At 42.3% G+C, this 67,568-nt stretch overlaps 5 protein-coding genes across 5 annotated transcripts; 4 read left to right on the forward strand and 1 right to left on the reverse strand.

The window, feature by feature from the left end:
- Nucleotides 1-1,558: 1,558 nt before the first annotated feature.
- LOC115390595 (transcription elongation factor 1 homolog) lies at nucleotides 1,559-4,357 on the reverse strand. The gene is made up of 4 exons (XM_030094507.1): nucleotides 4,276-4,357; nucleotides 3,865-4,001; nucleotides 3,692-3,762; nucleotides 1,559-2,588 (listed from the first exon to the last, which is right to left on the reverse strand). The coding sequence occupies exons 2-4, from the start codon at nucleotides 3,978-3,980 to the stop codon at nucleotides 2,524-2,526; spliced, it is 252 nt and encodes an 83-aa protein (XP_029950367.1). The 5' UTR covers nucleotides 3,981-4,001; nucleotides 4,276-4,357; the 3' UTR covers nucleotides 1,559-2,523.
- A 1,134-nt stretch (nucleotides 4,358-5,491) lies between these two features.
- On the forward strand, nucleotides 5,492-8,372 carry pld6 (phospholipase D family, member 6). Its single transcript, XM_030092971.1, has 3 exons — nucleotides 5,492-5,690; nucleotides 5,865-6,094; nucleotides 8,119-8,372. Exons 1-3 carry the CDS (start codon nucleotides 5,521-5,523, stop codon nucleotides 8,370-8,372), a joined length of 654 nt encoding a protein of 217 aa, XP_029948831.1. The 5' UTR covers nucleotides 5,492-5,520.
- Nucleotides 8,373-11,920: 3,548 nt separating this feature from the next.
- Nucleotides 11,921-20,216, forward strand: rab3da (RAB3D, member RAS oncogene family, a). Its single transcript, XM_030094505.1, has 5 exons — nucleotides 11,921-12,120; nucleotides 15,468-15,701; nucleotides 18,854-18,972; nucleotides 19,218-19,342; nucleotides 19,424-20,216. Exons 2-5 carry the CDS (start codon nucleotides 15,468-15,470, stop codon nucleotides 19,609-19,611), a joined length of 666 nt encoding a protein of 221 aa, XP_029950365.1. The 5' UTR covers nucleotides 11,921-12,120; the 3' UTR covers nucleotides 19,612-20,216.
- Nucleotides 20,217-22,601: 2,385 nt separating this feature from the next.
- On the forward strand, nucleotides 22,602-25,402 carry LOC115390594 (tetraspanin-1-like). Its single transcript, XM_030094506.1, has 7 exons — nucleotides 22,602-22,658; nucleotides 23,106-23,324; nucleotides 23,526-23,600; nucleotides 23,723-23,830; nucleotides 24,620-24,751; nucleotides 24,859-24,951; nucleotides 25,322-25,402. The coding sequence occupies exons 1-7, from the start codon at nucleotides 22,602-22,604 to the stop codon at nucleotides 25,379-25,381; spliced, it is 744 nt and encodes a 247-aa protein (XP_029950366.1). The 3' UTR covers nucleotides 25,382-25,402.
- Nucleotides 25,403-38,899: 13,497 nt separating this feature from the next.
- Nucleotides 38,900-39,921, forward strand: dand5 (DAN domain family, member 5). The gene is made up of 2 exons (XM_030092972.1): nucleotides 38,900-39,331; nucleotides 39,613-39,921. The coding sequence occupies exons 1-2, from the start codon at nucleotides 38,900-38,902 to the stop codon at nucleotides 39,919-39,921; spliced, it is 741 nt and encodes a 246-aa protein (XP_029948832.1).
- The last annotated feature ends 27,647 nt before the right edge of the window (nucleotides 39,922-67,568 follow it).

The following is a 67,568-nucleotide window of genomic DNA, read 5'->3' on the forward strand; positions in this document are numbered from 1 at the left end:
CAATACATTAGCATCTCTTTGTGCCTGTGATAAATTGCACTTGTATAATTTACACTTCCATTATTTCTTTCTACTGTGTAAGCAAATCTGTGAGACTATGTAATTATATTTTATACAGATTTAACTCAGATGTGCAGACTTGTTGATTGGGCAAAGCCATCTCTGTGGTTTTTGTGTGTATTATGTGTGTGTGCTTCTAAGCAACAAAATGACTATTGTGAGCACAGCTCCAGGTGCCTAGCAACCAAATCGCTCTGTTTCCTTGGCAACAGTTGCCTCGCACTCACTGTGTGGGTGATTGGCAGCCTTGACAACGGAGACGGAGTGACACTTGACCTCGCGTGCTGAATGGGAGAGGAGAAGGAAGGAGCGAGAAATAGAAGAGAGGGGGAGGGAGTGGGAGGGGACGTGCGGAGACAGAGGAGAGACTAAGTGATAATCATTCTCCATTGTAATCATCCTCCAGCATGTTTCATAAGGCGTCGTCAATACCTCTCCAGCTGGGGTCCATCATCAAACACAATACACAGTGCAGTGCGCACATGCACGGACACACTCCTCCTGGGTGGAGAGCCCAGGCAAGGCACTCCACATCTCATCTATTATCACTCAGCCCTGCCTGGTGCACAACCTTGCTGCACTGTGTCTTCTTTCATTTATGCTCTGCTACATCCTGTGCACCGTGGGGATGAATGAATGCCGGACTCCCAAAAATGTGTCTCACATGCCTCAGGACCCAAGATCAGGAGCAGCAGCACACTGAGATGTTTTGCTTTTTTGCTAAATGCCGCCCGTGGTCTTCGGCACATTTAAATGTGCCTGCCGTAATTACTCAAATGTGTGTTTTCAGGATCCTCTGTGGACTCACTCTCTGACTGAGTGTGATTTCATTTTGCAAGTTTCTTTGTGGTGAAAAAAACATGTTTTTTTGTAACTGACAATCCTTTGTATTACTGAATTCAATTGTGCAACAACACACACAAAAATACTGTGCAGCAGAACTTCAAAAGCACGGAAATCTAAGTTTAAAATTCCATTGCTGACACTACAAAAATGCAATATGCATATGATTTTTCTCCCATTGTACCAAATCAGCCTGTTGACAGTTCACACAAGTTGGTGTTTTAGGTGAGCTGGTGTTTAATCGGGGTCAGTTGAACTATCCGCCTGCTGTCGTTGGATCAAGCTGTGTAGAAAATGGTTGGATGGTTGTATTTACTCCAAAGATGAAGCTCCATGTGTTACCAGCTGGTGGTGCTCAGCACCAAATTAAAGATGCTCATATGCTCTGATAAAGCTCTACATTTGGTATCGTTTACGATCTTATGCTTACAAAGAAAGCATGTCGAAGTAGAACAGTGAAAGTGTATTTTTCAGAAAGACTAATTGTTGCACAACAAAAAGGATAATACAAATATTTAAAAAAAATACATCTACACACTAGTGAGAGTCACAGTGCAGTAGATTCTTTCACAAATGCAATCGTCAATATTTTCTACCAAAGCATCAATCCAAGTTACTTTATTTGACGAACAAAATAAAGCAAACGTACTCATGATAATGTCAAATCATTTTTTTATTTCCCTGATTAAACTTAAGTACATGTAGGAAAACAGTTCCCAACACTGGTCTCTACGGAAGAAAATCAAATACTTTTGTCCGCACACATGAGAATACTAATAAAAAATAACTTTCTTGATCTAAATCTAATATCTAAACTCTATGAACAAAAAAGCTGAAGAAAAAAAAAAACCACACCAATAAGGAAGCAATGAGTGAAAATCTAGTAAATCTACAGTAGGATCACTTTTTACAGTGTTGCATAGCTGCAAAGCAAGAGGCTGGATGTTTGTAATTACCATAGTATCAAAGTGTGACCTCGTGCACTGATCTAAAATGCATGAATTAACATCCAGCGCAAGAAGTGCATTAAAGGTCTGTGTGAAAATATCCCTTTTATTGCATCCTGCTGTGGCCGTTAGAAGTCAAGAAAAACGTGCGCACTTCATGTTGTCAGCTTGTAAATGCCTCGTGCTTCTTCCTCTAATCACATACATTTGTCTTTCTCATCAAGTAACTACTCTGAGATTCACTCTTGCTTCATGATAAGTTGCGTTTGTTTTGACAACCGCACCCAGCCACTAAAAACCAATCTGGATGCATTTTCTCTCGATTTACTCAACTCAAAAAACTTTCAGCTCAAATATCTTTGACATCTAGTCAATAAAGTAATTTTGAAAGCTCGCAGCCTCGCTGGATGTGTGAAAATCAAATTGTGAGATACATCTCAAGAATCAAAACTGGAGCTGTTGTTTGAAGCCTTGCAGAGGAAGGAGAGTATTCAGAAATGTTGGCAGCGTTTTGCAGATGAGGACGTCACAGTGGAGACTGTTGTTCACAGAGCCGTTAATGTGTAGATTTGTAATTAAAGTCTCACGAATGTCCCCTGACTGACGTCAGTCCAAATGCAGAGTGCACGCCCGTCGTCCTAATGCTGCTGAAATGCCTCCAGCTCACTGAAAGCTACTGGTTGGCTGATTCGCAGGCATCTATCCAGTCACTGTAGACATCAACGGGCTCTGACAGATCTGAAGAGCAGTTGATTAAGGATGAAAAGAGGTATGTTGCCTGAAATGGAAATCTTATATAAACACGGAAGTCTGTTATCTTTGATTATCACAGTGTCAAGTTATGATCATTCTTACATTTGTTACATTTTGTTTCTGTCTTAAACACATTTCACAGCTGATCGTAGAAATAAAGAATCGGTTCACTCCCTCAGATTTCGGAGTTTTTTTTAAGTATATGATGAGAAATGTAATGCACACTGCAGGCAACCACTGTCACACCTGCCTCCACTGAAAAGATGTGATTCTGTGTTGAATGTGAAGGCTTCTTTAAGATCGCTATTCTGTCTACTGCAGAGTGTCTTGATATGAAACTGGAAGACCTTGAATTTAGGAAAAAAAAAAAAAACTAAATTACAGAACCACCTGTTGTTTCTTCAAAGCCTCAAACCAAGGAGACTCGTTATCATCTGACCAGGCACCATGACAACCGAGATTTAAAGCCCCTAAATAACCATGATATAATTCTGCACCCAGATCAAGTTTAAACTCGTGTTCGAAGCCTGAATGATGCAATTAAACTTTATAAGCCAACTCAGTAACATCACAATTATCTTTCAACTATCTAAAATAAGCAAATTTGGAGGGATTCTTGTCATGTAATCAGAACAAGCAGAACAGACAACTACACAAGATCCTAAAACTCTCATCCATAAGCTCTCAATAGCCCCACTCCTCAGTTTTAAAGATATGCGGGGAAAAAAGAATTGAACCAGGAGGAACTTTAAGAAATATCTGTACAGCCTTTGCACCCCACGCTACTATAACTCAAACAGGATCAACCTAGAAGACCACTGCACGCACTGTTAAAAGCTTCAGTTTTTATACTTATACAAATGTAATTTGTGTACTCTTGTTTAATGTTTCAGAACCAGCACCGGCAACACTGCACAGTTATATCCAACCTAATTCCAAGCACATTATATTGTACCGTGTATGAAATGCACTACAGAAAAATAAAGTTTGATCTGCAGAAGAAATGTACTTTTCCTGTTCTGTTGTCATTATCAACGTGCTGCTGAATAGAAAAAACAAGGATGTTGTCTAAATGGTATTAAGGATACACGTGATGGGGGTCTGAAACTCCTCCAGGCAGACTGTACATGATATTATACCCGTATTTCTGCTCCTCTCCCTGTTGGAAAAAAAATACAAGGAAACACAGGTTGGCTGCAATCAGTGACTAAGTTGCAAACGACAGTGCAGACGGCAACACTTTAGACAGTTGATTAGTTACATTTTGACATCGCAGGACTTCTCGTGGTTGCAGAAAGGACAGGTGAACTGAGTGTCCAGGTCCCCTGTCAGCTTCTTCTTGGCCATTGGCTTCCTTTTGGATTTACGGCGACCCATTGTACTCGACTTGTATCAAGCCTGAAGAAAGAGAGACAGATAAGGATCAGCGCTTCATAAAGAATACCACGAGTTGCAATCAGAGTCCAGCGGCATCACAGATATAAGTTAGCATGCTAACGTTAGCACGGCTGTTGTTGATCTTTTCTTTACAGCACAAATCCTTCCACCATGAAAAGACTAGCGTTAAACGGGCACTGCTACGGAAACGCACCGTCTAAGCTCCCACCACCGGTAAACACTGACATCGACAAGAACCATTACGCGAGAGTTAGAGAAACTTTTATGTGTTTACCTTCCACTTGATGATACACGTTGCAGAGCTGAAGACACGGCTTCCGCAAGACCCGGCGCGAGCACCCGAGAGCGGCCTCTGATTGGACGAGAGATGATACTTCGCTGACGCGATTGGCTGTCGGACACGTCACTTGTGTTGCTTAAAAAAATAAACTCGAGTTAATCGGTTCAAATTGCTTTCTCTATACGGGTCAATACTTCACCAGCTGGTTTACAACGGTCATAAATATGAGAAAATGTATATTTCAACTTGGATAAGTACAGTTTAGACTCACGTGTAAAAGGAAAAAGTGCAATTTCTAATTGATATTTGCAAACTCAACCTATCACGTGACAGAGAGGTCGACGCACATGGATAGGGTTGCCAGATGTGCTGTATTCTGGAGGATTGGAAAGTATTTTTATGAGTTCCAGCAGTTTAATTTTATTTTTTATTTATGGCTTATTTGTCAAACATCTGTTTCACCAATCTCCATTTAAAGATTCGATACTTTAGAAAAGCAGGTAATCGGCAAATATTCATATAGATAGTAGAATCTGCTTTGAATGCAGACAAATTGAATCATCACAGTGATATTCTTTTGCAATTCTTAAAAGAAAAAAATGCATTTAAAAACCATTATTATTTTATTAATTTTCACATACCTTTGTTTTTCAGAGTGTTCATTTGGGTTTTTCTTTCAGACCTGGCAACCCTGCGCACGTAAGTTTTCGACACTCTTTCCCCAAATGTGTTCCTAATTTTCATCTTTGAACATAATATTTTGATCTAATGCCTTAAACCTGAACTGTTTAAGTCGTATCAGCGCACATGTGCAAGTAAAAGTCCATTTTCAGCGTTTAAAGAGAAATGACATTGATCACCACCAAAGCGAACGAAACAATTAGCATAACGTGTGTACGTATTTAGCCTCAGCGTGTAGAAGATGGATGGACTTAAACACAAAGTCAAACATGAATAGTTGAGACTTTGTCGAGAAAATAAAGTGCATGGCTTTGTCCCAATGGACAGTATTAAGTAATAATTTTAAAGAGTCCATTGATCATAAGAGCCAGGCAAGCCTGTGTTCACTCTAGACAGGTCCATCACAGGTCATAGGTCACCAGATGGGACAGAATAGTGATTAAGCTGCATTTTTTTTAACATCTGGAACAACATTTGTTCAGTATGTTCCATATATTCCCCAATAGAAGATTTCACCTGTTTGTCCCTCAGATTTGATTTGCTTTGTTCCAGAGTTCGATGTGGGCGGTGAAGGTAGTTTTTCTGGGGTTTTCGGCCCTCTTGGTCACTGTGGAGCTGATCAGCAGGTTCCTTCATTGCCGAAAGCCCAGAAGAACCACAAATGAGGTCCTTTTCTTCCCCTCAAAAGAGGTCTGCGTGGAGCGCCTCTTCAGACCCTCCCTGCCTGAGTAGGTGACACATGATTGGTCTGTTGTGAGAAAGTTGCTTATGTTTTTCCTGATGTTGTTAAAAGTGATGTGAGTTCAGGAAGTCTGTCAAACACCCCTGTTCTCTGCTGGAATGACGTATTCACACTGCATGATCCCTGAAACAATGGCCAGTTAACCTTTTCTTTCCTCCAGTTCATGCACGTGCCCGCTGCCTCACGGCATCGAGACGTCTTTCTCCCTCCTTCTCCGCCACATCCTGTCTGCCTCCTCCTCCATGGACTTGTGTATTTTCGCGTTTTCCAACGTGAGCCTGTGCCGAGCTGTTCTGGAGCTGCATCGCAGGGGCGTGATCATCCGAGTCCTCAGTGACAAGGACTACGCCGCCATCAACGGCTCCCAGATAGGCGTCCTGCGCCGGGCCGGTAAGGAAAAACACACCGAGAACAAATCAATGTGAAGTGTGAGTTCATGCAGGCGCACTCAAATAGTCACTGTGACTGAAGTGTGCTCGTGTCCAGAAATATCCTCACTCCAGATGACCTGAGAGTTGCATGTAGTAATATTATTTGCTATAAAGCAGCACATTATCCTTTAAGATTATTATTATTACTGATACGTTTTCCTGGATTTGAGGGGAAGTGAGACTCTGGAAAGATGCCCCCTGTCTGTTCCTGGACTCTTGTGTGTCATTGTCAGTAAATCTCCCAGGGTTCCTCGGTGCTGAATGGAGAGATGACGGGAGGTGTTTGGGTGAATGGAGGTCGCCACTACAAGCCCTCCAATGAGTCAGAGTAATAGAGTCCTGAAAGGTTTTGTGTCACGTGTCTGACTCATGCTGTCTCTCTCAGCCCTTCGCTGCATCTAATAAATTACTGCCACTGTGCGCTGTTAAATAAGAATTAAGTAAGTACGAAATTGGCAACCAGACAGCTAATGCTATTAGGCAAAGTGTTTCTGTGTGCTGCTTGCAAACCTCATGAACAATCCACTCCTCTTTTCATGCTGTTTTTTCCCCCCCCTCCCCTTGTGATTATCCTGAAGAAAGCTTTTATCCTCAAACTGCTGAATGTGTCTGGCACCAAATCCCAGTGACTCAGGGTGAAGTTCACTGGTTAATGTGGTGTGTTTGTGAAACACTTTGTTCAGTAAGGCAGACAGTCATTGCACACATTTTGACAATGCTCTCAAAGAGTATCCTGTGGGCTTTTCTTGTCCCGGGGTTAGAAATCAGGCAGACACTGATCTTTTCTTGCCGGTTACATTTACTCTCTCATGTCACTTCAGCGTCTGAATGAGAGAGAGAGAGAGAGAGAGAGAGAGAGAGAGAAAAGAAAAGCCATTTACCCGAAGCGATTATGGGCATCAGGGAGACAATTTGTGAAAGAAAAACACTCAGAAAATTGACTCTGACAGTCGTTGCACACATTTTCAGGTAATTGTTTTTTCGTTTTTTTTTTTTTTTTTACGAGGTCATGTTCATGCTCCTTTTAGGATAAAATCCGTGTCCTTCTACTACTGTCTGAGACCTTTCAGCACAACTCAAGAGAATGAAGAAACTCTGGAGACTTTAACAACAACAACAACATGCAGATGTGCTCCTATCAGCCTTATGCGCTTTTATATTTTCTTCTCCATGTAAAAAAAAAAAAACCCAACAAATTTTTAGGAGGCTAAATTTCTTCCAAGTCCAGTTAACCTGATTCAGTTTGTTTTGCGATACCTTTTATCTGGATGACTGACAGCATGCATGGGCATTAATTTTTAAACACTCTTTCATTGATAACTATCAGCACTAATAAAATGTCTCCAAGTTTGTATAAATTTGATTGAGACACAACAGACTTTTGGCAGAAGGCCCTGAACAGAGGACAGCTGATACACACACACACACACACACACACACACACACACACACACACTCACAGGTTATACACAGCATTAGCCGGGCATGCTGAGCGGCTGGTGGTGTTGTTTGAGGCTGATGGTGAGTTCACTGACTGCCCAGCAGAGGAGGAGACGTTGTTTCATCTTCTGCATGAAGGGATTGTTTAAACGTGACACCAAATATGAAGCATTTTATGGTTTCAATAATACAGAATGAAGTAGGGCTTTTTTTTCTTGAACTCACCTTTGAAATGTGTTGAGAAAAGAAAAGGATTGTAGCTTGTGTTATATCCCTTTTTTTTTTCCTGATTGTGTGAAAATCCCAGAGAACTCACAGAATGAGATCAGGAGCTTTGAAAATGTGTCTTGTTATGCAACGAAATGTATCCTACATATTTTAGGTGATTGTTTAAGAGAATAATACTGACAACGTATCACAAAAAGGTCTTTTTCACATTAATTTTATCGCTCTTGTTGTCCATCAGATCTCTTCTGCTTCACCCAACATTTGCCACATCGCCTCATCTTCCTTGCTCCTCTCTTTCTCCACTGAACTCTGCAGGGATCTGCGTGCGCTGCGACTGCAACTCTACCTACATGCACCACAAGTTTGCAGTGGTGGACAAGCGGCTGCTCATCACCGGCTCCCTCAACTGGACGCTGTCAGCAGTGCATAACAACATGGAGAACATTATTGTGACGGACGAGCCTGACCTGGTGCAACCCTTCATCGGGGAGTTCAACAGGTTGTGGGAACACAATAATAAAGCCAAGTACCTGGACTCCAGTGATCAGAAACCCGCTCAAAAACACTGAGAGCCGAAAGCCTGATGCAAACACACAGGTTCTGTTCGACAAGGTCAAATCTGGTCAGGTTTGGCCTCTTTTTTTTATATACTGTTAATAGAAGTGATAGTCTTATTTAGATATTAAAAACATGTCAGGAGTATAGTGAAGTTGTTCCTCTTTAAACCTTTAGAAGGCTTACTGTAGTCCTTGATTTAAAAAAAAAAACAATACCTGATAAAATATGGTAGACAACTTTTTTAAGTCTGTTTTTCTAGAATGTTTCATGACAAAAGTTCTCACTTGAAAGCTCCCATGTTCTAGTATTAAAACTGTTTGTTCATATTTTCTCCTGTAGAATATTTCCAGTGAAGTTGCAAACTGATTTGAAGCCTTTAATAACAATAAATTTGCAGTTCGCCTTCTGTTATTTGTTGTAAAGTTACCTGTTACATTGTTCAGTGTGTGATTCTGCAGACTCGCTGGCTTTGCATCCCTGCCAAGCGTCAATAAAAATCCTCCTTCACACTCTTCGTCTTTGGCAGATCTGTTGCATCATTTCCCTGCAGGTGTGCTTCTTCCTCCTGCTCCAACATGACTGACTTTGTTTCAAATACCCAACACTCGAAGTTTCTCAACCCCAGAAGTTGCATCTAGTTGAGACATGATTGATCCACATGAATCCTGGCTTGCTCATAATTAGCCCATTGATCCCACCCACTTACACAGGGAAAAAGAAAAATATGACACTGCCAATGTTGTATAGATCTGTGGAGCTCCACCAAAAAAGCAGCACGGGCTGCTGTGTCGTAAATGTAGTTCGACTCTAAATCAGCTGCTCAAGTTTCTCCAGGGTGAACATGATCAATTCCACTCAGAAGTCATGAGATGTGGACACAGCTTCACAGAAATCTACTTTCTGTTGTTTCAGGGAATTGAGAAAAGCTGTCAAGTTGATGTAACAGCGTACAGGAAGTCAGCCAGGATTTCCCTCAAAATAAATGCTACTGTGTATAAATGAATGTGTCAAGCTGTGGTTCATACAGGCTTGTTGCACACCACTCAGAGGCGTCGCTACGGGGTAGGCCACACAGGCATTTGCCTAGGGCCCCGAGCTGAAGGGGGCCCCGAGGGATGGCTGACATCAGTCAATTTCAGTGACCATAACCATGACCAACTCGGCCCCAAGCAAAGTCTGCCCCATGTCTCAAGTCTCATGCATGGAGTGTGGCAGTCACGCATTTCGGTCTTTTGCCACGCACTCACGCCACGCATTGTATTTTTCACGCTGAAAAAAAATACCAGTAAATGTGTCTGGTGCGCTGCTGCTATGGCACTGTCATTCACTGCTTTCAGCCTGGTTATTCCTCCTGCGAAGTCCACCTGAGATGACATGAAGTTTGTGCAAAGAAAGAAGGAACCTTATTGATTCTGAATTGAACTGAATGGTGAGTTGTGTTATACATATTCCAAAGTCAAAATAATTTAAACGAAAGTGCATATTGTGAAGTGTTAATATTTACATTAAATGATTACATTAAATATGATGCATTTTATTGTGTTTTGAAAAAAAACAAAAGACCTTTAAAACTGACACATTGTTGCCAACTCCTCACTTAGTAACGTTCTGTCACCTTGTAATTTGTGTCAAGGCTCATTTGCATATCTAGGTCAAATTAGATGATGACGTCATTTAAAACGATACATTGTTGCAAACTCCTCAGTCAGGAAGGTTCGAAATGACGTTTTCATACAGAAAGAAGGAACCATATTGGTGCAAAGTGAGTCACGTGAAGTGACAGAGCTACAGCCACAGAGTCCTGACTCCTGATCATTCAAAGGCAGCTGTTAAATGGAAGTACAGATAATGATTGTCATACATCTATTGTGTTTCATTATTCTTTTACAAACGTAGAAATGCTATCTACAGTTAAAAACCAAATTTGATTGGTGCCTTGTCTCATGTTATCACACGGTGACATTTGAATAATTTAGATTGATTTGAATTGATTGAAAGTTCTTTTTTTTTGTCCCACAGGGGGAAAATGCAGTGTTCCAGCAGCACAGAGAAAAGAAATATAAATGGAATAAAAATGTAAAATGTGAAATTTACAAAGTCCAACCATAAATAAAAAAATTAATACAATTCAATAAAAATTTAGGATAGATATAAATAACAGATGTAAGCTAACTGACATAATTAAATATAATTTAAATAGAAATTTAAGACAGATATAATTAAATAACAGATATAAATTAATAATTTACATATACATCTAAGACAGATATAATTGACAGATATACAGTAACAGATATAAATTAAATATAATTCAAATATATTTTTAAAACAGGAACATATGTAGACTATAATAATAATAACAGATATAAATTAAATATAATTTAAATATACAGTTAAGACAGACACATATGTACAATATAATAGAAAAATGTGAGAAACAAAAAAAATAAACACAGGAGTTCCACAGTGCTGAATTGATGATGGATGATAATGATGGCACCCCCCCCCCCCTCCTCCTTTTTTGATTGACAGGTAAGTGAGAAGCTTTCAGATGTGTTTGAGTCCTCCCAGTTCCATAGCAGCGGTGCACCAGACAAATTTACCAGTATTTTTCTTTTTTCAGCGTGAGCAATACAATGTGTGGCATGAGTGCATGACAAAAGACCGAAATGCGTGACTGTCACGCTCAGTGAGTGAGACTTGAGAGCCCTGCCAGTTTGCATGGGGCTTGGGGCCGATATGACTGTAAGCCCTTGCATCAACGTGCAGTCAGTGTTGTCAAACACACAAAATGAAGCAGACATATCCCTCAGGGCACGCTAAGAGAAGAAAAATCAAGAAGAGGATGAAAAGAAAAAAAAACATGATAGTGGTAAGTGAGAATGTGTAAGCCATGTGTGTTACATTATAAAAAAGTTTGTCCCAGGTAGTCCAAGGGACTTTGTCCCAAACTCCCAGTCATCCACCTCCGAGCACCAGAAAAGTTAGCTGAGTCCGTGAAAAGTGATTTCAACCATTTTCTTCAAAACACATTAATAAAGTCTGTATATAATCATTCACATTATTTGACAGCGTAGTTAACAACACACTTATGACGAACTTAGAGCACATACTTATCTCTGCCAGCGGAGGTAATGCAATCGTAACGTCTGTCTGTCTGTCTGTCGACAACATAACTTCCAAACTATGGCACAGATTATGACCAAATTTTCACCGTTATTAATCAAAGTATTTCTTTGCTGATCCTTCGTCCTGGACTTCATTCATAATAATTCTGGGCCTGAGAGGCCCCATAGACCCTCTTGCCTCGGGCCCCCAGGGGGTCTAGAAACACCCCTGACACCACTGAGACTATTGCTGTTTCTAAAACCATGTTTCACTTTTGTTAAAATATTAGAATTTCAATATTGACATATTGTAAAACCTTGCATACATTTAACTTCTTGTGCGAGCGGTTTCGGTTCGTGTCGCAACTCTATAAATGAACTGAGCCGATAGGTGATTTTATTTTGAAAGGAATCCCCGGATGTGTGCGTCGCCGCTGCTGCGCGAGCTTGACTTGAGTTTTGACGGCGGACGTCCCGGTGACGGACGGAGGGACACATGCAGCGTGCGGAGATCCGGGAGCGGAGCACCTGAGAGCCCGGAGAGGAGCGGAGCGGAGCCCGGTCCGACAGCAGCCCACAGCCGGTCCCGGTCCCGGTCCCGGTCCGCGGCGTGAGGAGGACGGAGGAGGAGAACCGACACACACCCGCCGAGGTGAGAAACTCGGCACACATGTTGAAATATCGTGGATGTGGAGCTGAGTTACCGTATGGCGGAGCGCTGCTGGCGTGTCCGTACTCTGGAGTTTAAAATGTCAACTTTATCTTCACTTTTCTGGAATATCGGGATGATTTTTACTCATTTAATGTAAAATGAAGAGCCAACAAGTGAAGAGAGGCGAGAAGCTGCCATGTCTGGTTTTAGTGCTTCATCACAGCAGCATCAAACCAGATTCCAACATCTGGTCTGAAGTCAGATTATGTATCATGAGTTTATTCATTTCAATTTTCTGATGAAGTGCACTGCATGCACAGACCTGAACGCACCATCACCACTTTGTTGGCAGTCTCATGCCGATGTGCGCGCGCATGCGTGGATTTTTGATGTACTGCTCAAAGTGTGGGAGCAGCACGCAGCAGCCCATTCCCTCTTTTATGGTCCTGGAAGTGGAAATGCTGAGCTGGTCCCCAGGGAGGAGTGAAGACTCAGCTCTTCCTCCGGGGAGGGTGGATGAATGGAAGCAAAGGGAAGGAGGAAACACAGAGAGAGAGAGAGAGTTGGGTGGGACCAGGGACAGATATGGATGGATGATGACAGCAGGGATGCATAGATGGATGAATATGAGCAAGTAAAGGAAGACAAATGGCAGTGGGAGTGTGCTTGTGTGTGCGTTTTAGCGAGCGTGTCAGCGGGTGGATGAATGACCAGATGGGTGATGGATTAAATACACAGAGTGGGCAGGAGAATCTATTGCCCCCCCCCCCCCCCCCCCCCCCCCCCCCACCCCCACCCCCCGGCCCACCGCTCAGTGTCAACTGATCCTATAAGTTCTTAACATGAGCTCATGTGACAAATCGGACAGAGGGAGAGGCGAGTGACTGATGGAGAGAGGATCAGCGGCCGGAGCACACCCCGGCGGTGATTCACAGCTCGCTGACAAAGGTGTATGACAGATTGTTGGAGGAGCACTGTCATTTTCGAACGTCTCGCTCTCTGAGTGTGTAGATTTGAGCCCTTTCTCTTAATATCATGTCAAACAGGCTCTCAGTCCTCACCGCAGGCAGGAGGCAAGCTGGGAGTCCAGTAATACTCTTGACCGCACGTTAAAATTAAGTTGCATGTGTTATTCATCAGTTGGACAAATACTTAATACTCATTCTTGTGAAGTAGTTGATACTCATGCTGAAGAAATAGGCCCACATTTTTCAAGTTCCAGGACTTTGTTTTTCTTGCTTCTTTATTTTTGTTCTCTTTTCTCTTGAAACCTGATTTTATTTTTTCCACAGAGGTAATTATCATCCCTCCCTCTCAGAACTATATTGCACCTGCCAACTCTCATAGGTACACTTTGTCTCAACTCAGTAATTTTTGATTTTTAATGTTTTTCGTATGATAATATCTCTCTTAACAGCTATTGAGATCCCACTCTAGCTGTGTTAGTTTGATGCTTTTAATTCATACTTACTTTGAATTCAGTGTTTATTAAGTTACAACTTGTATATTTTTCATTTCTTCATGAATTCCAATTTAAAAGCAAGTTTTCTCTGTGGACTTTGGTCTCCTTCCACAGTCTCAAAACATGTTTTATGTTAATCGTTGACTTTAGGTTGTGTGGCAGTGTGTGTGTGACTTGTCCATGGTGTCCTCGGCTTTTTCCCATAGTCACTAATCAACTTATTCTCCTGCAACACTGAGCGTATTAAGCGCTGTAAAGATGGATGGGTGGGCAAACATCAGTCATGCTGGGAAAAGGAATCCCCCTGGCCATGCTTTCATTCTTCTGCATTCGTCCCTGAAGCTGTGGTGTCTTCACAGGACACGCCTGCCTAACATCGGAAGTGTCCAGGGATTTACACACAACACAAAACGTCGGTGATTTAGTCCAGATTCAGGCCGGTGTGTGTCAGCAATGTGAAGAAATCTGGAGCCGAACCTCTGCACGTGCACCGCCACATATTTCTCCCCTCCATATAATCATTACAATACAGTTTAACATCATTGCTGGCGGGGCAGGTCTTATCACGCTGTGTGTGTGTGTGTGTGATGCATTCTGCCATTCGTAATTTACCATTTAGCAAAGCAAACCAGCTGGCACCGTCATCATTTATCTGGGATGTGCACGTCTTGACTCGTCGGTCGGCCCGCAGCAGTGTGCAGACAGATCGCTCTCTCCGGCCGCCGGCTTGTACGGAGCTCGGCTTCTGCAGCTTCACTTCAACCTCACATAACCCCGATTTCTCTGAAATGCACTTTCATATCCTCAGTCCATTTTGTTTCGTCCTCACTCGTTTACGTTCTTGTCTCCATTTTTTCGTCTGCTCCTTATTTTCCATCCATCTTCTAAAAGAGCTTTATCCAGCTCAGTGTTGCGGGGGTGTTGGAGCCAAATGATGACGGGTGGCAGCATACACCGCTGGACGGGGCACTGAGTTCATTCCAAGGCAGCTACTACAAGACACACTCACTCAAAATATTTACACACATTCTGTATCCGTGTTTAGATAGAATTTTCTAGACTTGACCTGTTTGATTGTCTTTCCATTCATCTCTTGTCTACTGGAGGCTTTATGCCGTTTAGTGTCAGAGAGGCTGGAGCCGAAGGCAGTTTATGCCATGCGCCACCAGTCCATCACAGCACAACACCCAGAGCCTGACACACTCACGCTCACTTCTATGTGCAATTTTTTTTAGTAACCAGTTAACCTGAAATACATGCTTATATTCCGGGGAGGAAACCTGTTCAGGTACAAGCAGAACATGGAAACTCCACACACAGGAGTTCCTTTCACTGTGAGACATAAGTCTTAACCACTGGACCACTGTGCTGCATGCTTATCATTTTCTAATATTGTTTTTGTAAGGGCATTTGTCTTTAAAAATGGCATTAAAAAATGTTTTTGCGTTTCCTATTGGCACACTCCTGTTTGTCCTCAAAGCAACAACAGTTGATGATTTCTTTGGTTTTTAGAAAACCTGCAATTCCATCTGTAAATAGTTCAGGTGCTTATTATTTTTTAACTTTTTTCAACAGTACAATCTATGAAATGACAGAAATGATATACAGTTTTGTTTGTAATGGCATGCAAACCATTTTTCACCAACAGTGAAAAAGATTTTTTCTTGTTTTTAAATCGGTTTACAATCCTAAACACTGAAAAGCAGCAGATGTGACTTTAAAAATATCCGCTGACTCTTCCTTTAAACTATGAAGTGATTGAGTAATCCATTTCGGTTCCAGATTTTGGCTCACTCAGGATCTGGAAAGCTTGCGCAGCCTTCTCTGAAGGAGTTTTAATTTGGACGACTGTCTCTTCTCTCATGCTCTGGCTCCGTTTGAATAGATGGCTTCAGCCAGAGATCCAGGAGCGTCGCTGGAGCAGAGAGATCCAGCCGACCAGAACTTCGACTACATGTTCAAACTGCTGATTATCGGCAACAGCAGCGTGGGGAAGACCTCCTTCTTGTTCCGCTACGCAGACGACTCCTTCACCTCGGCGTTTGTCAGCACGGTGGGCATCGACTTCAAGGTCAAGACCATCTACAGGAACGACAAGAGGGTCAAGCTGCAGATATGGGTGAGATGGCGGCATGAAGGGCAGTTCGCTACAAAATACAAAGTGATTTAATTGCAATGAACACTTCTTTGTTTTTCTTACCTAATGTTTTGCTGTGTGACTGCGCCAAGAAAGGAAGTGGTTTAAAATGTTGAGCAGACGCATGATAGCTCACACATTGTTGTCACTAGTTTAAGTGCACATGACTCAAGTCACACTTTTTTTGGGGCCATAGACGAGCTCGCACTTCCTTCTGTCGTTTAAATACTTTATCATCACATGCACATTCCTCCCTGCTGCTGGAAGGAACCTTCCTGTGCATGGCAGGAGCTAAAAAGAGACGCGATCAAACTGTCCATCGGTTCCATCGGATTTGACTCTGAAGTCATTTGGCCTGTTGAAGTTTCAAATAACTTAAGTATCTTAATACGATCATTAGTTTTGCAGTTATGCAAAATATATTCCATTCCAAAATGTTTGAAGGTAACCCTCCTACTTTCCATCGAGCTTTATCAGGCTCGGGTGAACAGGATTCTGGAACTGATCCCAGCTGACAGTGGAAGAAGGAAAGATACGAGCTGGACAAACACAAACAGTCACACTCTCTCACATTCACGCCTGCTGGCAGTTTACAGCCACCAGTTAACCTCAAACATGTGTTTGAATTGTAAAGAGGAAACCATAGTATCTGGGGGGGGGGTTAATCACTAAACTACTACACCAACTGAAAACTCTAACAATAAATAGAGAATCAAACCTTGATGTGGAAGGTTTTTGGTTTTTTTCTTTCTCAGGTTCACGGCTAACTGTGGGTTCTTTTCAGTAACTGTCGCACGTTTGATGAAGAACAACAAAAAAAGACAACATTTTCCTTGTGCTTTTTTTCCACACGGCCGCATAATTTTACCGCTAATTTACATTTGCCTCCAGGCAGGAGTCGCTGGCTTACAACAGTATATCTGCAAACAGACCGTTTTAAGAGTACGTGGGTCACTGGAAGTGCGTAGCTACACCGATACATTTCCATCTAAATTGTCGCTATTTGCATGCTTTGATTATATGCTTGACAATGTCCACGCCCTGGCAGAAGGAGCCTCGTTAGGCTACTGAATGAGCTGCGACTCTTGGATATGTGAAGTCTGAAAGGATCCTTATAATTTGTGCTTGAATGCTCAGGAGGCTTTTTTTTTTTCCTCCATTCCCTTTACAAGGTAGAAAATGTGTACAGAGAAAACAGGTTTGACAGATAGTATTTCAACAGAATCGAGTGTAAAATGTTGCAGTCTCTTTAATGCCAGAGCTGTAATTCACTGGAGGTAATTAAAGGATGTGAAATACACCTCTGACCAAAAAAGCGCACAGCTGATCTGGTCGTTCTCACCTCATTCCCAAGTTCTCCTCCTTTGCGTGCCGCTGCCTGTCACGGATGTAAACCCATTTCTCACACTCCGGAGTTAATGACAGTTGATGTTTAACATTGTCCCCAGACAGCAGGGTTCATGAAAGATGCATGGAGCCGAATGTGCTTACCGAGCAGACTGACACCGAGGATAGATCTATTCCTGAATGTCGGAGGAAGCCGGCGACTCACCCGTATTACTCCCCTCGGATGAAAGAAATACTTTTTTTGGGGGGAGTGAATGTATTCAGGGTAGTGTGGCTTTTCTGCTTTACAGCGTGGCAGCCTCGTACTTCAACGCGAGAGACGACAAATAAAATGATGTAACTGTAGTGAAAAACATGGTCGCATTAAAATCCTGCAGAACGTCAATAAAATCTTATCACAGGTACATTAATAAGAGAGTCGCTTTTTAATGTCCCTGCTGGCTGATTCGGATTAAATTTTATATTCAGAGTACACACACACACACACACACACACACACACACACACACACACACACACACACACACACACACAGTAAAGCGGGTGTCAAAGTGTTGCGTCGGTGTTTCACAAGCTGACCCGTCCCTCGCTGCAGAGCAACGTGAATGAGATTCATGGGATCACTTTCAAAAGAAAAGTCCAGCTCATTTTTATAAAATCCTCACAAGACTTTTTTTGTGTCCCTGAATATTCAGCCAGGAGAAGTCTGTGTGTATCCAAGGTGTGGCAGCATCACTCAGGTTTCCTGCTCTTCCTATCAGACTTCCAGTCCTCTTTTAACTGTTTGTTTTCTTATTTTCCATCTCTGACTTCGATTCCAGCAACCAACTTGAAAGAAACTGACTCTCAGTGGCAGAAATACTTTCCGGTCATCGTGTTTGATTTGTTAAATTTGATCGCTTTGTTAAAAAAGTAACTATAACGAACAACTGTAAATAAAAAGTACAGTAGAACAACAGTGGTTATTTCAGAGAGGAGCTGTCACGCTGCTTTTAATCACTCAGTTTGGCCTGTGTTATTTATTGTAGTGCTATATTTGTCTTTATGCTGGCGCAGTGTCGGGTGGGCCTCCCCAGGGGGCAGCAGAGACTTTCAATGGCTGTGCCATAGCAGGAGAACATTTAGCTCCCTGTAGGATTCTTTCATTTTCATGTTTTGGAGATGAATCATAATAAATGGAAACGAGTAGAAAGTGTAACTATGAATTGTTTTGTTCATTTGTCATCAGTGTAATGAGGACACATTTAAATGAAAAAAAGTACATTCATGTAGAAGATAGAATATATAGAAACACTTTAAAAAGAAGAGTTTTGCAATTGCAGTATGTTCCCAACTCCAATCAACAACTATGCCATCATGTGAATGTAAATTTTAAAGACTCCCTGAGAACATTGGTTATTTTTACAAGAAGACAATCTAAAATATGGATGTTCACCATTCATGTTTATATATATTTTTTTATATTTTATATAAAAGGGGATTGACTCTTCATTTAAGGCGGCGAGCCGCGTGAACAAACTGCTGCTTATTTTACTGATAATGGAGCGAATTTCATGATGCTGTCCGGAGGACTGAGCCAGAAACAACCAGGGGCTCCTCCTCAAGTCAACAGGAGTTTAGTGAAATAATAACAAAGCTGCATTTCATTGGAAACAACAGCTTTTGGTCATGCTAATGCTAAAGCTAACAGTTACCCCACGAGCAAAGCAGAGATGGTTCATAGCAAAGAGTCATTGTAAATTCAATGATGGAATATCGTCATTGACCTTTGAACTGTGTGTTTGCAGGACACGGCCGGGCAGGAGCGATACCGGACCATCACCACGGCGTACTACCGAGGAGCCATGGGATTCCTGCTCATGTACGACATAACAAGCCAGGAGACATTCTGCGCCGTGCAAGACTGGTGGGTGGATCTACACATGCAGCTTTACACCAACTGAAGAGAGAAAATGTTAAATACGAGGACTAAGCTACTTTGAGCTGTCCTGGAGACGATGCTCCATTAAACACAAAGGGCAAAACTTGAAAGCAGCTTTTTTTCTTTAAAGGCTAAAGACGAACACATTGAAACCAAGCGAATTTAATATCTAAATCGTTGCTCGGTTTTTGTGATATATTGGCAAAAGTGTTGAATTGTCGTTTAACCAGGGCAACGCAAATCAAGACTTACTCATGGGACAACGCTCAGGTGGTCCTGGTGGGCAACAAACTGGACCTGGAGGAGGACAGGCAGGTCCCGATGGAGGACGCCCAGAGACTGGCCAAAGAGCTCGGTCGGTACTCCGCACCGAAGCGCCGTGAGGAGAGACGACCCAGACGCGAGTCGGCACTGACTCTCTCCTCTCTCCCCTCAGGCTTTGAGTTCTTCGAAGCAAGCGCCAAAGACAACGTCAACGTGAAGCAGGTGTTCGACAAGCTGGTGGACGTCATCTGCGAGAAGATGAACGAGACGGTCAACGGCAACGCCGGCCAGTCGGCCAATCAGAAAGGCGGCGACCTGAAGGACACGCCCCTCACCAGTCAGAGCGGCTGTGCGTGTTGATAGTGGGAACCTTTAAAAAAAAATAAAAAACAGTTTGAGAAGCTGAATGCACATTGAGACACCTACAAATAGAAATGCCTGCTAACGTTACTGGAACCACTATCAGCAGCTGCAGCTCCACTTAGGTTCTTTATTTTAACTAAACTTCACTGTTATTCGGTGTTTGGAGCACCTCCTCATAAAGATTTGATGTGACTGTTACTCTGAGATGCCAAAGAGCTGCACGGCGCCGCTGCGCCTTCAGCACACCTTCACCTCCAGCAGAGCGGCACACAGCACCTGTTGCTGCAGGGAGTCGCTGGGATTTCTTTATGCAATGCTGCCCTCTTGTGGACGTGACGCGAAACTGCATTACTGTGATTCCTTCAATGTGCTGTGAGCGTCTCGTGATAAAGTTAAACACACCTGACAGAAGGCGTCACTCACCTGAGGGCGTTACGTCATTCCACGCGAATGTAATCCGATGTTTCTTTGGAGCGACGTACTCACTTCTTCTCTTATTTATTTTCTTCTTGTTGCATATTAATGTTCAACAACTTCATTTGCCAAGTTCATAGAGTTCCTCCAAACGTGGAATATAAATATATATGAATCTATGCATCACATTTGTCTGAAATCTCCTTCTGTGTTCAATACACTCCTGATATTATTCATTCATTCATTCATCTTCTGCACCACCGTGTAGCCGGGCATCAGAGCAGGTCCCACAGGACAGAGTGTGGCAGCAGGTTTACACCTGAGACGGGCTACCACTACCAGTCTGTCTCAACGCAAACAGAGGCAATCATTCACGACTGAAGGTGGAAAGATAAATTCACAGTAGCACAGGGGAGACGTGTCAACCGTGGACTTGAACCGGGGATTGTCTTTCTGTGAGGTGAGGGTGAAGCACTGTAGCGCTGTCTGGCCTCTCCTAACAGATAAATGAAAAAGTTCCCCATAAATGTCAGGAGTGTTTATTGCCCCTAATTATTCATTGCTGATATCAATTGACCTAGAAAATTGCGACCTGAGCTTTAGTGATTGTGAAAAAAAACAGAAATCCGTCCCTTTTTTCTTCCTGCTGTTTTCCCTCGTCTGACTTCAGTCGACCTGCAGTGTCCCATTGGACCAACCAAAGCCGGATAGGGTTAAAAAAAAGAATACATAAAAACGTCTTGCTGAAATCTGAGACCTACAAACACACTGTTACAATAATCCAACTGAGAGGAAATAGATGCAAGAAGAAGTTCCTCTGAATCTTGTTCATTCAGAAATCCTTTACTGTTTAAGATACAAGATTTTTCAGATGATTGAAGCCTGATTTCATTGGTGTCTGTGTGGTGGATGAATTGTTAAATTTCAGGTCTGAATCCATAAAGACACCAAGCTTTCAGGCTTGGTCTGATGTCCTGAGTGACGCGGAGTCAAGAAGAATGCCGACCTTTAACCTCTCTTCAGTGCGGCCGAAAACAATTACCTCATTTTACTCCGAGTTAAATTTTGATATACTTCATTCTTCAGCTTAACTGTAAGTCACTAATAAAATTTGAAAGTGTGTGTTTGTCAGACTTTGGTCACCAGGAAACATTTATTATCCCAATTGCACTGAATGGGTCAGTGACAGGAAGGCTATGAACTCACATTTTCCGTGTGTGTGTTTGTGTGTGTGTGTGTGTGTGTGTGTGTGTGTGTGTGTGTTGAACCTGCGAGAAGATAAAAGGGCGAGCCAAAGCCTCACTGAGCACACACTCCTGACAGCTCCGTCTTCGTCGGACACACAGACGTCATTGCAGCACAGGTATGAGCTTCAACCATTTACACTGTTTTTAAAAAATCAAATCCTCCAATTTTGACAAACTAAACAGAAACTAAACAGTCTTTTATCTCAATATACTTTAAAACAAATAACACCACAATCAGGTGTGATTTTGAAAAAAAAAAATCCCTTGTGTTCAAATCATCAATATGTAAGAAATAAACTACAGTTGCTATTTAACTGAAATCAAACACAAAACTCAAACTTCAGTGTGGTTTATGAGACCAAACCTATGAAAGTTGTGATCAGAGGAATGATTCATCTCTTCTTATTTTGTTTTCTTTGTGCACAAAATTCCAGGTTAGTGGTTTATTTGTATGCTCACCTGTAATGTGTGTTACTAATTCAATGTGTTTGATATTTCTAATCAAGAAATAAATTGAGATCGAAGTTCACAGCAATGTTGTGTTTTATCTAGAAACAGAGGTCCTGGTCTGAAACCAAAAACTTTCCCTTGAATTACTTTTGTGTCACTTTTTAGCGGTATTGAAATCTACTGTTTTTCTGTTCCTCTTTCTCCGACATGCCTTCAGATATGAAGTGTTTTTACAAATGCTGTAGCATTTTACTGCTGTCCTAAAACATCTGACTTATTGTCCTCAAGAGCTGCAATAAAGGAGGATTAGTTATCAAGAGCCGTAAAACTCAACGTCAGATACCGGGAACAGAAGGCGTGCAAGTTCAGGAACAATAAAAAAGTCCATGTTTTATTGGTTTTTCTGTCAGTCGCACCATAAAAATCGACAAACTGGACTAAACTTCAAAAGGTTTCGGGGGTGGGTGAAGGTATCCCATGATTCAACAGTGTGATCGACCTGCAGACAGAAAGCCCTCCAAAATGAAACCCCGACCGAAACTCAGCCTCACGTGAGCATGAAAACCCTGCCATGTTTAAAGAAGATTAGGACCCCTTTCCTTTCCCTGCCAGTTAATGTGGTTAATGTACAACCAAACCAAATCCTGTTTCACCCCCCCACTCCGCCGCCACCCCCACCCCCTGGCTGCTTGTTTGCCCCATTGAGTCCCGCATCGCAAGTAAAAGGCAACATTTTCTTAAAGAAAGAAAAAGAAAATATCAAATGAGGACAAAGGAAGCAATTAAGCACTTTTGATATTTAGCAAAACACACGATTTTAAAGCTGTCTGTTTTTCTTCAACAGTTTGAGAGAAAGAAAACCAACTAGCAGCCAAGATGTGTTGCTCCAGCTTTCTCAAAGTCATAATGTTCATCTTCAATGGCATCATCTTTGTGAGTAAAAACCTGACCTGCTCAGCTCATACTTCCTGTATGGTTCTCTGTGAATAGTAATCAGTCAAAGAGAACAAAGTGTACTTATTTTCAGTTAAACCTTTCAAACGATGTTCCTGGAAATTCTGATTTGGCTTCTTGCTTGAATGAAGAGATTTGAATTTATTGACTGGGTTTCTTGTTGTGTGTCATGTGAGAACTCAGTAAAACTGGAAGACTGTCAGAAGTGTCCCGGTTTAAAGGAGCTAATAATCTCACTCACAGGAAAAACACAACTTCAGGTCAAATGTTCTTGTAGCCAATAATCATCAGTTCAGCGAAGGATTGTTGAGACTTTTGTTGTGTTTGCGCTCACTGCTGAGAATATGACTGTATCTTGCTTCCCTAAATGTCTGCTGACATGACCTCCCTGCCTGTTCCTGTCCTCCTTCCTTGCCCGTCCCGCAGCTGGCAGGAGTAGCCATTCTGGCTGTGGGGATCTGGGCGAAGGTGGACAGCAGCTCACTGATGAATATACTGAGCACCGGGAACGCCGAGCTTCCAGATAAAGTGTTCCAGATGGACTATGTGAGCTACGTGTTCATAGCGGTGGGCAGTGTTCTTCTGATCATGGGCTTCCTGGGCTGCTGCGGAGCCATCACGGAGAGCAAGTGCATGCTCCTGACGGTACGTGTTGTCTGATGGGTCACGGGTCAACAGAATGTGGAGCAGATTAAAATTGATATTGTAATGTATGTAATAGTTTTATACAATTAAAGTATAATGAAAAATTATTTTAATAGGGTGACCTGCTGTGGTCCGTAGGTTAGCTGGGATGTTTCACACTGACAGATTTACAGCCGAATGTGTCGCTCTGTGCTCTTTCAGTTCTTCTCTATTGTGCTCATCATTTTCCTGGTGGAGGTGGCAGGAGCCATTGTTCTGTTCGTCTTCAGTGATTTGGTGAGGATGTTCAAAGAGCACTAAAGGAATCCGGATGGCAGAGAGTTTAACTTATGAACCTGAAATAATAAAGATGTCTCTCTAAACCATCCAGTTTGTTGATGAGCTTCTGTCCTTTTCAGGCTGATACACTTCTGATGGAAGTCGAGGGTCAAGTTCGAGCCGACATTACAGACAATTATGGAAGCAATAAGGATGTGACTGAAGTGTGGAACAGCACTATGAATGCGGTATGGTGTTAATTTTAATTTTAATTTTTTATTTTTTTCAGAGAAACTCCAATCCTTCAAAAAGAAAGGAAAACTGTGTTTGGTAAAGTTGTTGTTGTTGTTGTTGTTGTATTAAAATGCTTAGTGGAAATGAATGGATACATTAATGAAACCATTAGAAAGTCGGTCTATTTCCTTTTCAAAAAGGCGATATTGTTATTAAATGTTCATTTGTGGGATGATCAGCATGACTGAGTCTGCTGAAAAACTGGCCAAGTCCTCCACGACCAGCTCTTCTTCACGATTGACTTTTGTTTGGCGGAATGGTTGTCGAGTCAGAATAGAAGTCTGAAGATATGAGGCATATTGGCAATTTAGCAATGTATTTATTTACCCAACAGAAGCCACTGTAGCATGCAGAAGAACCAACACAGCTCACAGCCAGATGAAATAGCAGTGGTTAACGGTATTGGATAATGGGTGTTTTTGTTTTTGTTTTTGTTTTTTTGTTTTTAATAGTTGTTATCCACAAATGTATGTTCCTTACAGGGAAATAATCATCTTTTCTATTGGGATATGTTGCGAAGCATTGTTACAACAAAGGACTGATCTACCAAATGTACATGTCTGTACTTTTCTGCATAGTTGACATGTATATACATTATCTGTCACAATTTGTTTGCTGTTTGTTTGTTTGTCTGTTATCAATAATCAAACAGGTGTGACTACAGCCAGGATATAGCTTATTAACAGTGCTGGTGAAAAGAAGACATGAGATTAACATTCAGTTCATCTTGTTTTTTATTCCAGTTTCAATGCTGTGGATACAGGAACTACACAGATTTTGACAACTCCCAGTTTGTTGCCCAAAATGGTGGTGTATATCCAGACCAGTGCTGCAGACCTGGAAGTCGATGCTCTGCGGGCGAGGCAGCTTCTTCGGTATGATATCCACCGGAAGTTATTATATCTAATGTTATGAAAATCTGCAACAAATCCAACAAAATCCCACGGTTTTCACGGCTTGCCTGTTTTAATTTCTCTTGCAGAATGTTGATGGCTGCTTCGACAAGCTGGTGAAGCTGTTGGAGGATAATGCGGTGATCGTTGCAGGTGTGGCTGTGGGAATTGCAGCGCTGGAGGTAAATTTTAATATTCTGGACGTAATCTTAGGTCTCATCACTTTTATCTAATTCAAGTTTCATTAAAAACGTTATTTTATATTAGGGTTGTTCAGCTTGAATGATTGTCGTTGCTGTTCTTGTGTCAAAGCTCTTCCCAGGCTTTTATTTTTGAAAACTGCAATAGAAATGTATCATGGTTGTAGAGTCTGGGCCAAAACATTATGACAGATTACTGAGACACTCTCTGAATTCTGCATTTTAATTGGAAAAATAAAATGTACATATAATTTGGAAAGTTACTCATGGCACATTTCAAATATTTCATTGAACTCGTGAAATCCCTCACATGTGAATCTGCTCTATTCGTGAAATGTCAATGTCTTCACAGGTCGCTGCAATGGTGGTTTCGATGATTCTCTACTGCAATATTGGCAAGAAATCGAGTTAACTCCACCTGAAGATCAACCAGCAACACTGTCTTTTTCCGTGTATGTTTTTGATTCATGACAGGCACGTTATCATATAAATATTCCACACTGTGCAGTATCAAAACGAAAGACTTATTTATGCTTGAAGACGACGTCCTGAGCTGGCGCTGTGCTGATACGTTCAGCATGTAATGTGAAATGATGCATGCTGCAGCAAAATCCAGTTCTATTGTGTCAGTGTTTTATGTTGCAATACCAATAAATATTATAATTAATTTATTTTCACATATTTAATCAAGTTGCAATAAGAAATGTAACAGATTTAGTCGTTCCATAATGTTCACATTGACTATGGATTTCTCTGGTAAACATAGATTTTCATGATTGTTGTGAGAATGTCATGGTAATGGGATGTTGTACTATGTATGTTACATATAAAATCTGTACCCAGCAATGCTGGAATTAACATGACCCATGTATCATTTCAATACTGTATATTGCCAAATGACACTGTAATTCCACAATAAATTCAATTCAATTCAATTCAGCTTTATTTATAAAGTGCCAATTACAACATAGTCATCTGTAGACACTTTTACAGAGAAAACCCAACAGATCCACATGAGCAAGCATAAACGACTGTGGAAGGGAAGAACTCCCTTTTAACAGGAAGAAACCTTTGAAGAACCAGGCTCAGAGGAGGCGGCTTTCTGCTATTCCGGTTGGGGTGAGGGGACAGAAAGAGAAGGAGATAGGACAGACAGTTTCTTGTATCCACATACAGTTCATGTATAAACAGAGAATACATGGGCTACAAGAGAAACAATCGTCAATGACATGTAGTTATGAAACATTATATTGAAACGAGAGAAGTGAAGCAGAACTAGGAGCCGGTTCCACATGGCAGGAGCCCGGGGTTAAAGGGCAACTCCGGTTTTTTGACACCTGGACCTTATTTATAGGTGTGTGCATGCTCATATACTCACTCAGACAAACATCGTGCAGCTCGGAGTCCTTCAGAAGTTATTTAGATCCAACCGATTTAGCCGCACTTAACGGGGGCCACGGCAGGGGAGCTTCAGCGTGGGACATAATCTCTGCAAAATCGCTCATTTCGGCTATATTTTTTCATCCATCACCAGTGTTATCATAAAGTCAGCTCATCTGCCGTCTTCAGGTGGGTCAGCTGACAGTTTTCGCTAACTTAGCCACAATTAGCTCGGATGGGAACGTTGGAGCTCCTCTCCCCAGCAGAGAGGCACTTTGAGTCAGCCTCGGCTGTAACGGCACCTGGGTGCCTGACTTCCAGGGGCCGAGTTGGGGCTGATTGGGTAAACGGCCCGGAGCTGTTCCACAGAGGCGACGGGAGAGCTCCAGCAGCCGCGCCGCAGCCTGCTTCACGCGCCTCCGTGGTTATGCGGCGGGTCCCCGTGCGCTCCGCGGCCGGTACGGAGCGCATCTTCACCTGGGAGTGGAGATCTGGAGCTTCCAGCGCCGCCGCCGTTTCGAACGGTTGCCCCAGCCCAGCGGCCTAGCCTCCAGGCCCGGTTCTGCAGGCAGGCGACCGGACACACGCCGGCCGCCCCTGGCCGTCTGACCGTCTTCAGGTGGGTCAGCTGACCCACCTGAAGACGGTAGATAAGCTGACTTTATGATAACACTGGCGATGGATGAAAAAATATAGCCGAAATGAGCGACTTTGCAGAGATTATGTCCCGCGCTGAAGCTCCCCTGCCGTGGCCCCCGCTAAATCCGGTTGGACCTAAATAACTTCTGAAGGACTCCGAGCTGCACGATGTTTGTCTGAGTGAGTATATGAGCATGCACACACCTATAAATAAGGTCCAGGTGTCAAAAAACCGGAGTTGCCCTTTAAGTAAACTACTTGGACTCACTGGGTTCAGGCTGTCCCATTCAATCAATGGATCAGCTGTTTTGATAGATGCCCAATTAGAAGCTGTTTCGCTGGTTGAGTCCAGACTGTCTCATTAGATCATTGGATCAGCTGCGATTGATGTTGTGTTTAGTGATCCCTCAATCACAGCTGTAGTCCACCTAAGACAACCTCTTCATCCGGGGGTTTTGGTGTTCTGACTTTTTAATCTCCCATAGTGGAATGAAAGATCAATCCCAGACAGAAAGAGAGAGAGAGAGAGAGAGAGAGAGAGAGAGAGAGAGAGAGAGAGAGAGAGAGAGAGTTAACTAGCTTCCGGCTTACAGGAACAACAACAGAAAAGGTCCTGGAAAGCCTGAACTAGCCCTAACTGTAAGCTTTATTTAAAAACAAAGAACTTAAGCCTAACTTTAAAACCAGAGACTGTGTCAGCCTCACTGCAGAAACTGGGAGCTGGTTCCACATGACAGGAGCCTGATAGCTGAAAGCTCTGCCTCCTGTTCTACTTTTAGAGAACCTAAGAACCTCCAGCAGATCAACATTGAGAACGAAGCGTTCTCCTGTGACAGTATGATAGCTGTTTAAGATATGATGGGGCCTGGTTGTTCAGAGCTTTCAGGTTAAGAGAAGGATTTCAAATTCTATTCGAGATTTAACAGGAAGCCAGTGAAGAGAAGCTAATGTTGGACGGATGTGATCTGTCCTGCTGGTTCTTGTCAGAACTTTTGCTGCAGCATTTTGAACGAGTTGGAGAATTTTAGACAGTTGTTTGGGGCCCCCTGATAACAAGGAATTACAGTAGTCTATTCTGGAGGTAACAAATGCATGGATTAATTTCTCAGCCTCGCTTTGAGTCAGCATGTTCCTGATTTTAGAAATATTACGCAGGTGAAAGAAGGAGGTTCTGCAGACCTGTTTAATGTGGGAGATAAAGGATAAAGCCTGGTTAAAGATCACTCCCAGGTTCCTCACAGTGTTACTGGTGTTAAAGCGACATCGTCCAGGGTCCCTATTTGTTTCGATAATTTTTCCCTCAGGAGTTTTGGGCCGAATAAAATAACTTCTGTTTTATCTGAATTTAGGAGGAGAAAATTACAACTCATCCAGGTTTTTATGTCATTAAGACAAGCTTCTAGTTTGACAAGTTGACCAGTGTCATCTGGTTTCAGGGATAGGTAGATCTGTGTATCATCTGCATAACAGTGGAAGTTAATGGAGTGTTTCCTGATGATATTTCCTACAGGAAGCATATATAATGTGAAGAGCATAGGTCCTAAAACAGAACCCTGTGGAACTCCATATTTGATCCGGGCTGAAGAATCGTCATTAACATTAACAAAGTGGAACCTGTCTGTTAAATAAGATTGAAACCAGTTTAATGCTGAACCTTTGATCCCAATAGTATATTCTAGTCTGTGTAGTAGGATATCATGACCAACAGTATCAAATGCAGCACTGAGATCTAACAGGACCAGAACAGAGACCAGTCCTCTATCTGAGGCTGTGAGAAGATCCTAGTAACTTTTACCAGAGCTGTCTCTGTACTCTGATGAGCTCTGAAACCTGACTGAAAAGACTCAACTAGGTCATTATTATATGAATGGTCACAAATCTGACTTGCAACAACTTTCTCTAGGATTTTCAAAATAAAGGGATGGTTGGATATTGGACTGTAACTTGTTAGAACACCTGGATGAAGAGTGGGCTTTTTAAGGAGACATTTGATAACAGCAACCTTGAAGGATTGTGGAACGTAGCCTGTTATTAAGATAAGTAGAGTTGTTCCGATTCCAATACCAGTATTGGAAATTGCGCCGATACTGCCGAAAATGCTGGCATCGGTATCGGCGAGTACTGGAGTCCAGGCACCGATCCGATACCACGTCATTAATTAAATTAGTAATCTATTTACTGGTCAGCTCTGTCAACTCCGTTAGCTCCGATAGCACTGACACTTCTTCTGTAATGCTTTGGCAGCTTGCATCCCGTTGGTCGCACTACCGCCATCTGCTGGTCGTTAGCTCTGACACAGTTCTTTGCAGCGCCGCTGTGCTGCAGCTGCTGTTCTTGAGAAGAGGAAGAATGGATCACGTGACTGACGGACAGCGCCCCTTAAGGAAGCCTATTTTTTTGTTTAGAGTGCAGCTTCTGCTCTTTGGATTTTTATCTTTTGAATGTGACTTCACAGGTTGGTTTTGGACTATGACATTTTGGAAAGTAATCTTTTAAGTTGCTGTTGAACTATTTTTTTTTACTGTTCTATTTAAATTCCCTGTTCATTTTACTGTTATGTTTGCACCCTAATTAAAAAAAAACATTTCTAGATTTGTTTATTAAGTTACTGTTGCACTACTGTTATTTATACTGTTTTATCTAAATGACTTCATTTTACAATATTGTGTCTGCACTTCAATTTAAAAATGCAACAACATATATTCCTAGATTTATTTAAGTTGTCATTGCACTCAGGGCCGGGGTGGGGCTGAAATTCAGCCCGGGAGCTTCGCGTGGAGACGCGTTTTATCTGAAGAGCGGCCGGGAGGACGGGGGGGGGGGGGGGGGGGGGGGGGGTCCGGCCGCTCGTGCCGCCGGCCCACAATAGACCCCACCGGCCCGGAACACACCGGCCGTTTGGGAAACCTCCCGAACCTCCCGATGGCCACCCCGCCCCTGGTTGCACTACTGTTTAATATTGTTCTATTTAAATTCCCTTTTAATCTAAAAATATTGGGGCTGCACTTTAAAGGTGCATTAAGGAGTTTTACAACCTTAAAAATACCTATTTTACACCATAAATATGTTACACATTTTTAATGATGTGTACAATGTGCCCTGACATATTCATTTTAAGTACCTCTAACAGTGCTAAATTGTCACTTGAAAGTTGCAGTGCCGGTCCGGCACCAGCATTTTTTTGGGGAGAATTTGAAAGGAATGACGTAATGCACGCTCCGGCTCCTTGAGTTTCGATTTGTCCGCCATTACTCCGCCAGATGCTTAGTGAGCAACAACTGAGCAGGATCTTCCAGAAAGTAAGAAAAGACTGGCTTCTAGCACTGCCACAGCTCCAGCACAGACTCCACCAAGGAAAAGAAACTTAAATCTTACTTAAGCGCTTCTAAACGAGCAAAGACGGAGTTCCCCTCTTCCGTGCACACGAGCCACAGACACGAGTTTTTCACTAAGCTGCATTACGTCCAAGGCCTGCAGGGGGCGCTGTTTCACATAAAACGTGCAAACTCCTTAAGGCACCTTTAAGTTATTGAAAATAATTATTCCTAGACTGATTTAGTTCAATTGCATTTGCACTACTGTTTTTTATACTGTTCTATTTAAAAATAAATGCCTTGAATTTGCTGCATTGATTCATGTTTTAGAGGGTTTAACCTGAGCCCGGCCTTACCACAGCGATAATCATGTGACAGTCATGCAGGCGTGCATGGTATTATTACCTCTGCCAGGAGGTTATGTAATCATGTGGGTTTGTTTGTTGGTTGGTTGGTTGGTTGATTTGTTGGTTGGTTGGTTGGTTTGTTAACAACATCCCGGAAAAAGTAATTGACGGATTGCAATGAAACTTTGTGGAAAGGTGGGTCTTGGGCTAACTTAGAATTGATGAAATTTTGGTGATGATCCGGATCACTGTCTGGATCCAGGAATTTTTTAAAAGATTCTTTATCATTGAGAGATAGGGAGTCTTTCACATGGTTGGGCAGGCCCGCCGACAGGGGGCGACAAACCCCTGGTTCACACAGGACGCGTCCCTTCCGACGCGGAAGTGGGAAGCGCCGCGCACCGACTGTCTGATCGGCGCCCCGTTAACCTATCTCACGGTTCATACAGGAGACGCAGGGGACCGCCTCGTGCGTAACGGCTCGCGCTGTGGACCGCGGCCGCTCCGCTCCTCTCTATTTTCTCCGCGAGTCGTGCGCGCCGTGCACCGCCAGTTGTAAAGCTGGACAGAGCAGATCGCACCACACAGGAAGTCGGGAACGGAAAATACGAGACAATCCGGTCAATTTTCAAATTAAAATGAAGTAAAATAACATAAATTATGTTGCTTTTCGGTTTTCCTTTTCAGATAAACACACACACACACACACACACACACACACACACACACACACACACACACACACACAGGGAGAGAGGGCAACAGGGCAACAGATCACACCCGCGATCACAATGTGTGATTATATATATGGTGTTCTTATGATTGTTGGTGACTGATTTGAGCTGTGGCGGAGGTCTGCGCTCTCTGAGTGCCAATTTCTATTTTTATAATATACTGGTATCGGATCGGTACTCGGTATTGGCCGATACCAACAATAAAAGTATCGGAATCGGTATCGGGAGGCAAAAAATGGTGTCGGAACATCTCTAGTAAAAACACACATAAAGCAACAATTGAGGGGAAGGTTTTTACATGCTTATCCTGACAGCTTGGTTTTCAGGCTAATGCTGGTTTTCTCCCGATGATTCTGCTCATTTTCACGGCAGCATCACTGATATCTCAACTCAGGTCTCAGCGATACATTTGCTACTTTTGTTTCAAAAAAAAAAATTTGAATTTGGTGGTTATATAACTACTTCCATGTGAAAACTGCAACATCCTTTTGTGTTGGATTTACAGATAAATAACTTGGCTCCCTTGAGCTTTATGAAGCAGATTGGTGCTGCGTTTGACTGCTATTTCATTGTAAAAATAAATGAAACTGCTGAAGAGACAAAAGCCTTTCTCAAGAAAAACAATAAAAAACAGGTAGTGAAAGCTTTGTAAACAAAGTCTACTGGAGTAAATTTAGTAATTATTAACTTCAGGTGGGAAGCACGTGTCTGCTTTCATCGAGTGTCGAATGCATTTAATGCAGGTAGACGGAGAAAAAAAGAGACTTTGTGGTGCAGATGTAAGAATGGAATTGTCTCCTGTAGTTTTTGCAGAAGTTGAATTGACTTTGCTTTTCCAGTGAAACTCACCCTATTGTTGAAACTGCTTCAGGGGAGTTAAAGTTGCTTTACGAGCTGATCACATTGCATAGTTCGTGATGTTTAGTGTGTGCTGGCGGCAGAACTGCTCTTTAAAGTGTTTAATGACCTGCTTGTAAACCTTGACTCTGGTAATGGTGCCGTTTTAATCCTTCCCGATCAAACTGCCGCGTTTGATGCAGAGGATCATTCTACTACTCCTGGCACGCCACCAGCACTGTGTTGGCATTAAAGGAACCGGTTTACACTGCTTTAAGTCCTACCTCACTGATAGATGCTTCTGCATGCACTTGTGGCAGTTTTGTCCTTTTGGCATGTGGAGTCCCTCAGGGGTCAGTTATGGGCCCTCAGCTGTTTTTCCCTTTATTCGCTTCCCCTGGGATCAATATTCAGGAAACCTAAAATTCCCTTCCACAGGTTAGCAGATGATGTGCAGGTGTGCATAACATTGATTGAACACTGAAGACTCTCTTCATGCTGTGTTTGATTGTATGAGAGACATTAATACATGGAATCAAGGATGGATTTAAACTTTTTAAGACTAAATTAAAATAAAACTAAAACTGATAAAACAAGTAATTTCAAACTCATTATCTCATCCATTTTTTGACCAACCCACTTTTTTGTTCAACCCTGGTATGGGTGCAATGTTTAGGCCTGCATGAGCAACCAATGACAGTAAAAGCTGTGAATCTCCACAGCTCTATCAGGATCATGCAGGACTTGTATCACCAGGCCCTCATTTTAGTATTTTGTTCTCAGACATAGAAACTGACATTTTGGTCTCTGTTCCTCCGAACACCTGTGTTCAGCTGTATGAAAGTTTACAAAGCAGCACAGGCACAGTGGAACGCAGCAATGCATCCAGATGTATTTGGTCTTCTACATCATGGCGTCTCTTTGCAGTTTTCAACGCGGTGAGTTGGGGCCAGTTGTTGACCAAAATCACAAAGTTAAAAAATAATTGTCCACATATTGGAAATTGGAAAAAAAAAATGGACACAAAAAAGTCAAATATGTGTGTTATGAGTGGAAATGAGATCAGTTGTTATTTACACCCTGAACCTGTGCCTGAAGTCAGGTTTTCTGTGTGAAAGTAGTATCAAAGTTAAACCTTGTTTTCCATGAAGACATGTGTCTAGATGCCTTATTTTGGGAATATCAAACCAACAAATGAAGTTATAGTTACATGGGGAAAAAAATAGCTGTGTACATGTTAACATAGTCACATGAAATCATATCAATCGACATCATGGAATCATATTCAGTCCTCGTTGCCACAAAAATTAAAAGCTGTGACAGTATGTGACATGATGAATGCTTAAATAGCAATGAACATATGTTCTGCAAATTGCTTGTTTCTCTCACACAATAACCAATCAAGATCCAGCGTTTAAACATTGTTTCCATTAAAAAAACAGTACTGAAGATGTATTGATGATGCTCCGCAAAGACAAAAGTAAAAAACTTGGGTAGATTATACAACATTCTGGAAATTACAGCACTGCTTTTATTACCAGTGTCTGGACAGAAGTGTCATTGAGTCATTCATGTTTTTATAATATTGGATGGCAGCCAGTGTGAGTGGAAGGAAAAAGATATATACACATATATATGTAGTTGTTAAACTAGGTTCCATTTTGGTACCTCAATTATTTATACTTGATGTAAATGATATTGTTACAATATCAACTAAATTAAAATTTGATTCATTTGCTGACTGTATAAAGTTCTTTTGAAGGGAAATGATCACAACAAATTAGCAGCAAAAGTATTTAAACGAAAGAATTGTCTGTGTTCAATAAATGGTTTGATTTTAACTAAAAATTGGATGGTGCCCCATTAGAAATGATATACAAATAAATTCATGGAGGTAAATGAAAGGTTTTTTTTTTTAGGGATGGTTGTAGAAGAAAATTTAAGAGGGAAGACAAATACAGAATAAATAAATAAATAAAAATGTAATGTTGCTTTACAGAAAACTAGAGATCTGTTAGGTTGCAAAAGCCTGTTCTCTATTTTTCATTTACAGTGCTATATTTATGCTGAATGTTGCGATTTGGGAAACTGTCTTTCAAATAAATTTACAATAAATATTCAAACTAGAGAAAAGAGCCATTATATTAATAAGTAATTCTGGTTATTTTGATTCAACAAATTCATTATTCATACACTCATACACTTTCACATTCGTAGACATTGTGTATTATATAAACTCAGAGGCCTGTTTACTTTTGAGTAACGTAGACTTAACGAACAATATACAGAAGCTGTGTTTTTTCTATAAATAGCTCGCTGTTAACTTTCAGAAAAGCTGTCAAATACAGAACAATAACAGCTACAGTTGAGACTGAGGAAAAGGGGAAAGGAAAATCAGTATTTATGTGATTCACATGGTTCTTTAGATTCTTTTTCTTTTGTTGTTGGTTTTGGATTTCTGTTATTGTTATTAGGATGGACATAAATAAGCCAGGGGCTTCAGATTACTCCTTTTGCTGTTCATTTCAAGTGTAGTTTTTTTATTTTTTTTGGATATAAAATGCTTTGAGCTTAGATGCAAAAACAAACCTTTCATTCTTTAAATGAAAGGTGAAACTTCGAGTGGCTCATGAGTGTGTGTTATCTGTAGTCTGCTTACACTGATGATATACGCTCACACTGGTTTTGTATATCATTTAGTTCAATTGAGTTTCATTCATAAAACAACAATTACAACATAGATGTTTCATTACAGTTTATTGAAAACAAATTTGAATTTATGACTAATTACCATCCCATTCATTCAGTATCAAATAGCTGAATGAACCTCCTTTATAATGTCATGTGAGATGTTGTGGAAAATCATTTCATCACAATCCACAGACTAGAATAAGAGAGTGTTTATCCTCACTATAAAATCAAGAATTTACAGTCCCATGTGACAATTGCATCAATTCTTTACGTCATAGTCAATGATTATCTCAAACTGATAAAACCACCATTCAAAGTGTTCTTGTCAAAAAACAAACAGAAGGTGGCGGTGAGCTACTCCACCCAGCGCTTTTTCTCTTTCTGACATGCTTGAGCTGAATCTGACAGAAAGAAACTTTTCTCATTAAATTGCTCATAATTCTGGGGAGGCCGGCACACTTACGGCCTTCACAGCTGATTTTTTTTTTTATGTTGAAAAGTCTGGTCAGCCACTGACTCCAATAATTCCATGAGCAAATTTACACTCCCAGTTCACACAAAGCCTACTTTCATATGGTTTTATTGATCACTTTGTCCATTCCTTTATCAGTAGCAGGAACAGGAAGACATGCAGATAAGTAATCCAGACAGAAAGGCTTTACCAGTGAAGTCATGAGGCCTCGGCGTATTCTCTAATATTCTATAAAGGCATAAAAGAAGTTCACATTAATCTGGTGTCTGAATCAGCATTTGTGTGAAGAATGTTTACAGTTTGTTTTGAAAGTACATTTGAGGTCTGAACAGTGAACCAGGGGTGTGTGTGGACTTTTCCTTTGTTTCCTTTATTCCCTGTATTGTTTTTCAGATGTGTTTGACGTTTTCCTGTAATCACTGCGTTTCCTCTCGCCGGCATTGTCTGCAGGTGTGAGAGGAATCACACCTGTGTTCAGCGAGGAGTGCAGAAGGTGTGTGAAATCAGCAGTCTGGGAGGTGTGTGGCACATTAGAGGTGAGGAGAGCCACTTTGTTGGACTAATATCTCATTTTCCCTTTCCACAGGGAAGATTTTTGAAGAGTCTGATCGATTTCCCTTTTTGTTTTCTTTGATGTTGCCTCATAAATGTTCTCTTCATTTTGAAAATTCGTAACTTGCTGGATCTTTTTCCTTCCACTCACACTGGCTGCCATCCAATATTATAAAAACATGAATGACTCAATGACACTTCTGCCCAGAGACTGGTAATAAAAGTAGTGCTGTGATTTCCAGAATGTTGTATAATCTACGCAAGTTTTTTACTTTTGTCTTTGCGGAGCATCATCAATACAACTTTAGTACTGTTTTTAAATGGAAACTGTTTAAACGCTGGATCTTGATTGGTTATTGTGTGAGAGAAACAAGCAAAACATTTGCAGAACAGATGTTGATTGTTATTTAAGCGTTCGTCATGTCACATACTGTCGCAGCTTTTAATTTTTGTGGCAACGAGGATTGAATATGATTCCATGATGTTGATTGATATGATTTCATGTGACTATGTTAACATGTACACAGCTATTTTTTCCTCATGTAACTATAACTTCATTTGTTGGTTTGGTATTCCCAAAATAAGGCATCTAGACACATGTCTTCATGGAAAACAAGGTTTAACTTTGATACTACTTTCACACAGAAAACCTGAATTCAGGCACAGGTTCAGGGTGTAAATAACAACTGATCTCATTTCCACTCATAACACACATATTTGACTTTTTTGGGTTCATTTTGAGTTTAAGTTGAGATGAAATCTGGAGACATTATAGTTCTATTGCTATTTTTTTTTTTTAAATAAATCATTTGTGTTCATCATTTCTGTTCTGCTTGTCAAAGTGAGAACCTGAAATGAAGAGAGGAATTATTTGTTGAATTATGCCCTCTGGTGGGAACGGTGTATTTTGCAGCTAAAATAAATCCACCCCCCCAAAAAAAAAAAAAAAAAACCTTACTAAATAGAATAGAGAACACATCTCCATCCATTTGCACAAATTAAACACTAACTCTGTAAAGCTTAAAGAACTGTAGCTTCTGTGTGAATGCTACAAATCAATGAAGGTCAAAAGGCGTTCAGAGTAAAAGCACGAGATCTATCTTTTTTCTGTTAGTGTGGCCCAAAGGTCTCAGGCCTGGGAAACAAATGAAAAAGGGACAAAAGAGAGGGGAAAGTGCCCCATAACACTCCTGTCTGAATATGAGAAAGTCAAACACTTGTCTTTATTATAACACTGTTGGCTGGTTTTCTTTCAGCGGCCTGTGTGTGATCCGGTCACGGGTGACAAAACACAATGAAGTCTGACGGCATAATGATGGGACGTTGCGGGAGAGGCCGGGCGGCTGCTTGTGGGAATAGCTGAGCAGGAGACTGCTTGTTTACACGGGGAGCATAAACTCATTATTGCTTTACAGTCCAAGGTGACAGGAACACTTTATGGATGAGCGAACAAATTGATGAGATTACAATTTCAAACACAGAAGTGTGGTCGACCTGGCCTCGTGTTTCAATGCATGAAGGGGTTTATAGCTGCAGATTTGTTAATGCACTCTGATCTGATCTACATGTGTGGAAAAAAAAATAATCAAAAAATAATTCTCTGAATGTTTCAATGTTAAATGTCTATCAATTAATAATAGGCTCTATGCACAACTCCACCACTTCCTGAACTTCAGGAGGCTCCTCGTCTCCTGTCTTTCATGATAAAATTAGCTGATTAATGCAGGAGTGTCTGACCATTACTGTTGTTGTTACAGAGGTCAGGGACACCTGGGTTAATCAGCTCGTCCTATCAAGAAAGTCAGGAAAACAAGGAGCCTTCTGAAGCTCAGGAAGCAGTGAAGTTGTGCATAGAGTCCATTTAGCCATACAACAATAAGTGTTAAAAAGAAAATCTACAAAGTAGCAATAAGGCAAAATAAGTAAAGACAGAAAATAGGCAAGACAATAATAAAAGAAACGTGTTTAAATACAATGAATTAGCTGTTATTAAAATCAAATTGAATACAAAATCATTTGAAGCATATTTAATACACATAAGTCAATATTTCATTAAAATTCTCTAAAAGTCCATGAAGCACGTAAAAACTAAAATAAAAAAACAAAAATTAAAAATGGGGGGAAAAATAAACTAAAGATTTGTAGAGGCATAAAACATTCAAATTGCTTGTAAAATGTATTGAAATGCAAATTATCTAAAAGGTAAGAATAAATAATCATGCATATGTTTCTACAGTCCATTGCACGATTCCTCTTTGTTTCGTGTACATCCTGTAGAGCTGTTGTTCACATCCAATAGAGTATTCTGTATTTTCCTAAATGTAGTGGTCATTGTGTTACAGTAATTAATTACACTTTGGCAAAAAATAAAACTTTTTGAGAGGTATGTGTACATATGTATATGTTGTTGCATTTTCCATTTAGTTCTGTTGGTTTTCTTTCCCAAAACTGTTTTACCTTAAACTTCTTTATCTTCATCAGTTGAATTGTGGGAGTAAACTCTGCTGCATAACTGAAGTTAAAATTGAGGGAGAAATGCAAATACATCATTTGTGTGAATGAAATCACCCCAGATTTCGTGTCTTGAGATCAAACTCTCCTTCTCGGGGTCTTTGATATGAGGCCTTTTATTGGTTTTAGGTTTATGACCACGTTTTGTCTGGCGGCCATCCACCGCCTGGACTTTTCGGCTTGGTGTGACGTCTGGTCTGGTGTGGGAATGCCGACGCCTTCTTTACCCTGAGGTGCAGGTGAGAAGTGGCGGCCACCTACATAAAGGGGCTCCGTCAGCCACACTGACTCAGTGCACCGACAGCAAGGTTACCATTCTGAACCTTGAACCACAAGCTACCAGACGACGCTGTCTTATTTACTTTGCAACACTTTTTTAATTAACTTATTAGTTCAATCTTCTTTTGGAGTAGAATGACTTTCTTCATCAAGTTTATTTTTGTGTTGAATTGCATGGCTGCGGCCGTTACGCTCCCTCACGGTACTCTTTTAAAGGCGTCGAGGGTGGATTTGGAGTCATCTGGCGGCGGACCCACCGAGCCTGTTCAGGGGGTTGTCAAGGTGGTGCAGCTGGACCCTCGCGGTCTGTCCCAGATGGGGATCTTCCGAAGAGGACTGACCCCAAGACGGGCCGCGTTTCACGGCCCCAGGTTGCCCTTCCCCGCCTTTCTTTCTCATGGGCGTCCAGGTCCGGCCATGGCCCCCAAGGCTCCTGCAGCTCTGCAGCACAACCTGCACCCTGAAACCCCCAGCGAGATGCAGAGGAAGAAGATAGGAGTGCAGATGTGGCAGAAAGCCATTGACAAGGGAGCCAAGAAGGCCACGGCCCTGCCAGTAAATCTGAAGGACACTAAACAGACATGCACTGCAGTGCCTTTCACTCAGGTGAGACTATTATGGCCTTTAATTTCTTTTCAGTGCACGCATTAAAATAAATCATACTTAACACAGCTTAATAGAATAGTGCATTGATTTTTCAGTGACAATTAGAGAGATGCCTCTTTACTCAGAAAGCTGATTACGGCTCTAATGGTGCATTAGCTGTGTTAATGTGGACCTGCGTAAACACGCAGTGTTGATTTTTGCACTCTTGGAGGTAAAGCAACATTGATGACTATTGCTGCTGTGTTCATCCTGACCGTGACCCTTTCTTTCATCCCCCCCAGCATGTGACCGCAGATGGATGCGAAACAGTAGCCGTGCACAACAGGCTGTGTTTCGGCCAGTGCAGCTCCCTCTTTGTCCCGTCTGAGGGGGAGTTCGCCGAGGCGAGCCCGGTGGCGGGGGCCTTCCAGCGCCGGGCCCCCTGCTCCCGCTGCGCTCCATTCAGAGCCCACACTGCCACCGTGCCGCTGCGCTGCGGCGCCCAGGTCCGGCTGAAGAGGGTGATGGTGGTGGAGGAGTGCAAGTGTGAGACCGGCCGCGAGGAGAGGGAGAGGACCGCCCTGGCTGCCGCCGCCGACACACACCTGTGACTGTGTGCTTGATATCAGTCATGTTTTATTCAGATAACAAAATGAGAAAATAACTTCTTTCTTTTTTTTTTTTTACGTTTTGAAACGACAGAGTAATTGCCAAGTTCACACTCTTTTCATCGACTATCTCATCATTATTCTGAGAACTGTGATCATGATGTATATATAAATACATGTGTTTATTTATATTCTGAATGTGTTTTTCAGGCTTAAATACTCTGGTGGCTTATTCCACCATTGACGTTTTGACAAATTGACCCGTTTTGGTCATGCAATTTTATGTTGTAAAAGACGAGGCTGTCCACACTGGACAAAGTGTGTTTAGATTATTCTAAACTGAAATGTTGTGATTTGTAATATTGCCATTAAAATGTCCTCTTTGCCCATGCTTCTCTTTGCCTGGCACTGCTAATTAGTTTTCTGCCAACAGTGTTAGATTTACAAGTGCAATTTAGTTTGCATGCAAAGCTCAAGTAAAAACATGAAGAGCAGTTGTTGTTTTTTCCACCCACTCTTGTATTCAGGCATTCAAGTGTCAGCTTCTATATTTTATTAAAAAGCCTTGTTCCACCGACTTTTAGCACGTAGCACTTACATCTGAAAGCACCAAACTAGAGAGCAAACGAGCTATTGAGCACGAGTACTTAGCGGTAAGCAAACATAATTGTTTCAGCATGGACCCCTGAATTATGTATAGGAACCACCTATTCTCATGGCCAATCTCCTTTCAGCGTAGTTGTGGGAATTCGAACATCATTCACCGCAGATGCACTTGAGCAAGCGGGCATGTGTGATTATGTGTGTATGTGGTTTTTTTTTTTTTGTTGTTTTTTTTCCAGTCAGGGCCCATAAACCCTATTATTCATTTATATACTGGCACCTGGGCCTGGTAAAGTGAACTCATCCCACACATCCTTACATACATTCCCAGAGGAGCATAAAGAAGGGGGCTCTTTACGTTGCCTTGGCATGTTGTCAAATTAACTGCTTAGATGGCCATTTGCATTCACGTGGGCTTTCTGAAAAAGTGAAAGCGCTCATTGCACTACGGGGGAGCATTGAGTCTCTTGGATTCCATTAGCATGTGATTAGCATCTTAGGTTGATGGCTATATTTTCTGAGATTGATGGGACAAATATTTGCCCAGGTCTTAACTGAGAAGAATTAGGGGCCACTTTTAATCAGGCACTTTTTTTCCCCCCAAATATGCAAAAGGTGGAAAGGTTGGGAGGCTTAAACCGCACTGATCAACTGCAGCTTTTTCAGCTCTTATTCCTTTTGGCTTTGAGGAGACTTTGCTCATAAAGTGCCAACATTTGAGTAATCTATAGCTTAACCAGTGCTGTGTTTAGTCATCCCTTGGCTGTGATTATGTGACGGTGCCATCAGTGATGATCGACTCACTTCGGTGAAGTCAGTCATGATCTCACTATCTTCTTCCAAGACACCCTTCTTTCGAGCTCTTGTTTTTTTTTTAATTGAAAAAAAAAAAAAAAAAAAAAAAACAGATATAAAAGAAAATTGGCCCAGTGGATGGAGGGGAGGAGGAGGGTGGTTGTTGATTGAACAAACAAGGTGCACAAGAGAGTGCACCACTTAGCAAGACAGATGTCAGCCCCCTTTGCATTGTGGGATCCGGCGGAGCACTCCTGTGTCATTAAGGATGGCCTGGTTCCCATGGCGAGGGGAAAGGAAGGAGCGAAAGGAGGAGGGCCCGCTGCCAAGTTCAGCGCCTCAGGGATCAGATCAGCGTCACGGGGTGCTAAGTGGCCTAGTTAGCGCTTTAAAACGCACAATGAGCTGCCTGCTCTTTCTGTGTGTGTGCAGGCCTTTTAACTGTCAGACATGGAAATGGTTGGGAGGTATGTGTGATTGGAGGTGGGGGTCGGCAGGGTGGAAGGGGGCAATCAAGCAATATTAGATCAATCAAGGTGCATCAAGGGGAAACGTGACAATAGGAATGGAATATGGTACAGATTATTGCTCATTATATAGAGGCACAGCCTCACAAAGAAGCTTTATTCTACATGAAGTGTTTGTGGCATGAAGACCAATATCACCATATTTAACCACTTCAATGGTGTAGACCTCTTACCGGTGACTTTCTATGTCTTCCTCTGGATTTATCGCTATGGCCAGGGATCCCAGGCAGCACTAAGCTACTAAAGCAGCTGAATAGTGTTGGAAGGGAAAGGTACGCCAGACTTTTGTCAGCCAGTTGGGGATCTGTTGGAGCTATAAAGCATCATGGTCATTTGGACCGGACTGGAGTGAGGATCAAGCTCTTAGATCTGGCATCGGCAAGTGAGAGTGAACAGGGCTCCATTGTTCACTCCCCTGAAATAAATCTTCACGGCGATGGGACGCGGCTGAAGGAGAGTTAACAAGTACAGCGGTGACCCGTTAAGTCGCGGGCGAGACGGAGCGCTCTCACCTAAATCCCTCCAGTCCAGGTCGGCTGTATGAGGTGTCAGCCTCTAGGTGAGAGGGTGTCTGTTCCACGGCTAGCATCTACCTCCCCTCTGATACGGCGGTACACGCTCACTCTGTGGTGTTAGCCTGGACCAGCTGGTCAGAGTTGGCTCTGCTGGAGATGGTGCCCCGGGCTAAGCCTGCCAGCCTTCCTGCCATTCTGCCTGGCTACCGGCCCGCCCGCCAGGCTGTCTGCTGGGTGCTGAGGAGGACAAAGATAGGTGTAGCTTCATCCGCTTCAAAGTCATCAAAGACTAAAATTCTAGTATCTGGTGCTACTAGCCCGACACCCAAGGCAAGTCATATTTTGATTATGTAAATGGTTTCGTAACATTTCCCATTTGCATGATCTAACTGGACAAGTACTGATTGCTGGCAGTCAAACCACAACCAAAATAAGGGGAACAGATGCAAGTCCACTTGATTAATGTGTGTACATCAGTCATCCAAAGCATGCACCTCAGGTGTGGAGATGTGTTTTAATACGTCAATGAAATTTTATATGAAGTTGGCCAAGACTTTTCTTGGATTAGAACATGAATTGATGCACAGAAGGGAGAGGAAGAATCACAAGACCTTATTCAGTAAATAAAATGTGGGAACTCGTGCAAAAATGAAGGGGTGGCATGATAATCCATTCCTTGTTTTTATTCATTTTCTAAAAAATCTGCACGTAAATTTACTTGGCATTTAAAATCTGACTATATAACGAAGCAAAATGCACTGAAAAACTCTTTTCGATTGAATTAATTTAATTTTACGTAAAAAAAAAATAAAAAAAAATCTTGTCTTAAATTTCTAGCTGTATTAAAATTATTTTCACAGTTGGATACATTCAGGCACACTCACACACCAGTGGTGACAGAGCGACAATGCAAGGTGTTCGCCCTCTGCTGGGAGCAATTTCCAGTGTCTTGCTGAGTGTCCTTCATCATCAGATCGAATAAATGCACTCAGGATTGGTGGGTGACCCACTCCACCGTCTGAGCCACAGCAGCCCATCAACAAAAAAAAAAAAAAAAAAAAAAAAAAATCAACAGAATGTCGTTTTACCTCATAGAAGACACACAGAAAGAAGAAATCATCTTTTACGGATCCACATGGGGAAATTATTCGTCTGCACCTGTAACCGTGCCATCTCAAACTTGCTTCCCTGACCACGACCGCCCAGCTTAGCAAGTGATGTATTTCCCAATCAGGGCAATTCAGCTCAGCAGTCCACCCACTTTAGCCAAGATATAAAATTAATGAATTAATATGTAAACAAAAGTAACAACATACCACCAACACAAGTGTTCAGTGTGTGGACAAAGGCATAATCAAAGAGTATATTACATATTACATATTCAGATATGAGCCCACATGGGAGCAAGATAGCTTATCAGTTCCTCCTACAAAGCCACTTTTTTTTCTCCATAAGCAGCTTTTTGATTATGACAAGCACTCAAAATATCAACGTTGAAAAATGTCTTGAGATTTTGAAACATTTTGAACTTGAATGGTTGAAATGTGATAAAAACAGCTGTTCCTTCTTCATGTGCTTGATCATTCTGAGCTGTGGTGCTTTCTTTAAGACTGCATTTATGATTTTTAAATCTTTAAAGTCCTTTCAGGCAGCAACATGCAAGATTTAATGATTCCTTGCTTCCAGCACTTGCACATTGTTTGCCTGGTGGAGTAAATATTTGAACTCAACACACACCTAATGCCTAATAATGTTATTAAAGCATCTTTGGGTTTGTTTGCGTTGTTTATCTGACTGCGCCTGCGGCGTTAACATCCTCAGTGTAGCGACATTAGTGTGGCTGAGTGTTGAGCTGTCAATAAACCCTCTGCCTTAGTGTGATGATGATCGCAATGTCGCTGTGGCAGGTGCGGTCCTGCATGCCATGCAGGTGATGTCTCTCATGCTCACTTAGCTAATGACTCCAATTAAAGTAATTAAGAACTGGCATGGTGAAACCTGCACAGCCTCGCACTGCCAGCCCATCCATTTCCCTTCCTCTTCACCCTCACACATCAGCGCCCACCTCATACCACTGCATGCCATCATGCGCCGCGCTGCTGCCGCCGCTCTCCTGCCTTCCCTTCGTTTTTCTCTCACGGGCACCTCACCCCCCCCCCCCCGTCACTGCGCCACACAGTAGCAACGCGCCTTGCTTTCCACCGAGGCCTTTAAAAGAAACATGAAGCCTAAAATCAACTAAACGCTCCACTCGAAAAGCACTTAAGAGACCCTCAGCTCAACTTATTGTAACGCAGACAGCTACGGAAGGGGAAGAGCTGAGGCTGGGTCCGGCAGGAGGAAGAGGGGCGTCAGAGAGGGAAGAGGGGACGCAAGCCAGATCCTAACGAGGGGAGAGATAATTGTTTTGTTTTGTTAGGGGCCCTTCTTCAGCGTGGAGGGAGTTGAAATGACACGCCACACATGGTTTTTGGATGAAGTGGGCAAAAGGGGGGAGGGGGCAGGGACGCAGCCTTGACGCAGGAGTGGTGGAGGAGGTTGTAGAACAGCAAAAGCAGTCATACGTAGGAGAGAAAAAGGGTCCACAGCGCCGCGGTGACGGTACAACACCGGAGTCTGCTAAGTGGACAAATTCACGAGCTCCCATGAAACTTTGGACGCTCAGCGTGGACGCTGTTGACTTCCACTTACAGGACTTCTATAAGACTTCAATGTCAAAATAGGAATTAATCACCGAGTAGTTCAATAACACAGCTCACGAATTTTAACAGTGGGAAAGACCACTCTGGGCCAAGTTGGAGACACAACTTTGGCTGCGGGGCCTGGTCAGATTTATCAAAATTTATGAAACGGCAAACATATGAATCTCTGGTGTCTTGGTGTTCTTTCAACACTTGGAATCCCAGACTGACAGACGATGTGCCTGGATTTGTAACTGGCGTGGCAGCAGAAGCACTTTTCCAGGATCTCTTCACATTTTTTTGTGAGAGAAAGACTTTGACGTGAACCATGGATTTAACTCCCCCCGTAGTGCTCACGTGTTCGTCTCCTCCAACACTGCATGTCTGCAACATTCGGCCGGAAAGCTAACGTGGGAACTGAGGTTGAAGTCGAGCATAAAAACAGAAAATATGTGTAAAACTACCCACAAAAATATGTCATGCGGTAAACAGCGTTCATTTTCCGAGCACCCGGGTTGTGATAGGATTCTGAATCATTTTTCATGGTGACCCGAAAGCAGAAGCCTTGTGAAAACCACCATCATCAAATTTACAGCTGAGCACACTTTGGTAATCTGGCTACTAACAGCATCAAGCAAATTATCCTGGTGGACTGTCTGCTTGAGCCAGACCAGTGAATCACCTCCAGAAGCCTGTCACCACTTCCATGAAGATAAATGGGATCATTACTCAGTCTCCATCATGCATTAGCTGATCTGGAATCCACTTTTGAGCAGAAAGTGGAAATGGCTATGGATTACTCTCAGCTATGGGGAACACTGACAGAATGTGTGACAAACATTGCTAACTCGTTGTGTTTGGGCTCTCATTAGGAGGCAGCGCGGGACCATTCGTAACAGACCACTTTGCGACTTTGTTAATCCTGAATCGTGCTCATAAAACACACATTTCGTCCCGCTAATAGGATCAATACCAATATAGTCACCGTTTATCCGCGCATTTTGCCAGTGTCATAGATATCTGTCCGCAAACAGTCATCCTCACAGTGGGCAGAGGAGGAAGAGTATCATGCCAGAGTGTGAGAAAGGGGAAGAGGAGAGAGAGTGATTGAGGGAGAGACAGACATACACATAGGGAGGTGGGGGTACAAAAGAGGGGGTGGGGGGGGGGGGGGGGGGGGGGGGCAGTGTGCCAGTGTTGAAGAGAGATAGGCCAAGCGAGAAAGCAAGGGAGAGTGTGCATGTTTGAGTTTGTGTGGAGGGGTACAGAGGAGGGGTGCAGGTGGCATGGAGCTGGCGCAGGCCTGGCCCACTGTCCCCTGGCAGTGCCAGGCTCCATCTGTCATCAGCAGGAACATCTGCAGCCCAAGGTGCCCTTGTCACCCAGCGTTAGAGTAACGAGTTTGGCGTTTCCATTAGTCCAGGGCCCTCGCCCGCCTGGCCGGCGCTCGCCAAAACCATGGCATTTTGGGTGTGAGCGTGTGTGTGTTTGCCTGTGAGTGAGTGTGTGTCTAGATATGAGACAGAGAGAGGGAGAACAAGACAGCGAGATGGGGGTAACTGGGTTTGTTTGTCGGTTTGTGTGTCCGTGCATCTGTGTGTGTGTGTGTGTGTGTGTGTGTGTGTGTGTGTGTGTGTGTGTGTGTTTGCAGGCTAAGAAAGCGCCAAGCCAAAACAACATGGCAGTGCAGAGCGTTGACCCAGCTGGGCTGAGCCGGCATGTCGAGTCATGTCCCCTCCTGATGTAAGCGTGCCCAGTGCTCTCACACCACTGCCAGACCCAATCTCTGGTTCTCTTTCCTTCTCACTCTCTCTCTCGCTCTCTCTCGCTTTCTCTCTCTCTCATCTCCCGGTCTTCCATCTGTCCACCTCCCTCTTATCTGCCCTCTCTCCCTTACCTCGCTGTGCCCCTTGTAGTTTCCTCCCCCCTGTACGCACAGCGCTCTCACACCCGCTTTCTATACTAACATCCTGCCTCTGAGCGCGACTCACATTTTTATCTTCCTTGTCCCTAAAAAACAGATGGCACTTCTTTCCCGGTTCCCTCTTTTCATCCCTCTCTCTGAGCTCTCTTCCTCCCTCCCTCTTGTCCTGTGTTTCTTTCCATCCAGCCGGTGTATCACTGATCCTAACTGGCAGTCCACCTGTTTATTCTGTCTTTCCACCACTCTCTAATTTAAAAAACCCAAATGATTTTTTTTTTCGTCCCTCTCAAGGGCAATAACATGGTTTTCATTATTACTTATTGTGGTTATTGCTTTCACGTGACATTTTGTTCGGACTACACATGGTCAACTTCACCTTCAGCAAGATGGCTGCTGTTTTTGTCTGCACCACATGGTGGCCCTAACGAGCAGCAATCTTTCCTAATATTAATGAATCTGCTTTTGGATGCAATTGTGTCAATTACCCACAGAATACTAATCAGGCAAACTTCACTACACCACAATAAGCAATGATTTATTAGATCTTTTCATGTGCAATGCTACATGCAGAACTGCATCATAAATTATTATTTTCGACAGCCTCTATAACTTTTCATGCCTGAAAGTCTGAGAGCGATCAGAAAACACCAACGGCTCAGTGTTGGACTGTGTGAATCTCTGACATGTGAGCTCATATTCTAAACAAAAATGTAGTCAAAGACACGCACACTCACACACGAACCCCCCCCCCCCAAACACTTTAGGAAACATTTGGTGCAGTTTTGTTATGTTAAAAACTCCAAATCCGGAGAGGGAGCGAGAAGACTTTTGATATTATAGCTAACGCATCTTTTGCTCCCTGTTTTTTTTTTCTTGGCCTGTCCTATAAAGGTTCCTCATCCCCTATCAGCACTTAAAAAGTGTGTGGAGATGGAGTGAGTGCGACAGAAAAGGAGAGCCATAGTGAGATAAAGAAAAGGGAAGCGACAACTGCTAATCAATAAGATTTCTCCAACCTCGTTTTTTTTCCCCCCCTCTCCCCCTGAGGCCTGCGGCATTCAAGACGAGCCAAGACGAGCTTGGCATTGTCGAGCACGCCTTAAAAAGAAACACCTGCGAGGTGGAAGACTTAAAAAAAAAAAAAAAAAAAAAAAAAAACAGAAGAAAAAAAATCCTGCCTTTCGCAGCTCTTAAAAATGTTGGCAAATGTTCCATGGGTTTTCTGGGAACAAAACAGTAAAAAGAAAGAGCTTCCATGCAAGTGAAGACAAAAGGGGATGGTTTTCCATAGAGATGGAGGTGTCATTACACTTGAGACGGTTGCCAGATTTGGACTTATCTTACCCCCCCCTTTGCCTACCCCAGTACCCATCCTTGTATCTATACCATCTTAGTTTATTATCAGTGCTCAAGCAGTGTTCAGAAAACAAATGATGAATAGTAATATTTAGCTGTTGACAAAATATGTTTTGTGGCTTTAGCGGTAGATGAGAACCGGGGAATGTGCAGAGAGACAAAGATGGAGAAAGCCGGGCAGGGATGAGAGAGAGAGAGAGAGAGAGAGAGAGAGAGAGAGAGAGAGAGAGAGAGAGAAAGAGAGAGAGAGAGAGAAACTGGATAGGGGGGTAACTAAAACAGATGGCACTTTTGGCATCCACCTCGCTCTTAAATCTGTTTCTGCTGTTTTTCTCATGTGCATGAGGCTTTAACCCTGTGGTAACCTGTGTCCCAGCCTGACCCTGAACCTAACTGCTGTATGTAACAAGGCTGTGGTGTGTGTTTGTGTGTATCCACCCATGTTCATATCCACTGCTCTGTCTGCACACTCATTTAATCGGCACCCTGAGGAAGAGAGTACCAGCAGTCCCAGTGTTTGCGAGCCTGCTGCATTCCTCTCACACTTCATCTAAGGAAGCTGATCTCATGTTAAAAGCCAGTGCGGATTCTGCTCATCTGACTTGCACCTGAAAGAATTTGGAGTGTGTGGTTTCAGTGTAAAAACTCTAAGTACCTTCTCTTTTTTTCATATTCCCACTTCATCTTTCATTTCATAACATAGCTATATTATTTAATTCATGTACTTGTCCGCTACCATTGGTGAAAGGTCCTCATAACATACAATTTCAAGATAATTATCATTGTTTTGTAGTCAGTTTATAAACCTTTACCTCACAATGTTTTGGAGGGCACTATTTCCCTCTTTATTGCACAAAATTTACAAAGCAGCTTTGATATTTTTCATGGATTTAACTGTTATGTGAAATGTACACACTATTTATTAGTTTGTATTTTACATTTTTTTTTTAGTAATTTTGATTGCTGACTGTTTGGGTCAAATCTTGTTCATGGATGAAGCATGGTTATCAATCACTGAGTCTTTTTTAAAATTGGATAAGCTGGCAAGTTGTATCTTTTTAATGTAAATTAAATGTGTGTATAGAGTACATAATAGGTCAAACCGTTATAACAGATCAATGATTACACATTAAATACAACAATGATATCAATGCTATTACTTTTACTTTATATTATGACCTTCATCTGTAATTTAGTACTGTAATACAACTTTTATTTAAATAAAAGTTACATAACTGAGTGTTTTTTGCTGAAATGGCAACACAATCAAATTATTTATTGTCGCTATTTATACTTTCTAATCGTTGTCAGGTTCATGGTTTTTAATTAGTCCACCCACTCACATCACAATCAGATCATTTAAGAAAAAATTAGAAAAGCAAAAAAAATTCCAATCAAACGCTTTTTTTTATGTTACATACCTGCAAACGTGTAGTCAGCACAGCACTGGTTTGTTTTCGCCTTTGTTTGACACGTTTTCAGGCCGGAGCTGAACACTATTCTGCTAAAGGCCTGAGTGAAGCCAACAGGGCTGGAAAGTCCAGGGAAGGGGGGAGGACGTGCTCTGAAGGTCGGCTGCTTTGAGAGGACTTCCTGTAGGTTTGTTTAAAAAAAAAAAAGAAAGAAATGGAAAAATGAATCGTATTTCATAAGGACATCTATCTTTCTGCTCAAATTTAAATTTAGATTTAAACTTTTTAATTAACGGTTTTTTAGCTTTACCTTAAATGACGTCACCTCCGGTCTTCTCACCTGCGTCGCACGTCGAGGAGGTATCCTAGCATAAATCTCAAAATAACAAAAACTCTGGAGGGTTTAACATAATTTGGAGGGACTCGCCTGCTGTCTTACTGTAAACTTTGGAGCTAAATGTGTTTTGCATCTCCAGACAGAGTTGTTTGGGGACGCCTGAGGACCCCCGCTGTCGTGGGACGGACTCTTCCGGAGGACTGGCCAGGTAACGACATCAACCTGATGACTCCCTGGCGTCAGTGCATCACCAGTCCTAACCCTGATAACTTCAGCAAAACACAATGATTATTTGAAACTAGTTAGAGCTGAATATCTGTTGTTTACCAGAATGGAATTACATTAATAATTTTTGGATGATAAATGTTTGTTTTGCACAAAACCGTAGTGCCACACATATGGCCCCTGGGCAATGACAGAGGTTCAGATTACAAAGACGACGTTAACATATAGCTGTCATTTCCAAGAGATCACATTGTTTTAGTGACAGTGGAGAAATTAACAAAGCATTGACATTAGTGATGAATCAGTGAGAGCTACCTTTCCTTTAGAAAGGAATGTAGATTTAGAACCATCATCTTGATGCTGGTTTAATTAATTTATTAAAAAAGAAAACCTTATTGCTTCAGGCTGCAATCTGCTCCAGATTGACAGCATGACTATATTTTGCACCAGGAGATAAATGGCATAATGTAGTGGCACTTGCTTTGATTAAAACATGTTGGTTGGTTGGTTTTGTTCTTATTTAAAGATTATGCTGTCATTTCACTAGTCTGGCATCCCATTATTTACAGCCTGCCATGTTCCAGAAATTATTTAATCCCATGTATGAGTCTGATATACACTTTAATTATGATGAAAAAAATTGAAATGGTGAAAAAACTCATATTCCATTGTACTGTATATACTCTCCGGCATTGAGGAATGCAGTTTTGTGACCCTCAGTCTGATCCCATTCCTGATGTACAGTTTATACTGCGCCATTTTCCAAGTTGATGGGTTTTATCCATCCAAATATCTTTAATAAAAGGGAAAACACAGCCATAAGGTTTGCAGATCTGACAGGCCTTCTTTCATTGTTAGATCAAGGATTAAAAACTGAATTATTTTGCCAAAACGTGAAACAAACTGCTAATTATTAGAAGAAATATTCCTGATTGTTGAAACACCTGGGTTGTCCAGCGTGCCTTTAAGCCAGATTTGTTTCTCTGTGAGTCAAAGCATCCATGTGCTGACTCCCATACATGCTCCCATAGACTGACTATAGATTTCGCTGAATGCACATCACTTATATGTGGGGGTACCGCTGTGGCGTGAGCTCATTTGCATAATCTCCCATTTAAAGAGGGATGTGCTGGAAGCCGGTGGGAGGGGGGTGAGGATGGTAAGGGTTGGGGTGGGGAGGTGGGAGGATGTACAAAGTGCCCATTGTGCAGTGGTAGGATAGGGAAAATGCCCTGTAGGGCCGGTTTTGTGTGTGTGTGTGTGTGTGTGTGTGTGTGTGTGTGTGTGAATGTTTATCTGTGTGTGTCTGTTTGTGGGAGCCACACCTGTCAGGAGAGCCTGAGGGAAGCAATGAGACCACCATAATGAGTGTGTACATGTCTCCATGTGTGTGTGTGTGTGTGTGTGTGTGTGTGTGTGAAGCTGATATAGTCAAAGGGATTTCATTAAGATAGACAAGAGCATTAAAATCTGTGGGCCATATCAATCTTTTATGTCCTAATTGTTTCCCTTTATTAAGTTGGCTTGTTACCATGCCATTTTCTTTTTTTTTTTTTTCTTTTTTTCTGTCACTGTCTCTCACGCACACACACACACACACACGCACGGTCACACATACTCCCACTCACTTTCTCCCACACTCAGCAGTAACCACACTTAGCAGCAGCAGCATGATTTGATTACTTCTCCTCATCATGCCAAATCATAATCTACCCAAGACGCAGCAGGCCGATGGGATCAGACTGGAGAAATAATGGTAAAATCTCATTTTTTTTTTTTTTTTTTTTTTTTGGAGAGGGGGGGCTTTCGAGGAAAAGAGCCCAGAAGTGCTGGTGGCTGCATCTCTAATGGTAAAACGTAATGCTCAGCAATCTGCTTAATATCCCCGCCGCACTCGTTAGATTAGTGAACATTAAGGAGATTGGAAGATTTGCACTCTTTTGTTTTTTTTTACGGCGACACGGGGGCACGCAGACTATACTCCTAATGATGAGGTCCAGAGAGGTTTTAAATGGATGAAGGGGCTACTGAGAGCTAAAGCCGGTGTCATTTCAAGTGTGGCGTCTGGGAGATAAGTCAACAGACAGGAATGAGGAGACGGATGAATTAATGCAAACATTCTCCAGGGGGGCAGGAGATACGGTTACAGCAGACGTTCAACTGTTCACACACACACACACACACACACACACACACACACACACACACACACACACCCCAAAAACTCGGTGAAAAAACTGTTTCTCAACTCCCACAACATCTCAGAGATCCCCGGAAATTATATGCCTTCTTCAACTAGTATGGGAAACAGTAGCAGCCTGAAGTTGTCCCCCTATTAATGACTAATTCCTGGACTGGTTTGGCTCCGGGCGGGACAGAAAGCAGTGTGTGACCACCGCCGGTTGAAGCAGGGCCGTGCTGGGATTCAGGAACGTTATCGGAGCTCAAAGTCCTAATTCCACACTGGGAATTCTGCCATGAGTAACATAATAAGTCCACTTTGGATGTGAGGGAGGGAGAGAGAGAGAGAGAGAGCAAGAGAAAGGTTTTTTTTTACTCCGGAGTCTTGGCTCCTTCGGTGGTAAAGTTCCTCAGGCGAGCGTAAACAGATCAACAGAAAAACATTATTTTACAGGCTCCCAGCAGTTGTACGGTCTAATAACAATAACTATTAAACTCATGTGCCGGTTCCCAGGAAGGGATTTTTTGTGTGTGTGTGTGTGTGTTTTGTTTTTTTGTTTCAGAGAAAGCAAATTATATGACCTGAGCTCCGTGGTGTGTTTTCTACCGCTGGGGTGAACCGAAGCTGAACAGAGATTAGTACTGCACACATCCACAGCAATTGCAGAACTTGTCAGAAGCTTATTTTCCAAAGCCTTTTCAATCCTCTGTTTCTTTTCATTGGCCTTCTCCGTGCTCGCATCTTACCCAGAAAAACTGAGTTTGTCTCATTTTCAGGAGAGAATTAAAATAAACATTTTTTTTTGGGGGGGGGGGGCGGTTATCGTCTGTGAAATCATATTTTGTCCTGACTGATTCGTCTAAAGCCTTGTTTCCTCGCCGACTGAGGCAAACTTTGGCAAAGCCCGAAATGATCCATGTTCGTCGGAGCTTGGAAAAGTCTCGCAAGGCAGAGAGAGAGCAGACACCAACGACCGGGAACAAGATTACTGACTTAAATTTTAATGAGGGAGCATTGTTTTATTTCCTTAATATCCTTTTTTTTTCTGACACATCCATTTTGGCTCTTGTCTGTGCTCAGAGATTACACATTTATTCAAATGGTATGAAGAAATTGTAACTGACAGGAATTTTGATTTTTTTTTTTTTGGATGGATTGAAGAAATATTCTGCTTAAAATTTCAGACATGTAACTGCACATAATTTGCAGATTTTAAAATTACACTTCCTCTTGATTGGCATAAATGTTTATCAGTTTTATTAATCTGATTTCCTGAAAAGTTATGGAAAATCCCATTTCTATCCACATTGATTTTTATTTTTTTAAGAATATATGATGAATATTGTGGTGTTTAAAATCGTGGACATTTTCCCAGTGCTACAGCTTATCCTGTGCTCACACTTCAATTGGATGCATGTTAATTAAAACACAATCACTGAGATGAGTCTAACTTTATGCAGTTCATCAGTAAACATTTTCACAAAAAAGTATGAGCGTATTCCTATTCTGAAGGCAAATTTAATATAATTCAGTTGAATTTCTACAGCGAAGACGTTGTGTGTGTGCTACAGCAGGAGAGCATCACTGTTGGACGTGGATCAGTTTCAGGGACCAGTGATGGGTTCGCATCAATGCAAAGCACAAAGGAATCAGAGGAGGTGCTCGGGACTGAAATAGGCATTTATTAACAGTTAGTGGTAGTGAAGCAGCAACAACAACAACAACAACAACAAAAAAAAACAATCTTGTAAAACACAGTAATTGTTACCAAATCGCAAGGAAAACAATTTTGAGTTTTATTTCTGTGGCTTAACTGGCTGCGCTGAAGCTCAATTAACTTTTAGTGTCATACATTTCATATTACGTTTACTGAGCAGCTTTTCAACTAAAGATCCCGTTTTCTTTTAAATAAGTTTAAAGCACTCATTAAAGCCGCGGAGTCCCGGATACACTCCGTGTGTGAGCGTTTCAAATCATCTTCAGTGTTGTTACATTGCAAGTGTTTATTTCCATCTTTATTTACATGGCACTTTCTATACAAATGCAACCTAACACAAAACACTCTATACACACACACACACACACACACACACACACACACACACACACACACACACACACACACACACACACACACTCATAAATAAAAGGCAACACATCGTGAGGAATCACCCTCTCACATCTACGAGATCTGAGCCAGAGGGAGGCATTACAAGGAAAAGCAGAAATGATGCATAATATTTAAAATCGCTATTATTTTATACAGAACGTGTTGCACAGCTAAGCAGACCTCTCTGGAAACACAGATCCTTTTTTAAATTAATGTTTCTTTTCTAAATGTGACCTTTGTTAACAGACCAGGGTTATCGTTAAGACCAGGGTCTCATTTCACTTTCAAGAGGAACTTCCAAATAAATGCATATAAATCCAAATACCAACACGTTTTAAATACAATAAAAGTGAAAAGAAGAACTTCAAATGAGGATGTTTCATAGGATTTTATTTTATTTTTCATATTCCTCCCTCCTTGACCTGCTTCTGTAAATAAAATGCTATAATTGATAACTTACTTTAAACTTGTAAACTAATTTGGTAAGTACTGGCATGTGATCGTGTTTGATAAGTTTGCAGTACCTGCTGTTAAAGAGAGTATGTGCTTGGGATTTGGGACGCAGCTGTGCTTTTGATCAAATGTAGCATCCTAGTAACATCCTATATGATCCACTAGAGGCCACTAGAGGGATAAGATTTTATAGGGTTGCACAGTGGGCTGTGTGGAGTGTGAGAGGCCATTGAGTGTCCAGTCAAGCTTCAGTGGCTCTTTGTTTTCTGCACATGCTGACAGTGATATTTACTTTTTTGTTATGCCATTGAAGGGACGATTGTGTTTTAGAATTTACTGGGTCAGCCAGAAGCAAGAAATCAACCGAAACATTACTTTTTATCACAGGGAATAAAATAAAAAATGCAACGGTAACTGTTGGATGGGACGCAATCTAGATTATAAGTCATGCTTCTTTAGGCCTTCCTTCTATATTCAACACAGGCAGCATTAACTGAGTTTTACTGTGTGGTGCCTGTAAAAGAATAGGCCACAAAGAAGCGGATGTTCAACTGCTCGAAACAAAGCTTGAAGTGAATAAAACTTTGGGGTCAAAGATCCGATCATGACAAGAATAAGAATTGTCACATACTGCTTACACAGGCCACAAACCACGTAATCAGTCTGATTATTACTGGAATGGGTGGGACCGCTCTGACCTTTGCAATCATCCCCATCATTTATGAGGGATTACGAGTCACTTCTGCGCTCACTCTTAATTAAAGTGCACAAATGAAATGCACACACACACACACACACACATTCACAGTCACACACTCAAACATTAGCAGAAACAAAGAAAGATGCCAGTATGAAAACATTAACCATCAGTGGAAATCCAGAGCCAATTTTAAAGTTAGCACTTGGATTTGAGACTCTCTCGGGTAAGTTTAACCAAAACAAACACAGAATGTACTTGCAGAAAATGCATGTATGCTGTTTACTCGCAGCCAGTTCTTTTGTTGTTGAGTTTATTAATAATATGTCAAAGCCAAACACATGTTATATTATGTTTTTTTATTTTATGTTCAGCATGGAGTCAGCTTAAGTCCGGACTTTCTGAGGCTAACGTTTTTTAATGAATGATTTAATATACATCACAATGATGCACGGAACAGACCCGGCGAGTACAGTTTTGGGGACATTTGCATGTATGTTGGGGAATAAAGTGGTCTGCGAGCAGGAGTTGGCAGGCTGGAGTTGAACTCGTTGGCCTCTCCGCAGGGTTTTCTACCAGTGTCTTTGCATTTAGCCGATGTTGGCACACGATGCCCATCAAATACGCACACATGCATGCACACTCACTCACACATACACAATTGTATGCTTTATAAGGTGCCCACCGGTGTCATGGCAACCCCATATCCTCAGCAAGAGGGAGGATGCTGTGTGCCAAAAAAATGCCATGGTAACTTTTTTTTTTTTTTTTTGAAAACCATGTTGCCCAGAAACCTTTGAAGCTTATTAAGTGAAACCAGTAGGGAGACAAATGGACAAGGGAGCGAGAGGGATCGGGGAAAGAGGAACAGGCTAGAGAGAGAGAGAGAGAGAGAGAGAGAGAGAGAGAGAGAGCGATGGGTGTGCGTCCTGTTCCAGGGCCAAAGTGGGCCTTTGTTTTAGGGTGAGAGAACATTGTGAACCTGCGGTAAAGATAGGCTCACTGATGGCGCCTCCAGTTAGTTTCTGCTGCTTTACAGATGATCTTCTCCACCTTATCTCTTTATGATTAAGCGTCAAAGTGGTTTTCAGATGAGGTCTCCATCGATGGGAAGTTGTCGATCATCACCTGTATTTGACGTCTGCAGCACGATCTCACTGTGTTAAAGAACAATGTTTGGTGGAGTGAGTGTGTGCGTGTTTGACGATGCTCAGGTTTTACTGGTGTGTTGTGGTGTGTGTGACTGTGTGTGTGACTGCTTGTTGTGCCAGTGAATGATCACTTGCAAAGTTTATCTATGTATGCTTCATGTGGTCTCTGTCTTTTTTGTACGAGTGTGTACATTTGTGTGTGACCGCCTGCGTGTATGTGTGTGTGCGTGCGTGTGTGTGTGTGTGCCCTCACTGTGTAATTAAATCAGTCCATTTCTCCTTGAGTTAGCTTGCGGCGCCAGCGGTGCTGCCCAGTGAGACAGTGTCGGGCTCTGCCAGTTTCATTAGCCCTGATGGATGACCTCATGACAAGCAGAGCACTCACCTACTCTTCAAAGTGAATGCACCAACTTTGGGTGTGTGGAAAAGTGAATATGTGTGTGTGCATATGTGTGCACATGCCGGTATGGGTTCCGACAGAGACAACAGCGGGGGGATTTTGTTTCATGAACCTGCGGCCTGCCGAAACCACTCCGTCTGAGTTTGCATGCACATGTCTGCTGTGTTGTAATTCTACACATGTTAACAGCGTGCACTTACTTTCCCCTGTTTTTAATCACATGTCTAAGTCTATGAGTGTGCGTGCGTGTGTGTGTGTGTGTGTGTGTGCAGGTGAAGTGTGTTAACTATTGTACACCGAGTGCCTGTGTCTGCGTGCTAAAGCATCACTTTGCGCATGTCTGCGTACACTATGTACACTCTGCACCAGGGCAGGGCTCGGCGCTTAGTTGGGATTTTTGGTGGCGATTTCCATATTGCCTGGGGTCATGTGGGCGCAATGCCAACTCCTGGTGCTGTGGGTGCCCGCTGAGGCGTGGGGAGATTAAAGCGGGCGCACGGTGCCACAAAGGGGCCTGTCTAGTGCTTTTTAATTCCCCTAAATTAGGGCACCGTGCCAAGGTAGCTCCCTGCTATGGCAAACACTCCATAACTGGCACCATAACTACAGCTCAGCAAGAGAGAGAGAGGGAGAGAGAGAGGGAGAGAGAGAGAGAGAGAGACTCAGCACCAGAAGAAAGCATTCACTCACTCTCTTTTTCACACGTTCAGACACACATGCTTGCATACTTGTAATTAGTAGTTTGTAGCCTTTGCGGGTTTGCGGGGGACTTGTTCTGAATTCACAATCATTCACGTCGCCCGAGTCCTATTAATGGCGCCGAGTTGCGGTGACGTCAGGATCACTAGTGGAATGTGTATACTGGTGTGCATTTGACTGAATGCGTTGGTGTGTCTGTTCAAATCTGCATACCCTAAGGGCAGTGGCACGACACTAAAGAAACAGTAGGTGGACACTTGGTTGGTATGCATGCGTGTCTTTGCAGATCTGTGTGTGTGTGTGTGTGTGTGTGTGTGTGTGTGTGTGTGTGTGTGTGCGTGTGCGTGCATCCATGCCCTCAGGGTAGTGGCATGCTGCTAAAGGGCTAGTGTACGGACACTGGGGTGTGTGTGTATGTCAGGTCTCCGAGGTCCTTTTCTGTGTCTGCCTAATCCAAATCCACTCTCTGAGGTGCTGCGTTGGCATCGGCTCACCGTCTCAGAGTCGTGCCAGGGTCTGTTGGTTCGCCATAGGATCTCTGATACCTTTGTATCCCATCTCTTACATTTCTGTGTGATCCAGAATTTTATTAGTGTCAGAGTTTGTGCTGTTAGACAGGATGCCGCTGCAAGGGTAGAAAACTGGTTTGCATGAACAATGAAGCAAGTTTGTTTCGTTGTTTTTGAACGTTTTCTTCTTTTTTGGTGAACACCTCAGACAAAGCAAGTGAAGTATGATGCAATATACGGGCCTGGAGAATATTGTGTGTGTGTGTGTGTGTGTGTGTGTGTGTGTCTGTGCGTATGTGTCTGCATACAAACGCCTGTGTTAATCCCAGTCTCTCCCAGCATCTGGAGCCTTGACACAGTTTAAAGGGCTGGCTGTGTCCGCAAAGAGCTGGGCCAGTGCTCACAAACACATGCACACACACACACACACACACACACACACACACACACACACACACACACACACTCGCACTCACACAGCTATCTAGGGCACCAGAAGGCCCAGGCAACGCCAAGGCAGAGGCTGCCCACTTTGGCATTGCGAGGTGGGGCTGCGCTGGCGCTTTGGGGGAGAGAGAAATGGCAAGGGTGTGCGGTAGGTGCTAGGAGAGAGGGGACGAGGGTGGGGTGGTCGGGGGTGAGGTGCATGCGTGCGTTTGTGTGCGTATTTGTGAAGGGAGGGGAGGGCACCTGGCATGTGATAATAACCCTGGGAAAACGCCCATTCCCTCTGAAGAGGAAGGTGCAGAGGGAGGAGGGTGACGTCTGTGTGTGTGTGTGTGAGAAAGACAGAATGAATCGCACACGGGGAGATGGGCATGGGAGAGAGTGTGTGTGTGTGTGTGTGTGTTTGGGTGCTGAAGACACTACGTTGCAGTCTTGGAGCGGTCCATCCTAGTGTTCTTATGCTAATGTCGTCTCTGTCGTAGCTCAGAGGACAGGTGCTATTTTTCATCCACAGCTTGGCATGGGAGAAGGGAAACGGAGGCCTTGTTTTTGCTTTCCTCTGTCTGTTTCTCGCTCTCGTTTTCCATCCCTGAAATACCTTTCCAGTCTTTCCCAAAGGTCCGGCGATAATCCCTGAAACTTTAGGACGAGCATAAAAACAAACACATATGCACGCGGGGCAGAGATTGCACGGTCTGCTTCTCTTGATGCCGTCTGCACCCCCAAACAGACACTCCCACACCCCTCGTACGAGCTCGTCTCCTCTACGTAGCACCACAGATGCCATGTTGCCCTGCAACAGCTGTCTCACCATGTGCCCTACCAAGTGTTGCCACCCAACGGAGGGGAGAGGAAGTGAGGAGGAGGGAGGATTGCAGAGGGGAGGGAGGGAGGGAGGAAGGGTGCTCAGTTTGGATGGGTGGGACGAGGTCATGAATATTAATCTTTTTTTTTTCCTTCCTTTTTCACCAAAGAAAGAATCTGTCATAGACCACATTTTTCGTTTTCTCTTGATTATTAATGCACATTCTGAGGTTTATTTATTTATTTCAGGGTTTTTTTTTTTTATTGCATCCTGGCTCACTCCATGTTTTTGTTTCAGTGCCTTTCCTTTTTTTTTTTCTTTCCTTTTTTTTAATACCCGTCTCTCTCCTCATTTGGTTCTGGATTTGGTCGGGGTGATGGCCGTTGCCCATGTTCCCCCCCACCCCACCCCACCCTCGGTCACAGGAAGCCCCTGGAAGCAGAGTAGGGAAGGAGGGAGCGGGCAGTCACAGGCCTCCTTCCTATTGGTGCAGCGGGTTAACGACACTTGTGGTGTCCAGTAACCAGGGGAGGGCTGCATAGTAACAGCGGGACATGGAGAGAGGGTATTTTCAAATGCAAACACTGGTCCAACAAGTCAGGTGCACGATCCAGACTCGATCTGGTGACAGAACAAAATGGAGGGCCAGAATGGTGCGCCGCCATTTTGGGGCAAAATATTTTGAGTATGCATGCCATGTCACCTAATTATGTGAAAAATAAGCAGTTCGTGCCGCACAGCAATGGCCTCAAGTACGTAGTGTTGAGGCTAAAAGAAAAGAAAAATTCTCAGCAATGCTTGATTAATTAATAAATAATAGACAGTATATTTTTTTCTTTTTTGGAGCACATTGTGATTTAAAGGTGCCACAGTCACCGCTAAGCCACTGTAAATATTCAGCAAATTACTGGAAATTCACTGAAAGGCAGACATCTGTGCTCACAGAGGAAAAGCCATACCTGTGACTTTCTTTTTTTGTTTTTCAAATTGGAAAAGTAAAGCAAAGAGGCACAAAAGATGCCAGGACAGATGGATCTGAGTGTAGAGCACCATCCGAGAAACCGATGCCTCCTTACTTCTCCCCCGCGGTCTTTACTGCGCGATAAATAAATGCAGTTGAGACCCTGAGACGCTCGAATGAAGGAAAACTAATAAAAAAGTATACGATAAAGTACAAGTGGAGTTGTGAGCGAGTGTGGCACGGCACCCTCCTTGTGTATTTGTTCATTTAATTTTGAAGGGATGAAAGCAGACAGGCATAAAGAGGGGCAGACGTAGAGAGATCACAGCATCGTGTACCGTATTGGTGGGTAGTGTGCCACACAGTCTGCCTGCTAAAGCAATAAATCTGAAACAGCATAATAGATAAACGCAATTCAGAACACAAAATACCCTGCGAGGGAAAACTAATAAAAAACTGAGTGATTAAGTGGAATCAGAGCTCTTAGGCAGTATCTGGAGATGGGGGCTGTCGCCATACAAAGACCAGAGCGGGCCAACACAACAGATGAGAGAGCATAGGGACGGGGGGCCGAGAAAACGAGGGCTAAAAGCAGAGGGAACGAGAGACAGATGATGGAAGTGAGGGAAGGAGAGATGGAGTAGAGAGAGAGAGAGAGAGAGAGAGAGAGAGAGAAAGTGAGGGATGGATGGGGCAGCAGATCAGAGGGAGCCTCTAGTGTGTCTTGCTCTCCCTTTAAAGAAGAGCCAGGAAAACAGATTAGGAGTCCTCTTTTCTCCTGGGGGAGCACACACACACACACACACACACACACACACACACACACACACACACACACACACACACACACCATTCAAGCCACCCTCCTCCTTCACCCAAACATTAAAACTAACTAACTTTTTACACCGCGCCCGCCCGCCGCTGACCCGCCCGGCCCAGAACAAATCCGAGGCCGTCCTCTCGCTCCCGGAGTGGGAGGAGACACAATGGCAGCCTGTGTGCCGCCGTTTAGGTGACCTCACATCAGGTCACGTTTGCTGACTGTTTATGACACAAAGAGGAGTATCTGCCCGCTTCAGAGCGACGAGATCCCACACAAACACACACTCGCACAAATACAGTGCGTCATTGTGTCCCTCAGAGTGCTGTTTGCAATGTTTTGTCCCAACTTAACTCTGTACTTCTTCTTCTGTTCTTATCTTTTTTTTTTTTTTTTTTTGCAGAATTTGTTTATCTGATCATTTGTTTTCTCAGTTGGACATTTATTTGTTTTGTCTAGTAAATGTACAAAAAAAAAAAAAAAAAATTGGGAAAGCTTCCATCAGAATTTGTACAAGAAACATCTTCAAATCGCTTGTTGTGCTTAATGAACGGTCCAAAGTCCCGAAATTTTCAAACACCACAAAGAAAAGCTGCAGAATTCAACTTTGAATGCCAGTATCTGGCGTTCTTGTCAGAAGAGTGACTCAGTCACTCAATCGAATGACAAACTGTGAGTCCTCAATTCCTAAATTTCTGACAATAAATGTACTCTTTGGTGAATTCATTAGAAAATAACGTATCGGTTTGTCTTTATCTGTTGTTGTGAACAGATAAAATGTGATTCATAACCGTCCCCGTGTTGTTTTTGTTTTCACTTTAATGCAGTGAGTGTGTGCGGTGGTGTGTTATCAAAGTTGAGCCCACAGTGTGAGCCATTGATAAACCCAAGTGCCGATTCAAAAACACCGAGGATCTGATGCTCGCGCGACCCCTCGTCTCAGAAAAATGGTTCCCGGAAAGGTGAGGTCTCTTCTGAGATAGTCCAACGGCCCGCTGTGTCCTCCCGTGACACTTGTTTTGTTCCTCCACTTTTTAAACTAGCATTTCTCAAACCTCATTCTTTAAAATGCGCAGCAGCTTCTCATCTGAAGAGGAAGTTTTATGCCACAGCTGCTCTGACATTCTTCAGATTAAACCAAACTCTAGTAACATGTAATGTAATTGTCAGTATTTTGAATGTATTACACATCATAAATATAGGTAATGAATTCACTCCAGAACGCAGTGGAGTTAAAATCAAAAGGCAAAATGTTAGGATACAAGTAACATTTAACATAAGTGCAGTGATTCAGTAAATAGTGTGTAATGGAGTCACATTCAGCATAATTAGCTCAAATTACCGTTAAACGAGCACACTGCTTTTCTAACATCTAACCTGCCGGAGGAGACGCTTTTCTCAGCCGAACGCCTCCTGAAACGAGCGCGGTGGATTTCCCCAGTGACCCTGCGCACGTCCTTTGTGACAACTTGACATGCAGGGATGTGTTCCACCTCTCCAAATGTAACACACACAGAAGGAAGTTTGGAAGAAAGAAAACCTATCGGACTGTTATTTTACAAAGTGACAGATACACTCTATTCTGGGACGTTTTGAGATGATGAATAGTGTTACTCAGATTTTGTGCTCTCTTCACCAACATTCTTGAGTCTGTGGCCATGTTTTATATTTTGTGACTGTTCTGAATTGCTAATAATAACTTCCTGTGCTTGGTTGGCCCTATTTTGTCAATTATTACCCCCCAAAAAATGTAGAATTTCAAATAGAAAGTAATCAGTCAAGTTTCTTGACTTCAAGCTTCTTGGGACACTAGTTTGTATAATGGTTTATTTTATAAACTTAAGCTGTGTTGATGTCTCCAGCTCTTGAAATATTCACAGTAATCCCCAATTCAAGTTTCCAAAAGAACCTTTGTGGGAGATTTATTCTTTTCAAGTCTCCTGCAAATTCGTCATCTGCATGTATTAAATAAAAAAAAAAAAAAAAAAAAAAAAAAAAAAAATTACAAAGGCAAAAAAAATAAATGAATGTAATTATATAGTTACTTTCCGTATTTCTGGCTCAGCGGATGATTTCAGGTCACTTTCGGAGTTTTACTCTGCGGCGTTTAATAAATTCATCACTGCAAGGGCCGTTTTATTGTGTCTCAGTGGGAAAACTCTCACCAGACTGCTGCCTCGAAATCTGTAGGTTAAAAAGTCTCCATGACTCTGTAGTGGGAATGTGCTCAGCTGGCAGCAGCGATGTGAACATACTCCACCCTCCATCCCATTCTCCGGTGCCAGGGCCGGGCATTCCTCACCCCTCCAACGGCCGGTTAGTGCCCGCTCCTTTTCTCCGTCTCTCTGCACACCAGCACACCGACTTGCTTTTTTGTCCCGATGCAACTACTTGAAGCAAACTGCTTCCTGCCTTCCTGCCCTTACTGGCCACATACATTTCTTCATTTCCTCCTTTCAAGCTAGCCTCCATTTCCCTTCTGTCCATCTTTTCTTTCTCCTCGCCCCCACCCTTCAGCAGCCTCCACTGCTCTTTCCCTCAGCTGCTCTCACATTTGGGTTTATTTGCATGGCAGAGCGTAAAGGATGCAGACAGTGTGAGCAGGGCCAGCAGAGCCCTCCTGTGTCCGTCCAGGCCGGGGCCCGAGATTTGTAATGCTAGACAACACTCTGCAATGCAGGGATAAAACCTCGGCCGCCGCCGCCGCCGCCGCAGACAAAAAGAGCCTTGTTTTTTTTCCCTTTCCCCTTTCCACTGCGTGTTGCACTTTCTTGCATTGGGATGCACGACTCCGCAGGCCGTTCCTTTCAGCAGAGAGAGGAAAAAATAATAGTCAAACCCATGCACGATGCATGGCATGGCTGCAGCGTATATTTGTATAAGTGAGTGTTTAATTTTGCGTAGCAGGCAGAGGGCAGAGTGGGAGTAGGTGTTAGTGGTGCTGCAAAAGTCAGTGTGAGATGATTTAATAAGAAGAGTGGCAGCAGGAGAGAGGAGAGGCCTTTGTAGTTCTGCAGTCGGGTTCAACCTTTTGCACAGTGATGCGTCTAAGATTCGGTTGTATATTCAGATTTAGTCATTTCTTCTGTCCACAGCAGCTATTTTTGTTTCCCCCCCTGGTGGATTTATTTGATTGTCTCTTTTTAGCTGTGGTGTGTGACTTTGTTTCCTGTCTCTATATGTCACACTGTTATTTATTTTTTTTTAAAAAAACTTGTAAATAGAAAAGCGGCTGACGCCGTTGTGCTGAACGGCCCTTTTTGTTCACCGTGTCCTCATGTTTCCTTTGTCAGTTTGTGTGTGTGTGTGTGTGTGTTTTACTTTTCAGTCTAGTTTTAATGATAGACTTCAAAAAAAAAATACTTTGAGTTCAGTTGTGTTTAACCTCCGTGACTCTTGAGATAAACAGATGGAGTGTTTCTAAACCTTTAAAGAAAACAATGGAAGGTTTCAGCTCTGTGAGGATTTTATACTCACCTGCTGCTTGGTTTCAAAAAAATCGAACATATTTAAAACTTTAATATACCAGTCCATGCTCGGCAGTGAAGCTTGATATGTTGTTGGTGAAACATTCACCTGTTGATTGACTTTTAAAACCTGTGTCTCTGATTTGTATTTTTGTCCTTGTGAATGTGTAACCGCACCACCAACCTGAGCAGCCCCGTCTTCAATTCTTAACTTTTCACTTCTTGAAAATGCTTCAGTCACCATTTCTCTACGCCAGGATGTAAAATCGTGTTGTTTGAAGTCAAGAAAATTTCCCCTGGATCATTTCAAGGTTTACTGACAAGCATTTTGGACCGAGGGAAAAAAAAAATAGAATAGAAAAAGTCCTTGTTGTCTGAATTCTGGCTGCCTGAGCCCACAGTGTGCCCTTCTCTTTCTCACAGTGAGGTTGAGGGAACTTGTTGCCCACATAATGCTAGGTCTTAAAACAGCGTGGTATCAGAGTCATTGTGGTCGGCAGTAATGGCTGGTTCGGGGGGCTGTGGTGAGACTCACAGCTCAAGGCTTTCATTAACCCAGAGCTCAGCCTAATTGACGCTTATAAGTTGCCTTACATGATTAGGACTCCTGCATGCCAACAACTGGGCTTTAGTTTGTTTTGTAACTCTTGCCACATATCAGCTGAGCGTTGCTTCATTTTATTATCATATTTAATGGCTTGTTTTATGCTGAAACATTCGAAAATAGGCATGTTTCTGTGGGATTCTTCCTTTTCATTAAAGGGGCAAAATAAAATATAGATTTTTTTTTTTGTTCTCTATCCTCATTAAGTGCAACAGCCTGCTGAATGTCAGAATCTAACCTATTTAAAGGGGGTCAGAGTCAGAGCAGCACTCCTCTATTTTTTATCAGCATTATTGTAAGAAAAACATGGGAATTGTGGAAATGAGGTCAAATGCTTAAAACATATGGTGCATTAGCATCAGGAGGGGGGACTATAAATTATTATTTAAGCCACATTAATAGAGAAATGGAAGTGGCTTTCCATTGCCTGGCATGAACGAATCAGTGTGTAGATTCAAATGAGTTCAATTTCAAACTTTTCCAGAACTTTTAGCAGTCATTTCTTCTTTTTTTGATAAAAACAGCAAATGCTCCTTATTACTTAAATAATAATAGAGTATCAATTCCTTTTTTTTATTGTACCAAACAATTTAATTCCGTCTAACTAAGTGGTATTATGCTTTAATTAAAGGCCTTTTTTATCGAAACTCCTCAATGTGATCCTGAGTGGAAAACCTCAGTCATGTAAAATGAATCCACTTCGTTTCTGTGTTTTGAATCTGTCATTTTTCTGGAGATTTCTGATTCGGATATTCGATTTTTATCAGGTACTTTTTTTTTTTAATATTCTGGCTGCTGTTCGCCATGTGAACATCTGGCTGTCCGATAAAACCCTCTGACATGATAGAATTCTACATTTTTGCGATTTTTTTCATTCAGAAACTAGAAAACGAAGCTCATCGGTTTGGTTTCGTTTCTTAACATTTTTTTTCTCGTTTTGTAGATTTTCTTCCAATTGGATTTTTGAATTCTTATTATTATTTTCCGAGGGGGAGAGATTACACCTGTAAACCTGAAAGGTGGGTAAAACGTGTGTGTGGCCTTTTTCAGCTCCTGCTGCTGGAGTCGGGCTCGCTGTGCGGTCTAAACTCTGACAACTCTTATTTGTACATTAATTAAGGGTTAAGAAAAAAAAAGCGTGTTGTGGGATTATTTGGGGTTTAGAGGCGCATTTTTGGTGTTTCTCCAATCAACTGGTCATTCTCCAAACAGGCCGTCGGAGACGTCTGTGCTCCAGCAGCATCTGTAAAAAAAATAAAAATAGAAAAGAGAGAAAGAAAATTTGAGAACCAGAAATGATGTGCAGTGAGCGATACATTTTTTTTTAATTTGAGTTAAGCTTGACTATGGTTTAAACTGTTAAAATTGTACAGGTGTAAGAGACATATTGCCTGATAGTCTATTAATAAACAATGTATCATTGTAAAATTGTCATTATTATTTATTTATTTATTTATTTATTTTTATTGATCAATATCGTAAGGTAGATGTTGTATTTAAATTTAATTTAATAATTTAATTAATGTAATTCTGCTTCACTAGACCTTTGTAATTTTATTAAAAAAAATGAAATTCAAAAATGAATTCTTTTGCAACAGGCTGTAGAAAATAAATGACACACATTAAATACATGCAAAGTAATACAGACTTATTTTGGTGACAGACAATCTGGCATGGATTTAATATTTAAGGGTTAAATTTTAAAAAATGTTATCAAATATAAGTTGTTGATTAAAGGAGGTATGGAACTATTCAGATCACTAAAGTGTTCATTTACATCTTTTTTTGCTTTATTTATTAGTTTCAGATATTAAAATAAAAAAAATGATTTAAAAAATATGGACATTATGAAAACGTGCTAAAATGCAAACAAAAGGACAGATTTATTCTTATTTTTTCTGTGGTTTTAAGTATCTGGGGCAGAGGGGCCTTATGTTCTGGAAAAAAAATGAATAATTTCTAAACTTCAC

Source organism: Salarias fasciatus, chromosome 6, assembly GCF_902148845.1.
Source record: "Salarias fasciatus chromosome 6, fSalaFa1.1, whole genome shotgun sequence".
Classification (NCBI taxonomy): Eukaryota; Metazoa; Chordata; class Actinopteri; order Blenniiformes; family Blenniidae; genus Salarias; species Salarias fasciatus.

What these genes read in the sequence shown, in the direction of transcription:
- pld6 (XM_030092971.1), top strand. Translation starts at nt 5,521, where the DNA reads ATGTGGGCGGTGAAGGTAGTTTTTCTGGGGTTTTCGGCCCTCTTGGTC. An exon ending in TTCAGACCCTCCCTGCCTGA is followed by an intron (nt 5,691 to 5,864) that starts GTAGGTGACACA and finishes TCTTTCCTCCAG; the next exon opens with TTCATGCACGTGCCCGCTGC. An exon ending in AGGCGTCCTGCGCCGGGCCG is followed by an intron (nt 6,095 to 8,118) that starts GTAAGGAAAAAC and finishes TGAACTCTGCAG; the next exon opens with GGATCTGCGTGCGCTGCGAC.
- LOC115390594 (XM_030094506.1), top strand. Translation starts at nt 22,602, where the DNA reads ATGTGTTGCTCCAGCTTTCTCAAAGTCATAATGTTCATCTTCAATGGC. An exon ending in TCTTCAATGGCATCATCTTT is followed by an intron (nt 22,659 to 23,105) that starts GTGAGTAAAAAC and finishes CCCGTCCCGCAG; the next exon opens with CTGGCAGGAGTAGCCATTCT. An exon ending in GCAAGTGCATGCTCCTGACG is followed by an intron (nt 23,325 to 23,525) that starts GTACGTGTTGTC and finishes GTGCTCTTTCAG; the next exon opens with TTCTTCTCTATTGTGCTCAT.
- LOC115390595 (XM_030094507.1), bottom strand. Translation starts at nt 3,980, where the DNA reads ATGGGTCGCCGTAAATCCAAAAGGAAGCCAATGGCCAAGAAGAAGCTG. An exon ending in AAGTCCTGCGATGTCAAAAT is followed by an intron (nt 3,763 to 3,864) that starts GTAACTAATCAA and finishes TTTTTCCAACAG; the next exon opens with GGAGAGGAGCAGAAATACGG. An exon ending in GTTTCAGACCCCCATCACGT is followed by an intron (nt 2,589 to 3,691) that starts GTATCCTTAATA and finishes ACTGCTCTTCAG; the next exon opens with ATCTGTCAGAGCCCGTTGAT.
- rab3da (XM_030094505.1), top strand. Translation starts at nt 15,468, where the DNA reads ATGGCTTCAGCCAGAGATCCAGGAGCGTCGCTGGAGCAGAGAGATCCA. An exon ending in GGGTCAAGCTGCAGATATGG is followed by an intron (nt 15,702 to 18,853) that starts GTGAGATGGCGG and finishes GTGTGTTTGCAG; the next exon opens with GACACGGCCGGGCAGGAGCG. An exon ending in GAGACTGGCCAAAGAGCTCG is followed by an intron (nt 19,343 to 19,423) that starts GTCGGTACTCCG and finishes CTCTCCCCTCAG; the next exon opens with GCTTTGAGTTCTTCGAAGCA.
- dand5 (XM_030092972.1), top strand. Translation starts at nt 38,900, where the DNA reads ATGGCTGCGGCCGTTACGCTCCCTCACGGTACTCTTTTAAAGGCGTCG. An exon ending in CTGCAGTGCCTTTCACTCAG is followed by an intron (nt 39,332 to 39,612) that starts GTGAGACTATTA and finishes CATCCCCCCCAG; the next exon opens with CATGTGACCGCAGATGGATG.